This window comes from Tyto alba, unplaced genomic scaffold (genome assembly GCF_018691265.1).
Source record: "Tyto alba isolate M040663 unplaced genomic scaffold, T.alba_DEE_v4.0 Super-Scaffold_1, whole genome shotgun sequence".
Classification (NCBI taxonomy): Eukaryota; Metazoa; Chordata; class Aves; order Strigiformes; family Tytonidae; genus Tyto; species Tyto alba.
The window spans coordinates 28,239,442-28,310,944 of NW_024881261.1; the positions used below are offsets into that span (position 1 = coordinate 28,239,442).

A 71,503-nucleotide genomic window follows, 5' to 3' on the forward strand; every position below is an offset into this window, starting at 1 on the left:
GAAATGAAGGGTGTAAAGAGGCTGCCTGGCAGAGTGCCTGAAACAATAACTCTGGGAAGTGTGAACTGCTCTCTCCATAGCCAGACTATGTTAACAAAAGCCTGGTCTATTTGACCTAGTTCGTAGTGATGGACAGTCACTGTTAGCAAGTAGTGCAAGTTGGTACAAGCCTCTGCTGACTCCTCCTTATCTCTTCTGCACTGGCTGTGGCTATAAGGTGTCTATGTATGTGTTGGAGGGGGTGGCTTCCCTCTCCTTTTGAGATCAATATTGCATGCTATCTGCAGGATCACCTTTATGTTGGAGTTATTTCTATGAGATGATGTTTTCTGCCATGAAAATTGTAAATCCAGAAAAAAAGTCAGCGTTTGCTCCAGCCTTCCTTGTGGCCAGACTGAATGAGTAAGCTCTCTTTGTACCCTACAAACATCCATGGTATCTTTGATCCTGTTGATTATGCACCCCACGGATAGTTGTACTGGAACTGCAGAGAGATAGAAAGGTCATATGCAATTCCATACTTTCTTATGACAGTTTAAATTGGGGCTCCTCAACTCTCTTTTACCCTCTGCTCCTGTGCATCCCCATCTCATGCTGGTTCTTGAACTAAGCTTGCCAAAAACTAACCTGGCCAAATAAAAAGTGATCAGGTTTTTGGAAGGAGTCGCTCTGTGAGTTGGCTCATTGGCTAGTCAAGTGTGCATTGGACTGTTGCGAAGCCATATGGAGGCTTAAAGACAGGTAGAATTGCAGCCTGCATGCTTAGAACAAGAAAAAATAGCTAAAGCTGGATTTGCTGTAGAGAAGACTGTCAATAAAACTATGCTACCAAGCTTTATATGTCTGCTTTATTGTGTCTGAGCCTTCATCCACCCGTCCCTACAGATGTATCTGAATATTAACAGTGAACTAAAACCAAAGGACTAGCAGCACACCTTGACTGCAACTTGAACTGCTGAACCACTTGTCACCTGGTTGCTTTCTTCCCTTCTCCCACATGAAAACTCTTGCTTGAATACAGATTTTATTGCTTACATGGACAGGAAAAACTCTGAACTATCCTGGAGCTCTGGGGGAGAAAAGAAGTCTTGTGAGATGTATCTGTGTTATGACAATCCAGGCTTATGGGAATGCTATGGTAGAGGAAAGGGGGTGAAAAATTTCTTCAAGCTGTTTTTTCCAGATGTTTTGGACTACATGCTGATGTAATCCCTCTGAAATTCTTACTGCCCTCATATGTGCTTCTGCCTGACATCATTATTTAGGTAAAGCCATTCCTGAGGGCATTTACTTTGCCTGATGGACAGTGCTGCTGAAGGAATCCAGGCCCTGGAGTACTAGACTCACAGGGGCTGACTGTCGCCCTTGTCTGCCAGGACATTCATGTTTGTTGTGAAACACTGGTGGTGTGTGTAATGTTAAAAACCTCTCCCAGCTCAACCCAAAGGTGGCTGTGTGAATGGTTGACACAATGGTCCCTGCAGAATGCAAATAGTATGTAACAGCTCTCAGACTCTGTCCCTGTACCCTTCAGCTTCAGAGCAAGCTGGAGTGAGTCCCAAATCTGAAAAATTAATGAGGACATGTTGAGATGAAAAACATGAAGTAATGATGCCATTGTTCTCAAACACCTTCAGTGATAGCCATTAGTGGCCTCATTTGACAAATTATTACATTGACTAATTGATTTGCTGCTGTTCTAACATCTAATCCTTTTCAGCATTGCAACTGTTGCTCCATGGACGTCCTTATGTCACTCTCGGCTCTCTGAAATACTACTTCTGGCCGCTCTTTTGGATTAATACGTTCGTCATGATTTCACCTTGGGCTGTAAGCACAGACCTTGCTTGTTCTGTACATGACTTGGATAAGCAGAGCTGCCTGGAGGCAAAAACACAAAGCGGCCCTAGTAGAGGAAAAGCTTGTGCCAAGTTCTTCAGCACATGCTTGGGAGGGAGACTGCTCCTTCTCCCCCAGGTGACGGCAGAGTGTGCTGGGGGAGGCTTCGTCCTTTACTGGGAACGGTGGGGTTTGATGCAATGTCTAGTAAAGCCACCAGCGCTTTATTTACTGCCGTCAAGTTGATGAGCAATGTCGCACGGGTGGGAGTAGGTGCAGGGTAACTAAACAGGGAAGACGAGGACTTGTGTGCAGCAAGAGCTGGGATGGTTTCCCTTCCGGAGAAGGGCGGTGTGGAGGCCTCCCCGCATCTCGGGGAGCCCCCGGCCTGTGGTATGGAGGGAAGGGGCACCTTCTCAGAGGGCTGGACCGAAGGCTAAAGATAACTTCATTCAATTACCCACACTCCATTTGAATTAAAGAAAGGTGGATGGGTTTGTGGCGGCGGCGGGGGCTTCGCTGGGAGACGCTTTGGCTCCTTCGATGGGGCGAGACCTCATTATGTGTATTTTGGTGATGGGATGACAATGGGTGTGTGGGAGACGGCTCTGAGTCACCCTCGGGGGGCCGGGCCGGGCGGGTGGGGGTCGCGAAGGGCCGGGGCGGAGGGCTCATAAGGCGAGGAGAGGCCTGTTCCGCCCCACCGCCCGCAGAGCCCAGCCCGCATGGAGCTCGCCAGCCTCCCCCCCAGCCCCGGCCCCACCGGTGAGCCTCCCCGGGGCGCAGCCGGGGCCGGGCGGGCGGGCGGTGGCGGCGCTGGTGGCGGCGGCGGGGCGGCCGCTGACCGCCGCTCCCCTCTCCCCGCAGGCGAGGCCCGGGCGCGTCCCGGCGCCGGGCGGGAGGGCGGCCGGCGGAAGCGAACCACCTTCAGCAAGAGCCAGCTGGAGCTGCTGGTCCGCGCCTTCGAGAAGGAGCCGTACCCCGGCATCGCCCTGCGGGAGCAGCTCTCCGGCCTCACCGACATCCCCGAGTCCAGGATCCAGGTGAGAGGGGCGGGAGGGCGGCGGGCGTGTGGGGGGGTGGCGGTGGCTGCCCCCGGCGGGGCCGAGGCGGGGGCGGGCGCTCAGTCTCTGCCGCCCTCGCAGGTGTGGTTTCAGAACAGGAGAGCCCGGCAGCTGAACCACAAGAAGAGCGAAGCCGCCGCCTGCCCCGCGCCGGCCTGTGGCAAGCAGAAGCCGACCCGCTGCGGCGGTGGCTGCCAGGAGAGGTCCCGGACGACGCAGGGTCTTGGGCCGGAGCGGAGCCTCCATCTGCAGCCCGGCCTGCCGGGAGGAAGCCAGAGTTTCACCGGTCAGCCGTTGCCCTGCTCGGGGCAGCCGTACTCAAGGCTCGATGCCCATTTCAGGAGCCTGGATAACACTTTTGGAGCCCCGGGCCAGACCCTAGTTCACTTCGGTTTGGACTGCGTGGGAAAAGGGGTCCCGCTCAGTGCGGGAAGCACGGGCAGTCCCCCCCAGCTCGCACTCCCTGTGCAGCAGGCACAGGAATATCCATACCTGAAGAAATCTTTCCCTGAAACCTACTACTCAGATGTAGATGTTTTCCAGTCATATGCAGAAGATCACCAGTACCTGGCAGCTAAAGAGAACATGCATAGGAGGCCTGTCTTAAACTATGTCAGTGCTAACCAGGGACTGGGTGACGAGAACTACTTGTGTATCAAGTCAAACACTTCTCCCTTTGGGAAGGGCTCCACTTTCAATTCAGGTGAAGGGGAGCCTAAGCTTGAGCTTGAGCAGATGAGGCACAGTCCACCTCTGGTCGCAGCTAGTCACTGCAGTGCTCCTTTGGTACTTCCAAAACCTGAAGCAGGGTACCAAGGGGCACTTGCTGCTCCAGCCCCGTCCTATGGGCAGCAGCTGCTGGAGGCAGTAAATGGCTGTGACCCTCATTGCCTGGGCATGAAAAATGAAATTTTGGGAACTGGTTTAGAGTCGCTGTTTGAACAAAATGGGGATCTAGGTGGGCCAAAAAGTTACCTTTTTGCTTTTGGTGGCCAGAGTTCGACCTGTCACTTGGGTTACACATGAAACGGGCAGAGGGTCTGCTTGCCTGATGAAAAAGGAATGTGTTTTTTTTGTTCGATTTGGCAGTGTTGTCCAAAGTGGCTAGAGGTTTTGCGGGTCTAAGGGTGGAGTGCTTGCTCAGAGTTTTGTGTGCTGACTGGAAGGGGAAAGAAGATAAGCAGAGTTAGCAAGGGCTACAGGAGAATAACCTGCTGAATGTGTGGTGCACCCCCCCCCCCCCCCCCCGCCCCATTCTATGGGAAGTGTCACCAAGCTGCTTGCAGTAGTCCTGCCTGTGTTTGGTTATTGGCAGCCTCGCATTAAATTGCACACACGGACTGATGATCTTCATAAATATGTCGGTGCTGAAGATTTACTCTTTCTATGCTCAGACTGTGCTAGATTAATTCTGCCAGGAGGCTTGGGACTATGGCATTGGTTTTGGGGCCTTACCACAATGAGTTTTGTTTCTATTCTGGTTAGAATTTGCTTACTTTAACTTAAGAAATCTGTAGGAAACAGACATATTTATAGCCTTCAGTGGAGAAAGCATTAACATGATGGGGGTACAAGCATGGGAAGAGCAGCCTTGGTGGTGGCAGGGGATGGCTCACTGGGTGTGTTTGAGTTTTAGGTGTGCTCCTGATAAAGAACACTGCTGGGTCTTTTCCTAGATACTTAATGTGTAGCGTTTTCATTTAAAAATGACCACATGTGTAGCCTTTTAAAAGGCAATATTTTTGTGATTTCCTTCTGTATATATATTTTTTCAAATTGTTTGTTTTGTTTTGTTTTGTTTTGTTTTTTTTTTTTCAAATTGTAGTTTTCTATTTGCCAAATGAAGGTTTTCTACCTGGGTGATAATGAACTTGTAGAACTGCACTCACAGGGAAAGAAGTGTGTTCCATCTTTGTATTTGCACATTGAGCCTATTTCTAGACTTCTCAAGATCCATGGCCATCGGAATGACCACTGTAATCATGGAAGTGTTGTTCATCTGTATCTGGAGAGCTGCCATAGTCGTGTATCAAAGCAATGTTGGGCCTAGGATACTGAAAACTATACATGCAAATCCTTTTTTGTATTTAAAATGTGGCTCTGGAATATTTTAAGTATGCCTAGATTTTAATACATATTAACTTAATTACTTTGTTTATAGAACAAAAGAAACAAAAATAAAATTTAAACACAATTATTTTATTAATAAAGTTGTTATCTCTTTGAAGAAGCTGTCTATTGAGATGTGTACATGAGAAGACCAGAAAATTAGTACTGACTTTTGACAGTAATTTTTAGCAGTGGCTGTGGAGAAGTCTTTTCACTTTTTTGCCTTGACCTGAATAGTTGGAACACACTCATGTATTAGAGGAACCTTAACTTCAGACAACAGCTGCAAGGCACTTTGAACACAAAAAGTTGTATCTGAGAGCTAAATACAAGGTGATGATTGTATTTATGATTGTATGTAAGACTCCCTTAGTAAACTTTTTTAAAACCCTGCATTAAGACTTAGTTATTTATATATACCTGCTCCCTTGTAAGACATACTTGATGAGAAGTGAGACATATTCCTAGGCACAGGCAGAACAAGAGTAATAATTTTACCCATGAAACAGACAAGAAAGGGCTGTTCAGAAGCATGTAGCATAACAGCCTTGCTTCAAAAAGAAAGATGAAGAGGGGAAAGGACATTTGAAAGAATAGCATGCCTCATTAAACCTCAAGGATGTGGGCTTTTGGTTCCTGCAGTCAGCAGCCACCTGGCAGGCAGCACTGGGTCTTCCCAGGGTATTTTCGGTGCACCAGCACCCTCTTACGTCGCAGGGGTCTGAGGTAAATAATTGGAAGGCCACTGTTCTAGGTTCTCTTACATGAGCCTGGTCTCTGCAGTACATCCAGCTCTCTCCCTGTCTTGCTCTGTAGACATCCTATTCTGTCAAAGCTCACAAAGCTGCGCTGAGGCAGCTGTGTTAGGTGTTTGGTGTTAAGCCGTTTCTCCTGGCTGCTCTAACCCCTTCACATGGCCTAGGGAACACACTTCCCTTACTAGCAAACCCATGTTTCCAACACTGAAGCGGAATACACTCTAAATACTTCTTGTGAACAGTTCCAAGAAAAAAGAAATCATTTTCTCATCACAGAGCTACCTACTGCTCAGGGTAGAGCTTTTCCAAGTTAGGGGTTTTCTTTTTTTTTGTAAAAGACCTACTAGCATATATCCCACAAATAAGAAAAATCTGTGCAAAGCAGTCAGACGCAACACTCTCCTGTGATGTTTCTGTGAACTTTCACTCCTTGCTACGAGGTAGGGAATGCCAGAACACAAATTACATGCTTATTCAACAGATAGGAGGTGCTTTCACAGTGACGGTGTTACTAGCTTCCCCTGGACTTGCATGCCAAATGCATCCTGCTATCACACGAGTAGGTGATGCTGAGGAAGAGGTGGGGCAGGAAACAAGTGTGTTGACTGTTGGAGTACTCATCTACTGCCTGTAAAATGCTCGTGTTTATAGAAGAAAGGAGGATCTTACATGCTGAAAACTGTTATTTTCTTCCAGGTAACTTGTCAAAGAGAGGCAGTGAGGACCCAAATTTATAGTCAGCTTGGACCCACCCTGCTGCTAGATGTCTTGAGTTCCTCACTTTGTGGGAGCCTGCAAGGCGCATTCCTACCTTCTCAGCCAGGTCCTCCAGCAGCAGGACCGGCGCGCCAGCCCCGTCCTTGCTGGGAGCGCCCGCCTGCGGGGCAGCACCGGGCCAGCCCCACGGAGACAGCAGCTCATCACCCAGACACCTCTTTAGCAGCCCTGCTCCTCCCTGTTTCCCGGCATGAGGTAAATTACCCGGGAGAAAAGGGCTCCTCACCTAATTAGGTAGACCCTGTACCTATAAAAAACTTCAGGAAGACTTGGCTTAAGGCGTAGGCACGGGCCCGAGATAAACAACTACCCACTTCTCACCTAGAGTATCTCGGCTCCCGCATGCCTAGGCATGTCCTTACCGGAGTGGCGGGCTCGGGATCTGAAAAGAGCCCCCATCTAAGTACATGGACGTCCGAGTTCACAGCGCTGGAAAGCCCTTCATAGGTTTTTACCCTCTGACTTGTTTGCCCTCCCCTAGTCCTTGGTAAAGATTTGTGGGTTTTTTTGTTTTTTTTTTTTTTTTTTTAAATAGCTCCTTCACACCGATTTCGGGGGCACAGCAACCCGTTCGCAGGGTCACAGCCGCGAGGGCCGCGGGAGCGCCAGCGACCCCACACAGCGTGGCCCCGCCCCGCCGCGTGTGCCGGCAATAGGCCTCCGCCGCGGCCGCCTCTCCCGGAACTCCGGGCGCAGCCGCTGTTTCCGGGGGGGTTCGGCGCAGCGGGCCGCGAGGTGAGGGCCCACGCGGCGCGGCGGGGACGGGTGGGTGGCGGCGGCGGTCGCTGGTGGGGAGCAGCCCCATGGGAGAGCCCTGCTCTCCTCCGCAGGCGGCGCGGCGCCGGCCCGGAGGGCTGCGGGCACGGCGCCCGGCCCGGGTCGAGCCCTGCGGCCGTGGGTCCCGGCGCGCTGGGCCTGGCGCGGCCGGGGGAGCCGCCGCGCTCCGGCACTTGCCGTGGGCGCGCAGGCGGAGCGTGAGCTAGCTGTGCCTCCCCGCGGTAACGTTCATCCCACGGCGCTGCTGTTTTCTCACAGGTGTGCTGTACGCGCTAACTGCATTTTCTTCTCGTGTCAGCTGTGCATAGTGTCGCGCAGAGGCAACCTACGTCATACTGATTTTAAACAGTCGTTGAACGAGTAAGATGGAGGAGAAGGAGAAGAAGAAGCACCGTGCAAAGCACAGTGGGCCAAAGGCAGAGAAGAAAAGGAAACGTTACCTCAATGACCTAGGAATAGGGGATGATGAGAATGCGCGGAAGAGAAACCCCAAAGCCTTTACAGTCCAGTCTGCTGTGCGGATGGCCAGAACTTTCCATAGGTAAGAAGTGGGAATTGGTTATAGAGCATATAAGGTCAGTTAGATAAATTGGTGTTGGCTGGGGTTTCTTTGTCGCTTTCTGTAGAAACATACACAGTGTAATTTTCACTGGTGTGCTCACATAGCTTCCATCATTCGCCAGGGGATGTTGTAGTTCATGTGTATGTCAGATGTGGGATGCTTTCTGCATCTGTGTTACGTGGTGCAGCTGCCTTTGTCTTAATGGAAAAAATGCATATAGCTCCTTACACTTGGTGGCAGTTCTGCATACATATCAGTATCTGGGCGCTTGGTGAATCTTGGTGTCTAAGCTTTTGCAAACACTGAAGACTTTAAAAGAATAAATGTTACCGTTTTTTAAGTTCTTGTATATATTTATTACAAATTTCTTCTCAGAACTCAGGATCTGAAGACTAAAAAACACCACATTCCTGTGGTTGACCGTACTCCTTTGGAACCGCCTCCTGTGGTGGTGGTTGTAGTCGGCCCTCCCAAGGTTGGGAAGAGCACCTTAATAAAATGTCTCATTAAGAACTTCACAAGGCAAAAACTGGTTGAAATCCGGGGTCCTGTTACAATTGTTTCAGGTGAGAACAAAGATACAAGGAATGGAAATGCTGATTTTGCAGTCCTTATTCTATTTGTCTTGCTTTTAGAGCTAGGACATGTTCATGTTCTTACAGTTTGTGGTCATTTTGAAGAAATCATTTGAATGGTGTTATCAGGTGTGTTTATTAACAGTAAAAGAATAGTGAGGTTTAGACTTTTGAGGGACTTGTCCCTTTAAACTCGTTTTCAGCTCTGCTGGGATGCCATTTCTGTTGTGTGGTGGTTTGGTGTGTTGTTTGTTTTTTTTGTTTTTCCTCTTCTCAGTTGCTTTCATCTCCCAAACTCTTCCCAAGTTTTCCACTGGGTTCTGTTTTCCATTTCAAACTGTTTTTCTCTGGCTTGATCCTAACCTCTCCAGGCGTTTCCCATTTTTTCAGGTTCCTTGTCCTGTAATCCTGTTTTTGCGTCTATTTCTTTCTTAAGCCAAGAATTAGTTTGCCTAGCCATTGCCAGTTATGTTTCTCCACCTCACCTCCTGGTCAGTCCCTTTTCCTCTTTGTTAAGTTTTCAGTCCTGGTTTCCACTTGTTTTAGTCTGTTCCCTTCACACTTTTCCCTGACTATGACTAGGGGGGATCACTGAGGTCCCAGGGAGAGCACAGCCCACAGCAGCTCAAAGAACCAATCTGTGAGTGAGATCTTGCTTGGACTCAGACAACTGTATGTTTGGTGTAGGTAGACTCTTCAGAGACTTCAGTAAATCTCCTTTTTGCAAGGAATAATTGATAGATTAGAAAGAAAAATGCAAAGGAAAATGAGTATGTTAAATGGGATTTCCTGATTGGTCTACTGGGACTCCAGGGGTTGAGTTTTGTAGTTGATAACCTGAAGACAAAGAACATGATACCTGTTGTCTATAGTTGTTAAAAGTTGTTACTCCTGTTGTCTAAAGTTCAGTTAGCTAACTCAAGTTAGTGAAGCTAAGTGAACAGTGGGCACTTCTTTCTCATTTGGATGCATGTTAAGAATTTTTTTGATATGTTAATCTTTTTTTTTTTTTTTAAAGGCTAGAACAGGGTGTTATAATATCAAAAGAAAAAAATGTGGTAAAATGAAACTTACAGTATTCTCTCTGGAGCACTGAAGATGAAAGAAGCAGGTTTTTTTTCTTTTTCCAAAATAAACAACCCACGTTTTTTTTTCTATTAGTATTCGTTTTGGAAAAGTCCAAACAACTCCTTTGAAAACACGTACTCAACCTGATAATTTTAAACCTAAAAGTTAAAAGTTAGCGGAATTATAGACACTTGACAACAGGCACTTCTACAATGGTGGATGTTGGATGATCGATATGCTAGACAATAATTTGAGTCCCGGATGCTCTTTAGGAACATCAGGAATGTGACATGAAAAGACAGCAGTGGACTAATCAGTTAACTCCCTCTGTTTCAGTTTTTGATTCTTAATTCTGTTTTCAGGTAAGAAACGCAGGCTAACTGTTATTGAATGTGGATGTGACATTAACACAATGATTGACCTTGCTAAAGTTGCTGATTTGGTAAGTTAACGATGTGACGTGATTTCTACTATAATTTATTTTAACAGTACTACTTTTGGCTGGACTGCACCAATGTCTTGATTTCTACACATTGCTACTGAAGGCAAAACTGCCCTTGGTTTCAGCCCCTAGGACTTTCCTTATCCTGGGGGTGGGGGGAAAAAAAGTGTGTGTGTGTGTGGGTGGTGGTGGGGAGGATGTGTAAAAAGGGAAATGCCACTCAACTTATTGCTAATGCAACTGGTAAGCTTTCAATGGAAGATTTTTATAATAAGCCAAGGTGATAAAGTGACTTTTCAGTAAGGGTTTTGGTCAAACCATGTAAAATCTGAAAATGGTTTTTAGTCAAGAAGTTTTTGACTCATGTATAAAGTAGAAATATATATTGGTTTACTAGTTGGTTTTATTTGATGCACTCTGTCTCCATCCTTGAATGTTTCTATGTAGTAATATGATTGATTTCAGTGGAGCGTGGTCACCATCGTAATTTACTTGTAACTTTTGGTTCAGTAGATTACGTCAACTGATCTTGGGGGCCCAATGCATGATCTATTTGTCTATTTAGAACTTTAGTTTGCATGTGAATTTGGAGTATGTTATTTATAGCTGATTAGGGTTTGGGATCCTTATCTAAATCTTAACTATCTAAATACATGCATGCACAAATATAGATATTGTTCTACTTGCATGTTTTCCACTGGAGGAAGTGAGGGGTATTAAAAATACCAAATTTTTCTGTTGGTAGATGTGATGGAGTTTGAGGTTCTGCATGCACATGGTGATGCTGAGAATCCATTTGGTTTTACTGTTAGGAGGGTGAGATTACATAATTGCTTGCATATCTCTGTCGTCAGTTGCCATGTATTTTAAATTCTTAATTTCTGAGGCCCTAATATGATTTTGCTTCCCTTTTCATGTGACTTGGATGGTGGTTTTTTTGTGTCAGTGTGTTTTAGTGATGCCTAACAGTAGTTGCAATGTGTGAAGTAAGCTTGTCTCATTTTACCAAAAGACACAGATATAGAAATTTTATTAATTTTCTCAGACATTCTTGCAAATATTGAAAGATGCTCAATTTTACATATTTTGAATTCACCAATTAAACACCTGTTCAGAACTTATTATGTTACTGTATGCTACTGCATTCATAGAGCAGCCCTATTCTTCTGTAGTATTTTTTTTTTTTGGAGACAAAGCTAATCAATCTATATAAAGGAGATTTGATAGACTGGAAGAAGAAATTGGATTTTCTAAGCCTGACTAACTTCTAAAGCAGCTAAGATCCATACTTTAATTGAAGAGCCTTGGTTGATTTTTTCAGGTTATATGAAAATAAAGAACAAAACTTTTTGCAAGGTTTTGGTTCCTCAGAAGCTGATGACTTTAAAGGTGTGGGCTTTGAAATTAGCTCATGTGGGCACTGTGGTATTGTTACAGTAAAATGCTGATGTTGTGTTTTCAGGTTCTAATGCTTATTGATGCCAGCTTTGGATTTGAGATGGAAACATTTGAATTCCTGAACATTTGTCAGGTACATGGCTTTCCCAAAATTATGGGAGTTCTTACACACCTGGATACATTCAAGAACAACAAACAATTAAAGAAGACTAAAAAGAAGTTAAAGCACAGATTCTGGACTGAGGTGTATCCGGTATGACATTCAACATTAATTTTTCCATCTATTTTGTATTATGAAAGCTAAATTAAAAGTGGCACAATACTTATGTGTTTACTCTGTTTTTACATCTTTTAAATAGTATAACAGGACAATGCTGATTAGAGTATGTAATCTTTTATTTGCTAGAATACTTGTGTAATTATTCTCTATCCCAGTATGATTAGCTGCTAAATGTGATACTAGCAAAAAGGCCTGTTAAGCAGGTGCTATGCAAGGAGAATCCGCTTGTAGGTCTGAGAGACAAATTAACCTTTGTATGAGGTTTTCTGCATGACAGTTGTTTTCTTCCAAGATTTAGGGGACAATTTTAATGTTGAAGTAAGCTAGCTCATTTGAACTTTTGTAACTAATTGTAACCTGCAACTTCTATTTGTGATTTACAAATTAGAATTGCTTTTTCTTTTTTTTTTTTTCTTTTTTTTTTTTTAAGTTTTGTAGGCATTAATAGGTATTAAATTGATGTTTAATGTTTTTATGTCTTTTTAATGTGTTTAGGGCGCTAAGCTCTTTTATCTGTCTGGAATGGTTCATGGAGAATATCAAAAGCAGGAAATTCACAATTTGGGGCGTTTTATCTCTGTTATGAAATTCCGACCTCTTACTTGGCAAACGTCTCACCCATATATTCTTGCAGACAGGTGTGTGCTTTTCTCTCTGTTCTTCAATCTCAGCTTAGATATTACCTTGTTTAAAGAAACTGTAACATTAGAGCCAGTCAGCTCAATATATGAATGGGTATTTAGTGTTATCCAGATGGCTTTGGGGAAATCATATTCCGCAGGTCTGTGCCAATAACTTTAGCCATTCAGTTTTCATTTGCATTGGATCACGTAGATAGGCCTCTAGTATATTGTAAATACTTTTGACACACAGAGGAAAAAAAAAAAAGATAATTCTGCTTGTGGATGATGTTACTGAATTTCTGTGAAAAAGAAACAACATTCCAGCAATTTAACAACAGGTGGTGAATTAGTCCTCTGTGTTCCCTGGAACATCCTTTCTGCTCAATCTCCACGTATAGCATTTGATTCACAGTCTCTTTGGACCGTGAAAGTAGTCTTGATGATGGCTGTGCCTAAGTGAGAAATTACCTCATCTTTCACATTTTATTGTCAGAATGCTTATGGTTACGACTAAACTGCAAGAATCCAGGGTGCCTAGAACAAGTCTCTTTCAAAGCTCTAATTCTTTATCTACCTCACTGACAATTTTTACTAAACATCATGCAAAGTCCTGCAAAATACACAAAGCAGAGAGGGAAAATCAGGAAAAAAAAATTCTGTAGTCTTTCAGTAGCGTTGTTTTAGGTTGGTGTAACTGTTACAGTTATTTCAGTGTTTGGAACAGCTTTAAGCTGATCTGCAGCCAGAGCATGTCCCATCCTCTCTCTTCCTTGGCTGTGTGTTTGTGTTGCCTCCCTTGTGTAGTGTAGAAAGGAGCTCAGGAAGGAGTTTCTCCCCTTATCTGCCTGAAAACAGCCAGTCTTTCCCTCTCCACTTTCCTGTGGTAGTTCGTGTTGTTCACCACCATGATTAGGGAAAAGAAGGCATTGTGTTGTTGCAGGGAATGCAGCCTTCAGCTCTTTTCCCTCTAATGGCAAAATCGATTTGAGGGGAGTTGTGTGTGCAAAGCATATAAACAGTAATTAAAATGTGCTAGAGAAAACAGAGTATGCTTAGTGAAATGTCAGTAAGTATTTGGGAAATATATTGTTGAATATAATTATACAAATTTAAAATAGAATTTTAAAATAGTTTTGAAAGATCCAGTTTTCCATGCATTTTTTCTGTGTTCATTCTATTTTAATTTTTAGAGACTGCAAATCATACAGTGGCTGCAGTAATGCTGCAATTTTCTTTTCTTAAATTACCTTTTTTCAAAAGTTACTACTAGGACTGCTAGATACTCTAACTTTTTTTTTGAACGTTGAGTAGAATGGAAGAGTTGACAAACCCAGAAGATGTTCGAATCAATCCCAAATGTGACAGGAAGATATCGCTTTATGGATACTTGAGAGGAGCACACTTGAAAAATAAAAGTCAAATTCACATGCCAGGTAACTGACCAGATTTTTTAAAACTGTTTTTGTACTGATCTATGAATAGCAACATAGCTGTTGTTATTTTAATTGTGGAATGATTTGTATCTTTAAACTGTACATTGTAAGATTTTTCAACTTTCTAAATAGATGCTAGGCTTTTAGAAGTTATTTTTCATAATACGCATTTTTGTAAAAACAAATCCTTGTAAATAGTTTTGCTTTTAATTGTGCAGTTCTCCTGCAGTGTTAGACACAATATTGACACTCTGAAATTTTTCAAAGGTGTTTTGCTTTAAACGATGCTTGAAGTGCAAAACATAACACCCCTAATAGTGAGAAATAGTTGGCTTATGTAAAATTTCTCATATTTATTGAATAAATTTAATATTTAAAATGAATGATTTAAAAGCTTAAATTCAGAAATATTTTGATAATAAATTTTACAGACGTACTCAGAAAAGCACGTTGCTAGTTTTCTCATTTAAAAACAAGCAGACAAACCCAAGGCTTTGCTCTGGTGGACTTACGTATGCTTCTCTGAGTTCAGTGGTAAGGCAAAAGAATTGGATGCTCAATACAGAGCTTACTGTTGGTGAATCACTGACTGCTACAGTTTTATTTTATTTATTTTTAATCTCTTCATAGTGAACTGTACAAATTTCAGAATCAAAACTTTGTGAAAACCTTACTGCTTCCCTTGTTTCTCCAGGTGTAGGAGACTTTACTGTGAGTGATGTGAGTTTCCTACCAGATCCCTGTGCTCTACCGGAACAGCAGAAGAAGCGTTCTTTAAATGAGAAAGAGAAACTGGTATATGCCCCTCTTTCAGGAGTTGGGGGCATTGTATATGATAAAGATGCTGTTTATATTGACCTTGGTGGAAGCCATGCTCATCAAAAAGACGTAAGGGAATGCTGTTGGTGTTTTGAATTCTTTTGCAAAATGTAGTTTTTATATTTAGAGTCAAAATACGTGTTTAAACATAAAATTCTTTTAAATAATCAATCCTTATATATCCATAGTTGGTAATTTCTTTTTCTTCTCTAGTGATTTCAGAGGAGGGAGATGTTTATTATTTCTGTGTAAAATACTGTGCAAAACATTTGAAGGATCAGTTAATAAGAAGTACCTAAATTTAGATTCATAAACTTTCCAAACATAGTCTTAAGATTTATAAAAGCTCCTGATACTGGCATATTATCACCCTTATTTTGCATTTAAGGGTGATTGTGGGAGAACACTTACAGGGTTTGACTGGTCAAAGGGAGAGGTGGCAAACATTTGCATACAAACAGCTTGAATTCAGCTGTTTTCCCCTGTATTGTGTTGAATGCTAGTTTTGGGTGCATGATAATGTGTTCTTGCTGATATTTACTGTAGTGGTTGAATACTGTGGAAGGAGGACCTCTTTAATTTTTATTGGGTTAATATTGTATGCCCTCTTCTCGAACTGTGGAGAGGGGAATGGAGACATTGCTATTCTGAGAATATGTTTGTTTAAAGTTCTTCTGGAATTTTTTTTTGCATATGCTTATTTCTGTTGTTTAGGCAGACTAATAATTCTTTTAGCTGTTCGTTAGACATTTGTTTATTCATTTTAATTGAAAAGTAAAATATCTTGGATTTTCAGGAGGAAGTGAGACCAAATCATGAACTAGTTCAGAGCCTCATCTCCACACATTCAGCCATTGATGTTAAGATGGCATCAAGCAAGGTCTCTCTCTTCATGGACTCTAGACCCTTAGGTTCAGAAGATGTAGGACAAGAGTAAGTTTTGAATGCTGAGCAGTGTTTGAGCATGAATGAAACTTACATTTCAGGCTCTAATTTAGGAAAAATTTTCAATAGAGCTCAGTTGGTAGAATGCCTTATTGCTTAATTCTTCTTATTCTGGGACTACTCATATGCCACATGGGTATTTTGAGCTAGGAATCGTAGAATGGTTTGGGTTGGATGGAACGTTAAGGATCATTTAGTCCCACACCCCCTGCCACAGGCAGGGACACCTTCCACTAGACTAGGTTTCTCAAAGCCCTGTCCAACCTGGCCTTGAACCCCTTCCAGGGAGGGGGCAGCCACAGCTTCCCTGGGCAACCTATGCCAGTGTCCCACCACCCTCACAGGGAAGAATTTCTTCCCTATATCTAGTCTAAATCTACTCTTTTTCAGTTTAGAACTTACTCCTCATCCTATCCCTATACTCCCTTATAAAGAGTGCCTCCCCCCTCTTTCCTGTATGCCCCCTTTAAGTACTGGAAGACTCCCCGGAGCCTTCTCTTCTCCAGGCTGAACACCCCAACCCTCTCAGCCTGTCCTCATAAGGAAGGTGCTCCAGCCCCCTGATCATCTTTGTGGTCGTCCTTGACCCACTCAGGCAGGTCTGTGTCCTTATGTTGGAGGTCCCGGAGCTGGACACAGCACTGTAGGTAGGGTCTCATGAGAGCAGAGGGGGAGAACCCCTCCATGGACCTGCTGGCCACACTTCTCTTGATGCAGCCCAGGACACGGTTGGCTTTCCAGGTTGTGAGTGCACATTGCTGGCTCATTGTCAGTTTTCCATCCACTGATGCCCCCAAGTCTATCTCCGCAGGGCTGCTTTTAATCCACTCATTACCCAGCCTGTATTTGTGCTTGGGATTGCCCCAACCCACGGGCAGGACCTTGCACTTGGCCTTGTTGAACTTCATGAGGTTTGCACGGGCCTCTCTCTCAAGCCTGTCCAGGTCCCTCTGGATGGCATCCCTGCCCTCCAGCTTGTCACCCACCACACAGCTTGGTGTCCTCGGTGAACTTGCTGAGGGAGCACTCCATCCCACTGTCCGTGTCACTGACAAAGATGTTAAGCAACGCCGGTCCCAACACTGACCCCTGAGGAATGATCCTTGTCAGTGATCTCCACTTAGACATTGAGCCATTGACTGCAACCCTCTGTGTGTGACCATCCAGCCAATTCCTTATCCACTGAGTGGTCTATCCATCAAATCCATGTGTCTCCAATTTAGAGACAAGGATGTCATGCGGGACTGTCAAATGCTTTGCACAAGTCTGGGTAGATGGCATCAGTTGCTCTTCCCTTATCCAGCAGTGCTGTAACCCCATTGTAGAAGGCCACCAAATTTGTCAGGCATGGTTTGCCCTTAGTGAAGCCATGTTGGCTGTCACCAATCACCTCCTTATTTTCATTGTTGCCCTAACATAGTTTCCAGAAGGATCTGCTTCTTGATCTTGCCGGGCACAGCGGTGAGACTGAGTGGCCATCAGTTAGTTTTAAAAAGGGAAATAAAGAACTTTTACAAGCCCTATACTCTTGCCTTCCAGGAATTCCTTGCTGATATAGGCATAACTAACATATTTCTGTTTTTCTTCAGAGTTTTGGAGAATGGCAGTCATAATTTTTAGTAAAATTCATTGTATAATCTATTTCATTCCATGGAAAACTTCTTAGTTGTTTGGAATTATTTATGGCTATAGCATACGGTGTATTCTTGAATTAATAGACATTCTGTACTTAAAGAACTCCACTGACTTTTTAATGTTCTCCATAAACTTTAAACGTTCCTCTTTAAAAAAAAAAAAAATATACATTTCAAATATTAACATGAAGCTTCCATGTTTCATTAAAATTTCCTTGTACTTTATAACTTAACCCAAATGTGGGAAAACAGGTTTATGATGCCAAAAGAAGAGAGACAGATTGATTTGAAGACTGGAAGAGTACGTCGGAAGGCGTTATTTGAAGAAGAGGAGAAAGAAAATGATGATGCAGTAAGTGATGAGGAAGATGACCAAGAAGAAGCAGCGGTGTCTGAGGATGGAAGTGATGGTGATGATGAAGATGATGATGCTGAGGAAGAAAGTGACAGAGAGCTATTAGGGGAAGAGATGGCTGTTGGGAGAGCCAAACGTCTGAAAACAGAGGTGGCTAAAGAAGAAGCTCTGAATGAACTGCCAGCATTTGCAGACAGTGATGATGATCTTGAGATGAGTTCTGAAGAAGAAGGAGAAACTTCTGAAGAGAATGAGATAGAGGAGGGGGATGAGCAAAGCACTTATGAGAATGAAAGCTCAGATAGTGAATTTGAGGCTGCAGGCAAAAGAGTAGCTGAATCTAAGCAGCATGAAATAAATTGTGCAGATACAGAAATGAGGTCGCAAATCTCAGATCACAGTCTGAAAAGAAAAACGGTTCTCACTACAGATTCCGGAAACTGCACAGCAGAAGAGGCATCAGAATCTGAGGTTGAAAACTCTTCCCTCAATGATGGTGATGATGAAGGAGGATCACGTGATGAATTAGAAGTTGAAGAGTCAAATAGGAAGGGATTTCAGCGCACTCAAGCAAAGAAAGCTGATGGTATTAGGCAGACTAAACTTAAAGCTGTAGAAGCTGAGGATGATGATGTAGAGAATCTGTTGAGAGAAGAGGAGGAGTATGAAGAAAAACTAGATTTTTCTGCTGACACAACAGGTAGACTGTAAATGTTAAAAATTTTTACTGTCCATGTTTAATTGGGTTCATTGTTGAAAGATGATATAATTAGTAAATATCATATAATGTTGCCGCTCCTATATATATATAGTTACTAAGTGGCAAACTTCAAGTTAGGAAACCTGGGATTATCAGCTATGAAGCCTTTGATTTGCAATGTATAGGCAGCTTTTGGGTTTCCTTTATTTAGAATGGAGATGCTTCATTTTATAAGCTTAATTGATTCTGCATAGATTAATCTTTATGGCTGTGTGTGTAAAACAAATTATGATGCTCTGCTACATTTAGAAATAATAAAACATTCTTGGGGGAATGCTACTAAAATGTATTAACTGCTCAGTGAGCACTGGAACAGGTTACCCAGAGAAGTTGTAGAATCTCTATCCTTGGAGATAGCCAAAAGCCATCTGACCATAGTGCTGGGCAACATGTTCTAGGTGACCCTGCCTGAGCAGTAGAGCTGGACAGGATGACCTCCAGAAGTGTCTTCCAACCTCAACCATTCTGCAAGTTGGTAAAGAAGACATGTATCATCATGAAAATAATAATATGTGTTACAATTGCTAATAATCTCTTAAAATTTTGTGCTGAAAGTTGAACTCATCAGAAAAAAAAGTCAGTGATATAATTTTAGCCACGGTTTATGTTTCTGTTATGGAGAATGAAAAAAAGTAACTGGGTTGTGTCTATACTTCTTAAGCCTGTTGTTGTCATGTCCTTATTTAAATTGTGTAGCTTAATTCTTTTTTGGAGGTAGAATACAAACTTTATCCCTTTTCAGGTGCACTTAAGTGGAAAGAGGACCTTACACAGAAGGCAGCTCAGGCCTTTCTAAGACAACAACGTTCAACCCCCAATCTTCGTAAACTCATATATGGAACAGGTACAAATCTGATTGGAAACTTGTACTGTCTTTATGTATGGTAGCTTTTTAGCTGTTGCCAAGTTTGCAAGTGTGAATCTTTGAGCTCTGACTTTTGGTGGGAAGCTTGAGGAGAGTTAATCGACTTCTTAAATTGCTGATACTAATTTTCACTAATAATTGTAACAAAGACAGTTTCTACTTGGCTAACAATCATATTGAGCTCATTTTCCAGACTACTCAATTGTTACTCATATTTTCTGGTACAACTATTTTCCCCCAAACACTTAAAGTTCAGTCATTTATATAATTATCTGATAGATGTTATGCAAACCCATTGTGGTAATTGATGTGTTTCATAAAAGGATGTCATTTGTTGTTTGTTTTCAGGAACTTCTGTCTCACACTGACTGAGAGTGGAGTATTCTCTTAGATGTGACTTAGTATTACCATGTCTGCAGTAAGGGTGTATGTCAAGAAAAAAAGAAAAGCTAGCTAGCTTAAAAGGAAGACAAAATTGCTGTTTATATAGTTTGACCTGTTTAATTCACAACTTTTCCAGTAGTTGCCTGAGTGTACAAACCTCACCATGCAGAACTGCTGTAGAACACACCAAGGGTTTGGCTTTTGTAAACCTTCCACAGTGCAAGAGCAGGAAGGTTTGCTGGCAGATTCTCAAATCCGCTGTTCTTGAATTAGACTAGTTTAATGTTTCTATCCACAGATTGTTTTGGTATTGTTTCTACTTATGGTATTGAATGAACATCCTGTGTTTACTTATTGGGCTATATTTTCTCAGATTATTCCAGTTATGCAAATAGAACCAGAGTTTGTGTTGTTCAAAGAAACTTGAACTATGTGGAATTTGTGAAATGAACTGCATGTTTCCATATGAAACAAATGTACAACTGTAGTTTACTATGATCACAGTGTATAGTATCTCCCTAGTTGTGCTCACCCTGTTTTGTCCTTGTGGGGGTATTAATTTAACTCTTACACTGGATCAGTGTACCTTATTCTTCAGCGTTTTATATTTAAAACTATTTTTAGTTTGCATCTTTTTTTCCTCAAACTACTGCAGGCATTGTGAAATAGAAGGCAAAAGAGAGGTTGTTAATGGATGTGATCCACGTACTGTGGGGAGAATAGTCACAGCTTGTACGTTTCATTTAGCTGTCGAGGATGAGGACCATGAGAGTGAGGATGCAGGTGATGAACTTGGAGGTTTATTTCGTGTCAGCCGTCCGGACAAAGCATCCAAACAGAAGGCTAATGCTCTTGACTGCTCCAAATTTCTCGTAGAAAAGCCCCAAGATTGGGATTTAGAAGAGGTAATACCATTGGATAACTGCTTCTGCGTATCCTATACTGGTTATGTCCTGTTTGTGTCTTAAAGTGCTAACGAGTTGTCACTGAAACAGACCTATGGGAGCTATGGCCAGTGTGTCATATCTTCTGCTCCTTGCTGTCATTAAAAGTATTTACTAACTAACAGATTCCAAGGCTTGTTCTTACAGGAATGGAAAGTTAGAATAAGTCAGTTTAATGCTTGGCTCTCTGGACTATTTGGTGGATCATGGTTTGCTGTTTACTTACTGAAAACTAAAAAGCAGGGGAATCACGAGGTGAAAATATGTAGGGTAGAGACCTTGTTAGTGTAAAGACCTTTGGGCAAGAGTTGAGATGCTTTCACTTTCCTGCTTTTGCTGAGGCATTATGTAGTTTTGGTAATGATGGCTTGATGTGGAGCTGTGCGTGAGAATACCAGATTATCTCTGATGGAGGGGTGAGGAACATATGGGAGAATGTTTCTGTTGATGACAAGCTGTAACTGTACAAGGCAATGACACTTATTATTTTGCAGGTTATGAACAGTATTCGAGACTGCTTTGTTACTGGAAAGTGGGAAGATGACAAAGATGCAGCAAAGCTGTTGGAGGAAGATGGTATGTGTCAGCCTTCTAAAAATGATTAACATATACAGGATTTTTAAGAAAAGTATGGCACTTTAGTTATGTATTTAGAATGTTCTGCATTAGTGAGACACTTGCAAATTTTTTTCAAACTATTACATAAAATATTATACAGATACTAGTATAATTAAACATTGCTGTAAATCTCTGTACAGACAGGAGACGAGTAGCACAATCTGAAAATTTACTCTGAAAAATAAGGTATGTAATTTAGATCAGGAAATGGAATCCTTAGTCAACACTTGGCCATGCCAACTTTGTGTTACGTATCCGCGTTTAGCTGTACAGCCTCTATGTATGGTTTATTTTTTTGGATAGTCTTGATAGAAATAAGCAGAAATTCTTTTTTTTTAATGGGAAGAAAAACTGGTCATATTTGGCTAAAAAGTGAGCTCTACCTTTAGATGTTTTGGAGGTGTTGTTTTTGTTGTTTTTTTAATTAGGAAGTATTTAGAAAATTTTAATACTGTAGCTGTATCTTATATGCAAAATGATTGTGGCTTGACAGGCTTTTATCAGCATTGGTTTTTATCTTAAAAATTGTCTGCTATATTTAAATTTTACCAATTTTATTTAAAATAAAGATAGGAGCTTGGCTGCCCTGATGGTTTCTTGTGTCATTAGAGTGCTAACTAATGTACCACACATGTGGTCCTTTGGAATGATCTAAACTTTACTTACATTTTTGAAATCATAAAGGAAAAAAGGAAAATCATAAAAGAAAGAAGGAAAGGAAAAAGGAAGAGCCACTGGAGTTCAGCTGGAACTGTAGAGAGGGTAGAACAGACTTATAAAGCTGTTGATGGGAATAAAAAAAATACTTGGGCTGAAACTAATCTACAAAACAGTACTGAGAGATACACAATATTGCAAATATAAGAAATTTTATGGAACTATACAGCAGAATGTTTAACTGCAATATAACATAATGGTTAATTGTCAGATATCTTGGGTATTTATTGTTGCAGAAGAACTGTATGGAGATTTTGAAGATCTTGAAACCGGTGTTGTGCACAAAGGAAAGCACTCTGCTGAAGGAGATGAGGTCTGACCTGTATTTTTATGTTCTTTAGCAACATCCATGTCTGAGTTTCTGATCGAGTGATAGGCATCCTGTGTAATAAATTTAGTTTTCATGAATCAATAGGAAAGAAACCAGTGGGAAAAAGGAAGAAAAGGTGTATGTATTACAGGCTTTGTAACCTATAAGTATCTAGAATGACATGTTTTTAGTCTCAAACTGAATTGTTTAAAGTTAATTATGTAGGAGAAGTCACCTCACTTAACAGTAGGTGTCAGGCTTAATCAGGAGCTGGAGGATCTGGAGGTATGAAAAGTATTTTAAAACCAAATGTTATCGTAACTGTTTGTACAATGTCATTTCGTCTGATGCAGAAGATTATAGAGTTCTGTTTAAAGACAACAAATCATGGAAACTGACACAGTTCCCTAGTCATTCTTCATACCTGCATGAAAGAGGCTGATGGAAGCAATTTTATGCTGTGGCTTGAATATGTTCCAAGAGCAGAGCTGTAGTTGTCTGTGACAATACAGATTGAAAAATCGATCTTTTTCCAGACGGAGCAACTTGACGGCTTCACATTTCATTATAAAATTGAGGGTAACAGCATAATTTTGGCAGTTTTCAAATGGCCTGTGAACAAACTTCCTCCTTTCCGGCCTCTAGAGTGCTGTCTTCCCGCACAGTATTACTCAGTGCTATCAACCATTACTTTTTTTTTTTTTTTTTTCCTTCTTTTATCATGTGTGTTTATTTTAGCTGTAGAGTAGCAGACAGGACAGTTCCAGGGTCTGTTCCCTGATATTAAAAGTTAAGTCAAGAAGTTTTCTCAGTGAAAAGGGATATGATTAGATGATGAAACGTTTTTGTCGTTGCTGAAATTGCATCTTCTTGTATAAATAACTTAATAATTTCTGTCTAAAATTTAAATATTTTAAAAGTGTCTCATAATTTGCATTATGACAAAACGCTTAGTAATCTGTATTAAGTCCCTGCATCTCTGTTAATCAGAATGGGTTGTTCTCAACGAACTGTTTGGCATGTTTGATAACTTATTGTTGATTAGTCTGGAAGTGAAGAGGAGGAGGAAGATGGAAAAATGTCCAAACCAGAACCTGAGGAGGAGGAAAAGAAAAAGGAGCGCATGGACAAGAAACGGAAACTGAAAGAAATGTTTGATGCAGAGTATGATGAAGGGGATGCCACGTACTTTGATGATCTTAAAGAAGAAATGCATAAACAAGCACAGGTACAAGCTGTTAACTTAGCAATTTATCTGGCTATATGTCTTCAAAAGCACCCCACAGAGTTTGCCCAAAGGTTTTTTCCTGGAGACGGACATGACATTCAGGAGCTACTTCAGAAAGTACACACAAAGAAATACATGCTTGCAATTTTTTTATGGTTGAACTTTTTGATTAGCTGGAAAGAAAAACAAGCCAAACAACTGAAAGCTTAATTTAAATTGACTTTCAGTAGTTAACCTTATTCTACACCACTGAATAAGTCAGGATGTGTCATCTAAACTTCATCTACGTAAAAGTTTTTAACAGTTGCCTATTTATCTTTTAGTAGTGGAACTGTCATGACAGGTCTCAAAAATCCCCACAAAACATGGAGAAGGTTTCCCTCCAGGAAGGATGGAAAAGCATCCTTTTATTTGTAGGAAGGTGAAAATCTTTTTCATACTAATTTGTGTCAGATATTTTCCCAATATTATTTTAAGTGTGATTTTTGCAATGTTATTAATGGATAAGTTCTGTGTGGCATTTTTTTCATCAAACTGTAGAGTTTTATTATGAGGAAAAAAATAATTGATGACCATTGCTCTGTACATGTGATAGGAGCCTTTAGGATAACTGTATCCAGAATTGGAGCTGTTGATTTTGTTCCGGGCCTTGGGTTTTTTTGGTAGAATCTTGTCAGTTGCTTTCTTTGTAGCTTCTTTCTTTGGTTGACTTGTAAGAACGTTGCCTTACCTTGCTAGTAACTTCACTGTCTTCTAACAAAGTCTTGCCGTAAATAGTCATTAAATTAATTGTTATCTTCTTGTATTAGCCTCTGTTGTAAGTGATTATATGGGCTTTGGTATACTGATATACTTACTAAGAGCACTTAAAGCATAAAGAAGGACATTCCAGGAAAAGAATACAAGAGAATTTACAAATGTTTCACCTGAGGTCCATTTCAGAAATATGTATCAGCAGCACTCCTACGGCAGGATAGAAGGGCAAGGATCTCAAACTGGGCATGTGTAAAGGCTTCAGGACAAAGAAACTTGGACCAGATAATTTGTGCCATATCTCAGTACCTTGAGAAATTAAGTTAATAATTAGTTTGCTTAAACATGGCAGCTTAGGTAGCTGAACATCATGAACTAGAACAGGAGGGTGAGGCAGCTGTTATTCACAATGATACCGTGTTAAATATTTACTCAATATCTGCATTCACATGGTACAGGAGAGCTTTAGAAGACCCTTTGATGATATATGGTGTGAAGATGCACAGAAATATTTTTAAGCTGCTGAGTAAGATAGGAGCCCAGCCTCCTCATAAAGTGCTACCTTAAAGATCAGGATGTTAACTTTAAAATGTACTTGGGCTCCTAAATCAAAACCATACTTTTGACAGTTGTATCTTTAAAATCCAAAGTCGCCATTATGAAAGGTATATCAGAAGTCACTCAGTCATTTGCTTCTCTTGGGTACTGTCTTTCAAGTAGCCTAACAGGCCCACTTGGGATTTCAAATTGGAAGGAATTCATGGTGATGGAGATCTTGCTCTGAATAAAAAGTCACAAAACCTATCAGATCTTTCTGAAAAGATTTATATAAATGTTAGCATGTTTTAAATAGAACTGGCACCTCATGAACAAGTTGTTAACATTTGAATTTTCTAAAACACATGGTGACTTTCTCTTTGTTACATAGCTTAATCGAGCAGAATTTGAAGATCAGGATGATGAGACCAGAGTGCAATATGAAGGCTTCCGGCCTGGGATGTATGTTCGAATAGAGATTGAGAATGTCCCATGTGAATTTGTCCTGAATTTTGACCCTCATTATCCTATTATCCTGGGGGGTTTAGGCAACAGTGAAGGAAATGTTGGATATGTACAGGTATGTAGCTAAAGCTGTGAGTGTACTTTATATCGGTACAGGTGTGCTTCAGAGTGTCTGGAGTTGTTATTTATTTTTTGTTTATTAAAGGTACAGTAAACAGAAAGAAACCTTCATCTTTGTCTCTTGAATAGGGGATTTGCTTTTGACACAATTAACTCTACAGTAGCAGACACTGGATTTTTACCAGCTTAATTGGATAAGTGGAAGATGAAGTTATTGTTTAATGTTCATCTTCAGAGATATCTCAGGACTAATGTCTGATATTGTAATTGCTAAATTGCAAACATAAACTGAACTCTGAGGTTCATGGTCTACGGACAAGTAGCTATGGAAAAGTTACTAGCACATATACATATATACATATTTATTTTTAAAAAAGTATATTTGCTTGTATGCATACAAACATGACTTCAAAGAGTAAAATACTGATTAGCTTTATCTTTCCAGTCAACTTAGTGTTAATGAGAACATTCAGAGATATAAAGATTACTGAATAAAAAATGTCAGTGTAGGTGGAAGTTGCGTTCGATCATTGCTGAAAGTTAAGGCTTGAATTTCAGAATTAATACTGTTATCCTGTAATAGCATTGTTGATCTTCCTTCTAATTAGTTGCGCCTGAAGAAGCACCGATGGTATAAGAAGATACTTAAGACACGTGATCCTTTAATCCTCTCATTAGGGTGGAGGCGATTTCAGACTATTCCCATGTTCTACATTGAAGATCACAATGGGCGTCATAGGCTTCTGAAGTACACACCACAACACATGCACTGTGGAGCAACTTTTTGGGGTGAGGATATTCTGGAGTTACTATCCTGTATCACTTACTCATTACAAAACTCTCAAGCTTTACAGGATGTAGTATCACTTACTCATTACAAAACTCTCAAGCTTTACAGGATGTAGTATCACTTACTCATTACAAAACTCTCAAGCTTTACAGGATGTATTGGGGAAATACAGCCAGTAGTTTTTGGAATGATAAGTCTTTAAAAAGTTGTGGAATATAAAGTGACACCAGATAGTATGGGAAAATAGGCAATTGTCTATTATTTATGAATTACATGGATGATTTGTGAACTATCTGACTTTTAAGCGAATTCTGAGCATTTTGCTACGTTGTATCCTATCCAAGAGGAATCTGATTTATTGGCTGTGTGCAGAGACACACTTGCACGCGTTATGGGCCTAGCCTCACAAATGCTTCCATACTTGGGTAACTTCTTGTTAACTATTCCTTCAGCTTTTGTGAGCGATATATGTGTGTAATGGGTTGAATGCTTTAAACTTTCATTTAGTTTTAGTAATTGAGAACATTTGACATGTATTTCTAAGCTTTCTGGCTTTAAATTGAGGCTAGATGTTGTGTGTAGTAAAGCTTTCCATAAATTTAAAAATTTTATTTTCTTGTAGGGCCCATCACTCCTCAGGGAACAGGATTTTTGGCAGTTCAGTCTGTCAGTGGCACATCGGTAGGTTTCTTGTTCTAGAATGTTGATTACTCCTTTCCATGGGTCTTTGGATAAAATATATAGATTTGGGGAAGACTTACATATGGTGAAGCAGTGATGTTGAAGTAGGTGGACCCGAGCTATTGAAAGGTGTATTGTGATGAGATAGAAACTGGGTGAAGGCTCTTGTTCTAACAGTTTTCATCTGCTACACAGAAAGTGACATATTGCTTTATTATTTTCTGTGAAAGGATTTATACCTCCTTGATTTTCAGGTACTAAGTATTTAGATAACTTTTAAAACCTTTTTACAGGATGAGATACTGATGCTCCTGTTGAAAAAGTTTGCCATCAGTGTGATTTCTCCACATCTTTTTAGAATGTTTATGGGTCTCTGAATTAATTTAAATAATGTATAAGCAGTATTTATCCAATGTGATCTTTGTTGCAGATAGTTACCCAAAGGTAGATTTATGCTTACATACTATGTATAACAAAAACTTTACATGGCATTGTGATGAGCATGACAGTAATCAGTGGTGATTATCTCCTTCCTAAAATACATCTTGTCTAAGTCATATTGCATAGTCATCTTGTTATATGTATTAAAAGGCTATATTTGTCATGTGTTCCTAGCATAATACAGTGACTTACAGCAGTGCACAAAGCATTTCTCCTTTGAGACTTTCTGTTTCATAGAGGGAACACAGTGCGGTAGATAACAAGGACTCTTAGATTGCTTCCAAGGTAATTAGAATGGCAGTTCTGAAAATCTCATTAGTGAATGGTAGGAATGTTATCTCAGCAGCACCTCAACTAGTCCATATGAAGTCAGTTTGCATTTGTCATGCTGCTGTACTCCTGTAAAGGTTATAAATTCTGAACTCAAACTCTAAAAAGCAGTGGAACTGTATCAGTGAAATGGTTTCTTCGCTGTTTGGTAAATATACATTCAGCAGTATCTTTCATCTCTCTATGTTTCAGCCAGATTTCCGGATTGCTGCGACAGGAGTTGTGCTTGATTTAGATAAATCCATAACTATTGTAAAGAAGTTAAAGCTAACTGGTTTTCCATTCAAAATTTTTAAGAATACTTCTTTTATTAAGGTAGGTATGTATACTGTAGAACCACATGTACTGATGTTAAGAAGGAATGCAACCTGGAATTCCATCTGTCTTTCCTGAGGCAGAAGTTCACCATAATTGTTGCATACTGTTATAGATTTTAGTAGCTGCTTGGGGTTTTTTTGAGCTCTCTTCAGTGCAGTCTCTAAAGGTACTGATCATTAGCCAATGAATATGAATTACTGTTAACCAGACAAAAATTCTGGAACATTCTCCTGCCTGACATAGTGTGATTTTTCCACCCCCCCACCCGCTGACTTCCTCAAACCCATTGATTAGCTTCCCACAGTGATAGACACCTCTGGAGGATGTGAACCTGTCTGTGGTGTCATTCAGGAAGTTTGATCCCACTGAATTTCTGATCTGGGTTCAAAGATGACTTCTGTCAGTGCTTAGGATTTCACAATTACAGGTACAAAAGTGTTTGGGTCAGGAAACGTTGCAGAAATGAATTTTTGTTAACCTTCAGTTGTCCTTAGTTGAGGTTTCAGGCTCAGGAATAGGTTAGGTTACTCCGCATTTGAGACAGTAAGCAACTAAGCACTGATTCCAACAGTGAAGCACTTAAGTATTTGCACTAAGCATACATAGAATTTTTCCTGACTTGTGATTTATGAAGGAAGCCCAAACCTTGGCGATCTATATTGTATTAGAATCTCATGGCTAGCAACTTAAGGCAGCTTACTTGTTTTTAAGGTATGCTGTGTTCCAGCAAATTACTTCAAAAGAGAACTGGGCAGGTTCTCTTAAGTCTGTTCTGGTTTATAACTTTAAATATGTATATTTAATGCTAAGAAGCCTTGTCTGTGGTATATGTGTCAAGTAGATTAGTGGCTTACTTTAAAGTCAGCTCAGTAGGTTTTGGGTATGATCAGCGCTCTTAATATAAAGGTAATGTTATGTTCTTCCCATTTGTTTGTAAGATATGCTTGTGGGAATTACTTAACATTTTTGTGGCTTAGCATCTTGAGTGATGGTGGCTAATTCACACTTTCAGGGAATGTTTAACTCTCAGTTGGAAGTGGCTAAATTTGAAGGTGCAGCAATTCGTACTGTGAGTGGTATCCGAGGACAGATCAAAAAGGCCCTCCGAACTCCAGTGGGTGCTTTCAGAGCAACATTTGAAGACAAGTTGCTGATGAGTGGTAGGTTGCACTTTCCATGTAAGTTATGACACAACTTTCATCCTGCTTCACAGATTGAAAAGCCGTGTCTCAGAATCTCTTGAATCTGATAATTGAGATGTGAATTCAAAGAGCATGAAATATCTGGTGAGATGCAGAATGAAATTAAAAAAAGGACATTATATGTTGGATTTCTTTCAGTTATACTCAGAAATCATACAATATGCAGATGAAAGGTTTATCTCAGAGACCTATTTCTCTGAGTGTTTTAAAGTGTTTTACACAGCATGGTACACTTCTTGAATGTGAAGATGAATTGTATTTAGTGGTACAAGCGCTAGAAGGACATTTTTAGCTGAGAAATCCAAAGAGTATAGCATTATAACTCTAGTTGACTTTTTTCCCTAACGTTTTGGGGAAATTATGCAGTAGATAGGGTTAAGCGATCTCCTATGTTTGCTGAGTGTCACTGTGATATTGAGAACATGAGTTTATGCTTATTTGGGTTTGTATGACCTCTTTCAAAACCCATTGACATTATGGATAGTGCAAAATAAAAGCAAGTTAGTTCTTTTATAAGTACGGGCAGAGGAAAAGTAAATTGTTTTTGTCAGTAACAACAGAGGCACAGATACATATGTGAACCCTGTTGCTAGTTCTTTAATTGAATATGAATGATGAGTAGGGTGGTATTCAGCTGACTGCTCTTCAGGAATATGTAATATTTATGACTTCATGGGGTTTTGCAGAATCAAAGTGTACAAATAATTAACATTGCTTTTGCCTGATGTTGAAGAGATTTGGTATATGTACCAAACACAATAATAGCATGGGGTCTAGATGTTAGTTATCTATTCTATTCAGGCAGTCTTTGCTTAGAGTGTGGATCTGATGAACTGTGTTGTTACAAAGCCAAGTAACATTTCCTTTTCTTTCAGATATCGTCTTTGTGAGGACTTGGTATCCTGTTTCTATCCCAACATTTTATAACCCTGTAACATCCTTGCTGAAGCCAGCAGGTGAGAAAAATAGTTGGAGTGGAATGAAGACAACAGGCCAGCTGAGGCACGAGCGAGGCATCAAAGTGAAACAAAACAAAGATTCTCTCTATAAGGTATATTTGATGGTTTTATTTTTTTTTCTTTTAAACAGCCATCATAGTCAAATTTGCACTCTACCTCAGACCTGTGCAAACTGAGAGCAGTGTAAATACATGTTCATAGATATGATGAGTGACCTTATATTTTTATTCACAAGGCACAGTCTTTCCTAGCATGAGATGGGAATAAAGCAGTGGAAAGCGGATTTTTGTGGGTCAATGAAAGTTTATAAAGTAATCTGCAGGGTAGAAGTTTTCTCCAAAAGCTTACTGAGACTGTCATAGTAAAATTGGGGTGAACATACTAATCACAGTTCGTGCAGGGATGTCAGAAAACATTTTGAGGGGGTTGGAAGTGTGGATTTGCTTTGGTTTGGTTTTGGTGGTGTTTTGGTTTTTTTACTCTGATAGATGGAAAATAAAACGTTTTTACAGTCATGGATCTTATGTATGTTCTATATCCATTCTTTTAGCCTATTGTGAGGGAGAAAAGGCATTTCAATAAGCTCCACATTCCTAAAGCACTGCAGAAGGCACTGCCTTTTAAGAACAAGCCCAAGAATCTTGAGAAGAAAGGCAAGACTCCAAGAGACCAGTGGAGACCAGCTGTTATCAGGGAGCCTCATGAAAAGAAGGTAATTGTCACTTATTCTGAAACAAGGACTCCCAAAGGGTAAATGCATAGACCATTTCTAACTACTGTTTTAGCACTTGAATCTACTGCTAGTGCTAAAGACATACATGGTCCTAGTGAAAAAATATCACCTGCAATCTGTTTTGTTCCTGTCTGGCACTCAATATGTATATGGAACTGTTGCTGAGTGCCCTGTGTCTATTTCTTAAACTAGTAGGTCACCTGAAGCCTAAATATGACTTTTGTCCTTGTCACAGCACTTGCAAGGTATTTCAGTTGGATGTGGTGTTCTCATATTATCTGTAACTTAAATTGGCAGCTGTGGTCTTTTATTTGACTTGTCATTGCTATGCATTATTAACATAGACAGGACGTGAAGCAAATACTCTGCTTCAAAAATTGAAAATTGCAGACTGCTTGCAAAGCCAAGAAGATTCAAACCGCAGTTTAAGTGTTCTATAGTAACAATCAAGCATAGCCTTTTAAATAGCACGTAACCAAAATCAGAGTTCACAAAAATTAAACCTTTGATTAACTTCCTAACAAGATAAATAATTAAAGCATTTTAGAAATTGGGTAACAGGTGCAGAAATAATTAGCAACTTGCCTTGAATCTCTGATTCATTATATGGCTCTGCTGAGGTTAAACTGCTTCTTGCTCACCAAGACTGAACTGTTTGTATATTGATTCTCTATTTTCTGTTTTAGATATCAGCTCTACTCAGTGCTTTGAGTACAGTGAATAATTACAAGATAAAGAAAGCTAAAGTGAAGCATCGGGAACAGCTTAAAGAATATCTCAAAGTTAAGCAGAAGGAGGATGAACAGAAATTCAAGAGGCAAAAGGAGGCTAAGAAGAAAATATATCGCATACTGGGACAAAGGGAGAAAAAGAGGCAGAAGTCAAGCTTGAAAGGATCTAGCAAGGGAGAGAAATAGGGTAGCTGTGGAATTTTCTGTTGGAAAAAACAAACAACAAAACAAAAAGGCCTTGGACTACACTAGATGTGCTTTCAAGAGAAGAAAAAATGCAAATATGACCTTATTCATGCTCTTGAATATATTTGACAATGTATATAAATAAGATGTAGAAGTATGGATTGTGGATTTTCTACATGATATACCGGAGGACTTTGTATTTCAGTATATTTCTACCCATACTGCAAATTCTATCTAGCCAATAAAGTATTTTAATGTCAATTACAGAATATTGTTTGTTAATGCTTTGTCTGAGTACTAGTGGAGTTCTGTCGGAGAAGGAAATCTGGATGTCTCCAAATGTGTTCCTGTATTGGCAGTACTTGGAGCCATTGCCTAAATTTTGCCCTTGGCAAATCTTCAGTTAAAATGTGTGGAGATAACTCACTGGACAGGAGTTTTGCATTCTCTAGCTTTGATGTGCTAGCAGATGCCACCAGAGTAGCTTGCTGCTGTGCTTAAATCATCTGGTCCTGCATGAAAGCATCTCAGTTTTTTCTACTTCTCACTAGATACTGAGCAGATCTTCAAATCAGTGTTCCATCCATATTTTCTGTTCCTTGACTAGTTTGGGCACACTGAAACTGTCAGTAGATCCCTCAATGACTGCAGCTTTCTGGGCAAGCAGTATCAGACTTTCCCAACTGTGTGTAATCACTTGGTGATTCTCTGTGAGGTAAGCACAGATGGGATAACTTGCTTCCTTTGGGAACACCATAAGTCTAGCCAACTTGGTTTAATGGTAGGGTGTTAGACTTTCTTAAGATGAATGGAAAGGAGAGGTAGTAGATGGTTTCAATCCTGTTAAATTAACTGAGAGTCAAAGTCTCCGCATGACAAGAAGCTTTGAACAATCATCCTGTTGGAAGAGCAGAGGAATTTATTTTTTTATATGCCATATGTGGCATCAAATAGTTACTGTGATATACGTGTTTTTAATACTTTATCCTCAAACAGGCAGCGGGTTAGATAACATCAGTAATTTCTTGGTCTTCTTCCTGAATGAGTTCACTCTTTATCATAAAGCCAAAATTCATTATTATTATTATTGCATTGTAGTAATATTTGCTATCTCAGATGGGAGATCCTGTGTGGGATCAGGCAGCCTCACACAAAAGCTTTCTGCTGAATGGGTTTGTAGACTACTTTGTGAATGTTTAGCACTGCAGAATTTTCTTAATTAATCTCATAATGTTTTGTATACTAATACTGAAATTCCAATGCATCCATCTTTGCATATATGATATTAGGCTGAAGTCTGACTCAAATTATTTTGTCAGTAATTTTTTTTTTGGCCCGTGAGATTCAGCTGAGTTCACATGAATATGAAAACATGATTTATGACTAAATAATTGATGATTCTCTGCTGAATAGACAACTGCTGCCTTCAGAGATTTACAACAAAGCTGTTGGCTTTTTTTGCACCAGAGTGGTGCAGCGTGGTCCACCATGACTGTTCTGCAGAGTTGTTTTCTGTAATGCTGTGCTAGGCTAGGTTTAATCTAAACTATCATGGAAGTGTTTCCTGTTCATTTAATTTTTATGCTGTTGTGAGCAAACGTCCATTTTACATGCTGTTGTTTGTATCTTCCATGTACTCGTGTGTGACAAGTAGTTGTTGTTTTGAGCACCTGAGAAGCTACCACTGCAACATGTGACTTAAAGTTTCACATCCGCTATTTACATGTAATGAAAAATAATTTTGATTTAGTTTGTTCACAGTAGCTCTACCAAAGACAAAAATGGGGAAATGGTGGACTTCAGTCTTGTTTTTAGTGTGGAGAGAATGATTCAGCCAACTGAGCATGAAAATGTTTCATCTGAGAAGACTATACAAGATACTTGTTCTGGTTTATACTTTTTTTATTTTTTTCTTTTTTTACTTGTTAGGTAGCCCTTTTCAAAGGGAGAGAAAAGTCTGTAAATTTAACAAATATTTTTAAATAAAAAGAAGTTTAATATTCAGTTGGTGGTAGGTAGGAGCTGGTGTAGGGTGAGAGTCCTGCTACAAATCAGAGGTTTCGCAAATCTCTGACTTTATTTTGAAACTTATGAGAGAACCTGTTCAGTGATTGTCCCAGCAGAGCCTGGCACTGCTTGGGCCCCAGGAGGCCTCACGCTGCCCAGGCCTTGCGATAGGGGCCCGGGGCCGTGGCCAAGCTCCCCACATTTGCTCGTTGTTTCTGGGCTGCAACTTACAGTGCTGCAGAGAAGGTCAGTGTAAATCCTCTGCTCCAGCGCGAGGGGAGCACTGCACAATGTAGAAGCTGAAATTGTTGCTGTATTTGAAGACAACTGTGCTACACAGCCTTTGCATAGCTGAGAGAGACATTAATATTGCATGTGAAGAGAGCTACCAGAGTCCTGGTAGCAAAGGTATTTGGTTTTTGGACAGAAAGTCAAAATAACATCTTGGGTTTAGTAGTAACAGCAACTTCTAATAGTGTTTTTGGTCCCTTTATCGAGTGTTTTAGTTTTGGCGCTGGCATAAGAAAGGGCAGTGGTTTGTGCTGAGGCGTTGTACGGGGCGGAGCGCTTAACATTGCCTGGATGCTGCACCAGCAACTCCTCAACCAGGGCAGAGGGAGGGTTTTGCTCTGCGGAGATGCTGCACGCCGGCCTGGCACAGGTGAAAGCTGCTGGCCTTGCAAAAAGCAAGGGCCTTGCACTGCGTTCAGTAACCCCCCGAAGCAATTTAAACTCCCAAATGCATCCCCCTGTCCTGAGAAACCTGTTACCCACCACGGGGCTGGGCCCGGGCCTGCACGCTGTGTCCCTTACTGCTGCCACCAAGTAAAACTGCTAGCTAGGAAAACAAAACCAATATTTACTCCTCCTTGTCAGCTGTAAAAAAAGCCTGAGTTATCGGAGGGAATCGCTGGCAACAGTAGTTGTCGTGGCAGGTGGCAGAACAAGGGGCTGAACTGTTCTTATCTTGGATAAACCTAGTCAGTGCTGCAGGAGGTACAAATAATTAGCAGTCTTGTTTGCGATTAAGCCTTAGGTAAACATGAAAATCTGTAACAACAGGAAAGTCTTTTGTACAATGATTTTCATGTTAAAGGGGGAAAAAAAAAAAAAGTAATCTGCTGGTAGAAGGCACCATACGGGTCTTCCAGGCGGAGTAATACAAAATGAACCATATCCCAAAATATTTCACCTAGGAGGGGATGCTAATTGCTTGTGAGCAAGGGGATTTCAACAGCAATAGTTCAACTTACAAGGCTGCAGAAACATGTAATGTGAGAGAAACTGAAATTGCAAAGAAATGGGCCACATGCAGTTTTGACTTAGAATTAAAAACATGAGATATGAGAGGGTGATGGGGTACAATCAAGAGGGCAGTTGAGTTACTGGTGGGGAGTCTGTTGCCTACAGTGCTATCTGTGCAAATGGTTAGTAAAGGCTAATGTTAGGTGAAGAGCATCTAGGAGCTGGCTGTTTAAATAAAGCATAAAGCTAGATGAATATTTTGCGTTTTGGGTTAACTATCTGGATTAATTTTACAAGGACTAGACCTCATTCCTCTTAACTCTTGGTGTTGCTTCAGTGTGACTTCAGCCTAGAATTAGTGATACAGATACTGGAGCAGATGAGATCTCATGCCCTGTCCTAGAGACTGGGTTATAGAGTGGGTATCTGGCAAATATCCACTATGGCAGTTTGCCAATTGTCTGTCTGGGCATCCCCATCCTCTGGCTCTAGTTGCTCAATGTGTGTTCAAGACTTTGCCCCACACAGTGTCAGGTCACCTTGTTCTTCCCTTGTGTTGGAAAACTCCTCTCTGATTTAAGAGATGGTATAAAACACACGAGGAGGTGGCTGGCTGTATAGCTATGGGAGGATGTAGGAATCATACCAGGGCTAAGTAGCTTGGAGAGAATTATTTTATATCATTTGCTATTTTAAAATGGAATTACATCTTTGTAATGGTTTTCAAATAAAACCTCCATTCACATTGTATTTCAAACTAGGTTAATGTGATATTGCGGCATAGTTATTGGATTCAATTGGTATAATTAAAATAACTATGTTAGACTGTCAAGATACTTTTGTGCTGTGAGCAATGTTCAATGTTGCTTGCATACACAAAGCTAAGGCCAGTGTAGACTTCATCATCCAAACTAGGTTGTATCTGTGCCAGGTGATGCAGCTAAATACAGAGGTTCCATTTTTTCACAACTGCTATGGACTCACAGCTCTAAGTGAATTCATTGACATCCGCATATGTCCATTGCTGCTTCACATCAGGACTGTAATTTGTTCCTGACCACCAACAAACTGTTTGCAAAGAGTCTCAGGATGTTGTAGCATTGACACAAACTAATGCAATTAGACATATTAGACACTGGTTTCTCTGCAACCAATTTTAAACGGCATCTTTGCTGTATCTTTAAAGGTCACTGTTGATGGAGCCTTGCATTCGCAAACACCAAGCTTAATCTGTTGTCTATTTTAATGTATTGTCCTGAAGTTACTGAGTTTTGAGAACATAGAATCTATTAAGAAGCTTAATAGAGCAGCTCATTCCAATTATAAGAAATGTACTGGTGGTGAAAATGGAAATGCATGGAAGATCAATGTATTAAGCAGTTGCCTGAATGGAGGAAACAGAAGAGATAGATGGAAATTAATCCTCTTTAGTACAAAAAAAATATTTGCTTCTATATAGTACTAAAAATGTTAGGTTGCTTATATTGTAGGGAATGATAAAGCATTTCTATGCTGATAGCCTAAAATCAGATAAAGAGCTATCCACAACTTTTTCCTTTAATCCATTTCTTTCTCCCCAAGATATTGCTGAGTATAGTTGGATATGTTTTGTCTTTACATTTTAGGTTTTTTTTCCCCAACCCCCAAAGTTGTTTTCCTATTTCAGAGGTTCTTAAATCCCTACACTGGAAGACTGTTGTACTGAAAACTTACTTGGCAGCAAGATAACTTAGCAGTGAACCTCAGAAGGGTCATCTGTGAAGATGCAATCTGGAGTGACTGGCTCTTTGGCTTTGAATTTCTGTTGCTAAATGCCAGGTTTCCTAGGTGCAAAATCAGGGTTTCAGCCTGTGGCCTAAGGACATGGGCATTTGGATAGTAATTCCAAGTGAATGCTGCCAGTTTTTTTCATCAGTGATGTCTAAAGGAAGAATCAGGGGAGGTACTTTGAGCCAGTTTTCGCTTTTACTACCTCATTAAACTGTGGCTGCAGCCCCTCATGCTCAGTGCAATCATCACTCAAACAGAGATGTTTGAAGAATGCTATTGTAATTATTTTTTACTTACTGTTAAGGGCAGGTTTCATAGGAACTATGAAACAAACCTATGATCCATAGAAATTAAATATTAAAAGCTAGTTGAATTATTTACAGTATCATCCATTTACTAATTTCACCTTTTGTGGTATAAACAGGTTGCCATTTAAGCCTCATTTTAAATTATCCATGGATAATATCTGTGAAGGAGTTCCCAAGATTTTTTCATGTAGGAGAAGACTGTAGCTTGAATGTAAACAAAACAAGGTAAGGACTGGCTAACTCAAAAGTTAAACACAAAATGTATATTTGCAGTAGGTTTTCACTTTGAATTGTCTGAACAAACATTTTTCTTGTTTCCCCATGAGAAGAGCAGTCGGTAAGACCTTGAGACAGAAGTCCCACCACCATGTAATGGGAAAGAGCCAGAAAAGTGATCATGAACCCGTTACTCTGCCTTGCTGGAGCTCCTTCCATATGAATGGGGGAAGGGGTAGAATCACTGTGCCAGAGACAAAGCGTGCCAGTAAGTGGATATATCATAGTTGGGACTGAACTGAAATGTACTTGTATTTTTCCTCTGGGATTTGCACCAAACCGGGCATTTCAGTGCATGAGGAAGAACATGGCATTTATTCCACAGCAAGGTGATGTGATAGGTTAAAATAACATTATCTTATTTGAAATTCACTGCAGTCTCATCAGGCTTGCTAAGATTGTCTCAGGTCTGGCCATAACATCATAAGTTCCTTGCTTTGTTTTTGTCTATTTTATATTTTTCATTTTTAAATAGTATATATATGATGCCAGACAAAACCACAATTGTGTTATAGTAATTTTCCTTTATGCACAAGTTCTCAGCAAGTGTTTGTAGTGTCATATGCTCTTTCAAAAACTATCAAGAAAGGCTGAAAATCTTACAAGGCTGTGGACTGCTAAAGACTCAGAGGTCTTTGGATCATGGAGTAGTTTCTAGGGCACATTGTTCATTACAGACAGTAATCAACACAGGGAAAGAGGTGGTTTATTGCAGATATTGATAGATGATTCTGTGATCTGACAAGGGCCATATCTTGAAAAGAAAGATTGAGATCTTTATTCCTGAAAATATTAAAACCCTGACTTTGATAGGATTGCTTGTATGATTTAAATACACTTTTTTTTTGGAAGAGAATTCATTTCCAGCCTACTGGAATGTATGTATTTTTAAATTACTTTATCCACATTTTCCTGCTTGTCCGCTAGTTTCCAACATTCATCATTTAAGTAATTTAAAAAAATCTAATTGTCAATAAGTTGTTTATCTCAGTGTTATATAAAGCAATTTAATTCACATGGATTTACAAAAAGGCTTTTTACAAAGTTCATTACAAAAGGCTCTTCAGGAAACAAACAGATCGTGAGTTCAGTCCTCCTCCCCCCATGATGCTCCATCTGTCTAGACTATATCTATTCTAGACACATAATAACCTTTGCTCACATACAGGAAGGAACAGACTTTCAAAAACTACTCCCAGAGTTGAGCTGCATATGTTTTTGGGTAGTTTTATATTCTATAAGGTGTCCTTTCTGGCAATAATGTGGTGAAAACATATGTAGATGTGTCAGGAAAAGTCCCATAACAATTTTGCTTTGCAGAATCCATTTACAAATGTTGGATGTTGTGCTACTATTGACCTCGCTTGCATTGTAGCTTTTGGTTAATGGGGGCTGGTCCCTGAGGACAGGGTACCACATGTGTTTTGAGAGCAGTAACATCTGCTAGGTCTCTACTGTCTCTTGAGAGGTGGTCTCTGGAAACTCCACCAAAATCAGAGCTTGATTTAGAAAGCATCTTTCCAGAATGCAAAACTGACTTGTACAGCTTTAGCATTAGTGTTTAGGGAGGAACAGCAAACTGCTCAGACTTCCAGCATTAAGTTTTGTCTTGCCCTGACTGGGAGAGAATAAAGGTGTTTCCACCTGTTGGCTATTTGGCTGCCCACGTAGATGAGAGCGCCCCCCCACCTGCCCTCAGAAGTGATGGCTGGCAACAGTGTCTTCCTTGCAGGCTGGCAGGAGCAAGGGTTGGTGAGGCCATAACTGACCTGGCACCTCCCAAAGCCTGAGCTCTGCTCCGACTTCTCTACCTTGTCTGCTACTACGCCAGTTGTGAACCAGTTCTAACTCGAGGGCTGTAAAGCAGATGCTGCAGTAGCCCTGAGAGTGCCAGAGGATTCACCATATGCAACCAGCATTTAGGCTGCTGGTCTCATGGGGCTGGGACTCGGAGATGAAAGAATATGGGATGTTCTCATTGTGCTGGATACAGAGTTGAGTTTGGTTTGTTTGTTTGTTTGTTTTTGTAATCTTTCTGCTGGAAAAATTAAGTTTTGCTCTTGCTGTTTATACTGGCAGAATGACTTATTTTCAATTCTATCTGTTACCAAAATATGGAAAGTAACTCTGTGAAGAGTTCAGCAGTAAAATAATTGTTTCTCCACCCATACAAGCAGAAGTCTGCAGGTGCCTGTCTCAGGCTATCATTCTCAATCCTTGTTAATAGTTCTGCCCGTGATAACTAGGCTATAAAATATTTTGCTGAGACACTAATGGGTACTATAGTGTTTTTATTACAAGAAACTGCGGTGTTGTACAAGGGAGAGCCTTGACTTAGGACATGTGCCCGTATTTAGGGGAAAAAAAGTGAGAAGGGCTAAAGGCCAGACCCCAGAGAATCATTGCTACTTTGGGAGAGAAAGCCAAAGGGACCCACTTTTTTCCCGAGAGTTAGGTTTTAACTCTGCCTTTAATTCGCATCTTTGCTGGTGGTTCAGTTTTCCTTTCTGTAAACCTGAGGTTGGTGTATATCCACACGCACAAATCTCCATTGTTATGACTCTCCTTTGCCTCACTCACGCTCTCACAACACAGAGCTGCAGGGCAGGAGGTGCCGTTCAGCACTGTCGCTGCAGGCAGATGGTAACGAGGATGAGGCACCGATACGCACTGTGGTACTTGCCTGCCTCCACATCTGTTGTGAAGCTTCATACATTTTTGCGAAGTGCTTTAGGAGCTGTGGACAAGAGTCGGTCACAGTTGGAAGGAGAGCATGAATTAAGGCCATCATTGATCCACAAGTGGCGTTGCCAAAATGTAACGGCAGATGTAGAAAGTGTAAATCCTTGGGCAGTGCAGGCAAGCCTCATCCTAAAATATCTTAAGTTCAGATATTTGGAAGGTCCCACGGTGCTTTATAAACCCTGTACGGCACTTTCCGAAATCTGGAAGCTCTGACTCCTCTTGCTTTGAAGCCAAGAACACTTAGAGCTAATTCTTTCTTCTTTGCCCTTGCCATTGACCTCATTTACAGAGATGAAAGAAGTAAAAACAATTAGCTCACTAGGAAATTCTATTATGTGGAAGGGAGGTGGATATTTGATCAATACTCGTAGGTTATGGTCTCAGCTGGAAGGGCAGATTTTTGTCTCCCAGATGGAGTGATGCCTGTTAGTCCCAGAGGCTTTGCAAGTGGGAAAGATACTGATCCAACCTTTCACTTCTGGAAAAATAAAAGATGCTATTTTAATCTTCTCAAGTAGTGAACTGAAATATATATTGGACATAATTCATTCTGTTGTTATCAGGGTAAAAGGCTCATTAGGGTAATGTGCCCTTCATTTAACTATTCCTAACTGTGTAAAGGAGAGCCCACCCCAGCCTCTTGTTCCCCCAACCCAGAAGTGATTTCTCTTTGACTGTTTCGCAGCACCAAGCAACTTACTCTGCTCAAACCTGTAACACATTCTCTGAGAGCCTTCCTTCCTCCGTTGCCTCACCGACATGGACGGGGGCCCCTGAACACGCATCCATGCCGTGGGCTGGAGCATGCGCTGGCCACGCGTGCACAGCGGGTCCCGCTGAGGGCAGCCCGTGCCACTGGGGTTCCAGTTGTGACTCCCAAGCTGCCCCTTTGGTAAATTGGAGCAGGTGAAGCAGATCTGGCTGCTTTTGAATGTTAATGTTCTCATTGAAGCAAATGAGCATCAATTAGGAGAAGCAAAGATGAGTAGACTTTTGCCTTTGAAGGCACTGTTGCATGATTTGAATTAGTTTTTCTTCCTACCCGCTACAGAAAAGTATTAGTTTATCTCATTTAAGGTTTGTTATTATGGAAAGGCTGGGATGCCAATGTTTTAGGGTTCAAGGTTTAATTTATAGTGAGAAAAGTGTTGATAAGCTTTAGAAAGGTATGGCTAATTTGCTGTAAACTTAAAAGCAGAAACTAGCACTGTTAATGGTAGGGAATTCTTGCACCTCTGCTAATGCTCTCTTAGTTGTCTTTTGGAATGGATAATTTGCCATACTGAGTAGAGCAATTAGTCTGCTGAGCCTCCTATTTTCCTTCCAGCCATAGCTCATGTGGAGAGTTGATATATTTTGCATTTTTATTCTATCTCCACTCTAAGAGTCTTGACAGTTTTTACCCATGTTAGTGTAAGAAGTCTCTAGGCTACTCTGATAGCAGAGAGATTATAAATTATCTCCTTTTGCTAAGGTGAGAAACAGAGCAATGGCATGACAATGTGCTTTAGTATTTCACGTGCTGGATTTAGAACATCGTAGATGTAAGATTCAAAGCAGTAATTCCATATATCTTTGTCCTATCAGTTAAAATGTGTGAGGGGTTTTTTTGTTTGTTTGTTTTGTTTTTAAGTCATGATTTAACTTCATTTTGGCAGGTTTTATTCCTGCTCAAGTATCTTTGTTTTCCAGTATACAACCAGTGCTTCCACCAATCTTTTTACAAGTCAGTTCTATGTCTCTTGTACTTGTTTTGCCCAAGGAACTCAGCTGGGGCATCAGCATCACACCTCACACAGACAGGCTGTGTGAGTCCCTTGACCCTCCTTCCCCATTGTTATGCTAGCTAGACTCAAGAAAATTTGCTAGGGGTCTCCCATCTAACAGGTGAGACACAGGCTTTTCTGATTAAAGTGAGTAATAACTGATCTGCTACACCTTGTTTTGCAGGTGTTTCAGTATCAAACCTGTTCAGTGTTGGGTGGCTCAAGTTGGCTGAGCAGGGTTATGAGAGCTGCTGGAGAATGGCAGTGAAACTAGGTAAGTAAGAAGAATCCTTTGTACTACTGATTCTATAGTATTGCTGGGAGTCTCCTTAGGAGCTACTGGGTTATGTAAGTAAAAAAGGCTTTTTAAGCCAAGTATGTTGCTGTTGTTACCAATTTTGCATCAGTCCTGGTACTGGCTATGTGCAGTGTTAGGGGATGCATGGTCTGGGCTGATTTTGTAGATGGTGCTGCTTGCTGAGCCTTGTGTTCTAGTGTGGGGCCTAGCTAACTGCATGTCCCTGGGGGTGACAAGGGCTGGAGCACCAGGTACTGTGTTCCTGTGAGTATTCCTGGAGGGACCCTGGCCAAGGCTTGTAGTTTCTGTCCATTTTCCTTCAGTCATCACCCCTGGAGCTTTTTGCTATCAGTTTTTAAGAAGATGAATAGCTATTCAGAGATGCCTGTGTGTAACAATAGTGGTGACTTGTTCCTGCTAAAAGTGTGGTTTCTCTGGGGAAGCTGGGCTAGATGCTTGCATGATTCCTCTCTGCTCATCAACATAGATCAGGTATCCAGCTTCTTCTACTATATAGTTGATCATTTCATTATTGTTTAGACTTACAAAATTAACTGTAGCTAAATACAGCGACAAATCTTCCCCTGGGTGGTTTTGAGGGTAGCAAATCTGTCTTCTCACATTTAAGAAGTTCTGTTTCTTGGTCAGATGATGCAGCACAAGATGTCCTCAACTTGGCAAACAGCAGGGCTTGTTAAGCTGTGTGCTGGGTATGCTTTAGTTAACGATCTGGTCCCAGTTGTGATCAGGTAACAGGGATGAACTGTTGTGCAAACTGGCTCAACAGGGGAGAATAGGAGATGGTCCATAAAGGTTATTTACCTGTGGAGCTGTGGGGGCATAGTGACCACTTTCACTTCTTTTCTTGTTGAGAATTGGTGCTTGATGCTGTGCGCAGCGGAGTCGTGGCAGCACTGAAGCAGGAAAGAGAAGCTGATTTAGGCAGAAGCTTGCATGCTGTTTTGGGGTGGGGGTGCTTGCTGTGGGGTATCTCCAGGAGGAGCTCTCAGTGAGGAGAATGGGCATGAGCATGAGTGCAGTGTCAGGAGCACTGACCAGTCAACAGACTAAAATGGTGTCCAGTTCTTGCAGCCCTGAGATGCAAATAAAGGTCTGATCTAGCCGAGCAGCCTTTCTGCAAGGTTGTTTCTTGGAAATGTGGGTGACCTTGGAAACAGAAGGGCTCTCCTTCCAAGAAGGCTGCTCAGAAAGCCTTGCAGTATTGCAGAAGAGGCATTTTGCAATGCACCAGGTGGTGGGGATCAGCACAGGCTGGGATCAGTGCAATCTGGAATACCAGGTGGCATGCTGAAGCCTGGTGCCAGCACAGACTTGCTATCGGTCTCATCATATAATTCATTGGTGATCTTGCTAATTTGAAATCAGATCTGTGTTTTGTATTGGCTTAAATATATTCTGCCAAATGAGTGGTAGTGTGAAAATCTAGCATTAATTGTTTGTCAAGGAACAGTTGAAGCTACAGTCAAAGTGAGTATAACTCACTTTAAAGAATTGGTTTTCACCTTTATTTCCCACTGCCCTCCCGCCCTGCTCTCCCCATCAGCCTTCTCTTTGTAGAGTTACATTTTAGGTAAGCACGAGGACTTTGGCATCGAGAGCTGTGCAAAGGTACTGCTCAGGCTGCTGGAGCTACTGAAATACTCCGAGTAGCAAATGACAGGTTTTCCATCACTGCTGCATTTCCTGTGCTCTGGATCTTTTCATGGATGTATATAGTGGCATTTCACAGCAGGGCCAAATTCAGTGACCTTCTGATGGGTCATCAGCATGTGGTTTAATCTCACTTTTCACACAGTTGTGAAGCAAATGCTGCTGGCACAGTTTGCAGGTAAGACTGCATTGCAGATGAATCTGATGTGATGGGACTGTGGCAGTAGGGAGGGATGAGTGTGTGGCAATCTCTAAAGCCAGGTAATTTCTCAAGTTTGGCTTGTGATATGGCAAAACAAGGTGAGATATATTAGTTTAAATAGGTGGAGCATTGTGCTTGCTACAGTATTTTTTATCTATTTCAGGGGAAAATAAATAGCTTTAAAAATGTGGGTGTATCTGTGGCAGAAGTAGCACTGAATAGAAACAGTGTGAAGAAAACAGTAGTGTTTGCAAGCTGTCGGAGAAGCTTGCATCCTTACTGATCCTCTGGGTTAGCAGAATGTGACAACCTATAGCAACAAAAGTGAACAAGCATGGAAGAATATACAAGGTCTGATTAAAAATTTATGAAGTTGAACTCTAAAACCTCAGAAGGATATTTGTGTTTTTTTTTTTTTTTTGTTTTTTTTTTTTTTTTTCTTAGCAGTGTTTCTAAACAATCTGGAGTGAATTAGGCCCCTACAATTGGAAATTTAATTTGGGGTCATCTTTAAATGAACTCTAAAAGCATTAGACTCTGTTTGGCCAGGATCTTTGCTTTGGGCCTAAGCCCAGCATGTCATCTCCAAATCAATTCCAAGGTCCCTTTCCAGCTCAGGCTACTATTGATTATTTCTTTTTCCTTCCAACAAAAAGTCATCTGTATGGTGATCACATTATATATCTTCGTCAGTAAATCAGTAAAGCCAGTTTCTGACTGAAGGAAGCTGCCTCAAGAGGAAGCACTGTGGCTTCTGTTTGGCAGCAGTGCAGCAACTGACGTGTGTGCCTGGGTTAACCAGTGTCCTCCTGGCAAGACCACATCTTGGGCTCACAAGGTTGCAGCTGCTCAGAAGTCATGCAAAAAGGAGCATGTATTATGTATCTTAGGCACATGTCCTTCCCAATCTTGAGTCTTGGAGACAGGCTGTTTTACTTTTTGATTGACTTTGGAAGTAGAGTACAACCCTGGAGAAAGGGCACTGCGGTTTGGTGGGGTTTGCTTCTGATGAGCTGGTGCATATCAGAGGTGCCCGGGTATGTGTTGTGTCACTTCTGTAGTGACAGGCTGCGACACACACGACAGGAGGTCTCATTCTTGACCCAGCTGTGGTTGTTCTGTTGTATTTTGACAGAAGTCGTTTGATTCATTTGCATGTGTTTTTGTCAGAAGGAGTAAATGTGAGATGACAAAGAGCATTTTAATACCATGCTGAAGGTAGTAGTGCACACAAAGCATTCCCTTTTGAGAACTGCCATTCATAATCAAGAAGATGATACAAAGCAATGCACACAGTGAGCTGTTTTGTTTGGTGTTTTTTTTAATCACATTTTAAGCCTGTGTCGTGGTTTAGGCCTGGTTGGCAGCCAACCACAATGCAGCAGCTCTCTCTCCCTTCCCCTCCAGCAATGAGAAAGGACAGAGAGCCAGGCTTGGGGTTCAAGATAGGACTGGGATGGGGAAAAATTCCCCTTTATGATCACGAGCAAAAGGCATACTCGTTAGGGGAAGAAAAAAAAGAACATACATTTATTACAGACACTAACAACACATAACAGAGTAGGACAGTGAGAAACATTGCCACATCTTGAGAACACCTTCCCCCCACCCCTCCCTTCTTCCCGGGCTCAGCTCTGCTCCCGATATCTCTACCTCCTCCCCCAGTGGCGCAGGGGCAGGGAATGGGGGGTGCAGTGAGCTCTGCCACTTCCTTCATCTTTGGTGAGGGGAGTGTCCGGAACTTGTTCCTCCTGCTCCATCGTGGTCCCCCTCTCACAGGAGACAGTCCTCCACAAACTTTCTCTGACATGAATTCCTCCCACGGGCCGCCCCGATAGCCCCCTCCCCTGCCACCAAAAAACTCCACCACTCACTCAACCCAGGACAGCCTGTCTTACTAAAGTCATGGTTTTGTGCATGCATTTTATCTTAAATTTTTACTGAATAAACTTCATTTCTTTCCACACTTTAAACTGCTAATTGGGCCCTACACACATTGTTTTAACTAAATTAAGGTAATTAAACTGGTGCTACCCTGCATGCAGGTGATCTCAGTGCTTCTGTTAAAGGGTTGAAGTTTAGCAAGCACATTATGTCATGGCATAATGGTGTGTATGTTATACTCTCAATAATCCTTCACAGATATGCCTTTCTCTCCAATAAGCTTTTCTCTTTTACAAATGGCAAGATAGTTCTAGTGCAGACTTTCTTCCATCAGTGTCTTGATGTAATGTTTAAAGATGGAGAATGCGGAATGGTGCATGATAAGATTTGAAGACTAAAGGCATTTGTGTAGCGTGAGTTTTTATAGGCTCATTAAAAGGTGTAATGCAACAGCTTTTTTTTTTTTTTTAAATGAAAAATACTCCTTTTTAGTGTACGTGGTCATGGGAGTCCAATGAAAAATTACCGTAAATAAGGGACTGATGTGAATATGGTTTGAGTCAATGCATATGTAATAAAGTAAGTTTCTTAAAATAAAGGCCGGGTGGCAATACAAGCTAGAGCAATGATGCCCTGTGTGTTACTGACTTAGTGCAGTTACCAATAATTACCACATCCTTAAATGACCATATTGTATTCAGTAGTGTCAGTAAGGTCAATTCACAGTCATAGGATAAAAGAGGACACTCCAGTAGCTCTTAATGTGCATCAAAACGAGAAGATTGATATTGGCAAGGTGACCTCAGCTCTGAAGGGGCAGTTTGTTTTGAATGCCTGTAGTTTTTCTTGCTTATGATTGACAACCTCAACAGTATGACTATTCTCTTTCTTTCTGTGTTCTGTTTATTGTGTGTGTTTTTTGTTTTTTTTTTTTTTTTTTTTTTTTTTTCCCTAAAGGAGTACCACAGCTTATGCTATCTATTTCAACTAGTGCAGCAATAGTACAAGCAAAGACTATTAAGGTTTTCTGTAGAAAGTTGCTGCACCCCAGTGCCCAATGTCCCCCAAGTGCCCTTTGATCGTTCTCAGAATGACCCCAGCTCTGTGTTAATGTCTGGCATGCAGTTCCGCAATTAAAATGTGTGGCCTGACATCAGTTCCGAATTTGTCTTTCCTTCAATTTTTCATGTCCACCCAATTCATTCTTTTGTCCTCTTAACCTTCTCTGCGTCAGATAACTGTGTGTTTTATTCTTCAGTTGACATCAGTGGAAAGTCTGCATGCAGTTTACTTTTCCATTTCTAATATTTTCCTTTTTTTACATTGTTTTGTACTGAAAAGGATTTCAATTGATATTCTATAAAATTTGGAACCGTCCACACTCTTCTAGTCCATAACTTATTTCTAATTCTTTTCCCAAGTAAAGTGATTGGAATGATATGTGCTGTAAAATTTGTGGAGGAAGAACTGCATATTCTTCTTCTTTGCCTGAAGAACACCTAGGTACATGCAAATGTGTAAGCTTAGTTAACTAAATGTAGGCCTTGAAAACTGTTCTCTGATTATATCGGGTGATTAGGAGTTCAGGCTTAGTGAGCCCTGTCATTGTCAGCAGCAAGAGAAAGCATTTTAAATAAAAACAGTGAATATCTCCAGGATTTGACTCTTTGACAGTATTAGCTATGAAGGGAGGTTATGATGTTATGGCTTGAATAATGCAACTGTTCTGAGATGTGTGGAGGAGAAAGGAAAGTTATGAAGTGTAGAAAACTTGTGAGAAAACACTGGTTTCAGTAGAGGGCTCTTTAACCTAAGCTTCCTTGGAGGTTAAAAATAATTATACTGTATTTCTTCCTGCAGAGCTGTAGAAAATGCGATGCACTGAATAAAATAAATTGTACAAATGGAATGGCACCATCCCCCTGCCTTTCTTTCTAAGCCTGTTGGTTTGGTGTAACGTAGTGTGAGAAATAGTCATCCTTGACTCTTACAATGTATTTCTGTTTTTTTTTTTCCCCCTTCTAATGGTTTATTTCACAAATATAATACAGCTCTGAAGCAGTTTCTGGTGCAGAAGTCACTGCATTTCCCTTAGGTGAATAAATGGAAAAAGGACACTTGTTAGGTGGAAAATCTAGAAATATGGCTACAGGAGCAGTAACTCTGCTCAGAGATGGGAAATAGGAGGAGGTGTCTTGGCAGACCTGGAGCAGGGAGAGCAGGTGGACAGACCTCAGATCTTCAGGTCCTTCTCTTCTCCGTCTCTGGTTGAGGTCCCCTTTCCCACACCAAACCTTTGGTGATCCCTGAGCAGCAGTACAGGATTGCTGGTGCCTCTTGCCTGAGTGTTGGGGCAGGAATGATGCACGATGTGGTGTGTAAGGTAGTAAGGGAAAGCTGTGGCTTATGTTTATTCCTCCATCAGTATCCATGTTGCACCTCTAGCTCGATGTCCAAGACCATGGAAATTTAGAATAGATACTGTAACTACTAAATAGCAGGCAGATGTAAATCTTTTGTCTTGGTATATAATAATAATATTGGTGAATATTGGTGGTTTTGTTCCCCCCCCAATATTCAGGAAGTACATTGCCTTACTAAAGCTTTTATGTCGGGAAGAAGGGGAGATGCTTTTTTTCAACTAATTCTTACTGTCTTTTATGATTTCCTGTAAATCAAATCACTGGCATATTTGTGTTGAAAAAAGGAAACAAAACTTAACCAAGAAAGAAACCCTGATATTTTGACTAACTTACTTTTAAAAGTTCATAAGCCATGCATTTGTAATAAACTTAGGTTGATTTTTTTTTTTCTTGTATATTAAGATTTATTCTCCCTAGAGTGTAATAAATAGCAGGTGGAAACAGGCCAGAGTATACTCATCTGTTGCCTCTTGGGAAATGGCATTTGCAGAGCGATGGCTGGCCTGGAGACTCAGACCATCAGCCTGAAGCCCTCCTTCAGAAAAAGTTTAAGGTTTAATTGTAAAGGCTACATTGTCAGTCTTTAGACCAGTAAACCCATTTGGCATTTTGTTGAGGTTCAGCCATGTTTGGTGAGAGAAGGTGTAGTACTTACAAAGCTGCACATCCTGACTGGCAAGAAGTACGCGTATGTACGTACGCATACATGTTTTGCTGTGACCAGGGTGTGCAGCCAAAGAGCTCCATAGCGGGTTAAGAAACAGGAGCGGAGCCATGGATGAAATCGGGTCAGGGACTCCAGAGTGAGCTGCCCGCTCAGCAGAGTGGAAGCGAGGTGTTTTTGTCAAATAGTTTGAGAAATGGCTCTGACTTTGGTTGAGTGTGTTAACGTTGCTGAGCCCAGTCATGCTATGTGCTATCCCTGTTTGAAGGAACATATTTTTGTATTCACCTGGGCAGTATGGGTTTGCCAAAATATTTCTTTCAAGTGATGTCTGTTCAAAAGCATTGTTTTAACCTCAACGCCCTTCGTTGTTCCTGCTGTATCTTTTTAGTTTGGACGTTGAAGCAGTTTGTTTCCGTGTGTTCCAGGTTTTGGTATACTCCCATTCTGCTTTCTGGCCTTTGAGCAAAGCTCTGGGTAAGCACCTGCTGGGCTTGCCTGGGAGAGACTGTTTCTGCGTAACAGGCTGAAAGCCTTGACCAGTTTTACACATTCCCCTAAAAGAGCTTGAGAGCTGGACTGCAGCTGGTTTATTACTGATTGTTACTTTGCTAGATTTTTGTGAGAACTGTTTTAAATCCTTTCCATCTTCCTAAATTTTCTCTGTTACAAATGTTAGCACAAATAGATATGATACTGCTAAAATCCGTGGCTTGCTACAGGGCACAGTATTAGGCATTATCAATGATACTCAGTCATGCTGGTGGTAACACAGGATTTCTGTTAAAGGTGCTTAACCTTAGCAGTGTTTCATCAATGAAAAGAAACGAAGATTCAGGTCTCCTCCCATGTTAAGAAGACTTCTTTTGGAAGCACAGGAGAAGGGCCACAAGAGGCAAAGGGTCTCTATTTTTCAGAGAAGCAGTTAACTAATTGCTACAGTTTTACCATAATCCCAGTCTGCTTTCTTAAACTGTGATTTGAGGGCAGAGGAGTGCTATGACAAGGCAAGTGTGCTTCTTCAGTTACTTTCTCCCTTATATGTTAAGAAATGGGAAAATCTTGATGATACATTTCAGTTTTTTGACTTTTGTCTTAAATTAGTAACTGAAGTCCCAAATGTCTGTTCCTCTTCTACCCTGTGAGTGGGAGCAGTAAGCTGGCTGGTCACTGGATGCACACACAGTAAGTAAGCAGCAATGTTTTGCTTGTTACTGCACTGAACTTCTAACCTCCTGTCAGGAAGACAAGGACCCAGTTTGAATTTGAGAGGTCACTAAGAAACACTGGTTTAAGCTCCTACCCAGAAAAATTTAAGCTAAATGCCCTTGTGTTGAGCAAGCTACTCTTTGACAAATAACGTAACAAAGCCATGCCATGTTAGAGGGAGGAAAGGAGAGGATGTCAGGGAGGAAATCAGGTTTGTACACACTTAAACACACTGCTACTTTCCCCAGATGCTGCTGTCATGTGAAATTCCCCTCTCTGGTGCTTGGGGAGGCATCAGTCAGTTGCTGCCCATCCTGCAGCAGGGACTGCTGGCAGCCTGGGATGCCTGGAGGCTCCTTGGCCACTGATGCATGTGGGGCACCAAGAGAGGTTACCTTCTGCTCTGCAATCTACAGCATGTGCGGAGCTCTTGCCTGCCACAGAAAGACTGTCGTAGGTCCTTTGTAGCTCCTGTTCCCTGATCTTATGAATCATCGCTCCTCAAGACAACAAGAGAAGTTAGGCTGATTTCTTTCTATGAGATAGAAGTGTCTTGTGACCTGCTGGGCACTGAGAAGTAGATCTAGAAATGTTCTTTGCAGAGGTTATGTATCCTAGTAATTTGGCTAATACTGGGTTTTGTTGAGTGGGCGCATGAGCCAAATACTTTTATTCTGTTATGTGTGACTTTACACATTGAGCTTGCTGCTGATTTTTGTTTTGCTTACTTGTGGCATGTGAAACCAGAGCATCTACCTGCTGAAGCATGTCTCTGGTCAGATGGATTAAAGTACAGAAGGTGCTAACTGAAGTAATCTTTTTATTCTGTGCTTTGGAAAGGAAACTTGCTGAATGTAAGGTAGATGTGAAGAACTGGTGAACGCAGGAAGGGCAGATGAGCCTGGCTTATGCCACAGGCAAGCCTTTGGGCATGGAACTTTCCCAGCTGTGCCATCTGCCCAAAGGATGGACTGCAGGATGGGGACACGAACGAGGATGATGAGGAAATGAGGAAGGAGAACAGGGAAAGGTAAGGCTCTGTGTGTGAGCGCAAGAAGCTCCTCTCGCTCTCCTTATTATCCCCTCCACGGCAAAACAGGTTCTGCCAAAAGAGTGTTTGAACCAAAAATCTCAGTAGCTCCAAGCGAGCTGTGTGTGGGAGTCAGACGGGGTCTTGGATCACCCCCCTGGGGTTGGGACTAGGACTCCCCTCCTCACTGCAGAAAAATGACACGAAAGACAACAAAAGGCTTTTTCCAGCCTGACACATTCCCACATACCTACTGAGGCCAAGCAAAATGGAGTGCTCCCGCTGCTGAAGCAGAGGTGTCTGCAGAGGGGAGCACAGCCTGGCAGCGCCTGCCAGCACACAGCAGCTCCAGGACGTGGCCTGGGCTCAGGTGCCCCAACACTGTCACCCCAACATCTGGCAGCACTGGGACAGGATGTAATTTACTTGGCAGTACTTGTGCCAGGAAGCCTCTGCTCAGCTGGGTGACCTGAGCTGCAGGGTTCACCCCAGGGGAGCAAGGCCCATGGCACAGGATCTGGGGCTGCATCACTTGTGCTGCCCTACTCTTTCCATAGGGCAGTGAGGGGCCCCTTCCCAGTTTCAGTCTCAGTCCCAACCCCAGCAGGGTGATCCAAGACCCCATCTGACCCCCACGCACAGCTTGCTTGGAGCTACTGTGATTTTTGGAAATTGAAACTAAATATGAGATTTCTACAAATTCATAATTTGAGTACATTATGGACTTAATTGTTCCTGAATGGGGGGTGTGTGTGTGTGTATAAAGCTTTTTATTTAGCTGAGCAATCTGATTTTACTGGGCTGGAGCTGAAAAGCCTTTTACAAAGGTATTCTCCTCATGCTGCTGGATTTAAGCTAAAGTTTTATCAGTGTGGAAGCTGATGATGTGCTTCTATAGAAAAGGGCTTCAGACCATGAGGTTTTTGCTTTCAATCTTAGGGTGCACAGAGCTAACCTGTACCAAGTGTGTGTGCTGTCACAGTGCTGAGACACCCAGCTTTGACTTGTGCTTGCTGAGTCATAGCTCATCATTGTCCGAGGCCATTCCTGTCCACTGAGGACATGCTGTGTGCCTTTGTTAGTCCACAACAGGACATTTCACCTTTTTCTGCATGCCGAAGTTATAACTGAAAAATGCCATGTGGGTTTTCATTTTCTTTTGCCTTTTTATTTTCAGTATGGCAAACTAGACACTATACGTGAGAACTGTGGTAAACACCTGCTAATTCATCTAGATGTCAGGAACGACAGGGGATGTTGGCATCAGATATAGTACTTTTTCTGATGAAGAATTTATGCTGTAACAGACTTTTTGATTACTGAGTTCTTTAGCTCCATAAATATACGCAGAAGGGGAAAAGAGAGAGCAAACATTATATGTCATATATCTAGCATGTTTACTTGGAGACCAGTAGAAAAGAGAAACTTCTAGTCAATTGAATTCTCCATGACAGAGGTTATTACAAATATCCTGCATTTTTTACTCTGTACAACCTGGTTTCATGATGCAGCACAGTAGGAACCTGGTCATTGGTTTCTCCTGCCTTTCCCCTACCCCTTATTTGTAGCAAATGAGGTTAAAGTATCCTAATACTTACCAGCAGATTTCTGAAAAATATTAGATACAATAATTTTTATTTGTAAATACAGGTAGATACTAAAAATTACAGTCATTGTCCAAAGTTCATAGCTGGGATATTTTCCTTCCATTTTCAAAGACACCTGAGATTTCCTTTTTGAGCTTATGTTTCAAAACTGATAAAACTCAGAGGTCATTTTCTTGCTGCAGTATTAATTTCATTTATGGAGAAAGCCAAGATATCAAATATTGACCTGATCTAGGGAACATATTGACATTAGAACTAGAAACTTCGTTGGTTAAGGTGTGGGATGAGAGTGGAAATCTCTAACCCAGGGTGCACTGAGAGCATGGAGGCAACTTGAGGCTCATGTGAAGAGACAGGTTGTCTGGGTTAATACCAGCTAGGGGGAAAGACTCTACAAAACCAGAAGGGAAGAGGATGCAGAATGTCTTTCTAAATTTTACTAGGCTTTGGGGATCTAGTCTCTGTTTTATAGCATACAGCAAAGTGATTGATAGTCTTGTAATAAGAGAGTATTATAGAGGATTAATAATTCTCTCCCCCTTCCAAACTAAGCCATCCATGTTGTTTTCAGGAGGCAAGATATGACCCATTGTGTGTACAATTTGCTACACTCCACTAGCTTCCTTAACTATGCTTGGCTTTCTGAACAGCAAAGTCCTAGAAAATTCTGTGACTTTATTTATTAGGCTTGTGGTGTTAAAACGCTTGATGATTTCTAGATTCTTTTGTTTGTTTCAGAAGAAATATCACTATTCCAGTTACTTCTGCAGTATTGACCATTGGATATTTTGTGTTGCTTTGATTGGATCTTAAAAAGGATGTAAGAAGCACCTCAGGCCTTGTGAAAAGAGTGAAGAGAAGGAGATGGTAGTTGCTGCTTGTCATTACTCTTTGTGAAGCGAACTGCCTCAGGCATCAGGTATGAGGCCACTGAAACAGTGCCAGGTGAAGAAGGCTTCATAGCCCCATTAAAGGGGAAATGCCTGGAAATAAGATGATCTGGATGCTACTCCTTGCTTAATCAGTATGGCCAGGGCAGTCCTGCTTCTGGGATTTCTTTCTCACTTGCTGTCTGCCTGTTCACTTTTTGCTCCTCACTCTGCGTGCAGGTGGCACCCAGCAAACCAGGTCCTGGGTTTTGTCTTCTCTTTCTACTTTATCTTTTCAAAAGGGCTGAGACATCTTCTGTCTCATTTGCTACTAAACTGAAAGCAACATAAAATGGCTAACAATACTAGTGAGTACTGCATTACAAGAATTTTTGGCTATCAATTACTTGTAGTGCAGTAATTGTTAAGTAAAACTGATCTGCCTGAGGTCACAAATCCAGGAATAGAGCACATCTCTCCTGATTCCCAGTCCAGTGACACAGCTGTTAATTCACGCAATTTCTACTTGAGTTCATTAAAAATCTTCTCCCACAGCTCTGCCTCCCTCAGCAGCCAAAATTTCTCCTTTTAATAGAAGAAATGAACTTCCTTTGGGTCTGTAATTCCCCCCACAGTGAAAGAACTTACCCAGCTGAGAGTATGCGCTACCTTTTGAAGTACAGTTAGCCCCTTCTGACCTGAGAAATGAGAGGGGAACTGAGCTCTTAGATATAAGCTTGGAAAGCACATCTAATACAGTCAGGGCATGTGTGCTAGACACTTTTCTTCTCACGTCTGAATGCTGCAGATAGTGTGTTTTGAAAGTTCTCTGAGATGAAAACTTGTTATGATAAATCAAGATGCCCATTCCCCCTCCTAAGCCAACTAAACTGAACTCTTAAATAGAACTACGGAATGGGAGAATGAGTCAGGTGTGGTGTGTGTGGTTTTGGTGGTATTTTTATTTTGTTTGTTTGTATAGATGACAGCAGAGCCCATTATTACTAATCTGCTATAGAAGTAAGTGACACAGCTTCATTCTGTGATTTCTTCATTGAGCCTATAAAGTGTGATTGAACAGATTTTTTTAGGTAGATATCCATTCTTGATCTATTTAACTTAGTCCTATATGAGGACTAATGCACTCTTTCACATGCCAAGTTGTTCCAACTCTTAAATACTAGTTTTAATGCTAATGGATAAGAAATAGAGATGTGTGTACCTTCAGAAGACAGCAAATATCCTTCACTACAGCCAGGATGTTCAGAACATGAGCTAGCATGCTCTTTGGTAATAAACTGGATTATACTTATACCTTGCTTCAGCTAATGAACCAGTGAATAACTATTTAAATTGGAGTTCCACAATAGTAATTTACTTCCATGCTTACAATACTTCAGAAAATCGTTCTGGGGGGAACTGTACCATTGAGGAGTTGGTCATTGTTATTCACAAAAGATGAGTCCTGTATGTTTCTGGATGAAGCCCTATGTATGTTTTAAAAATAGTGGATAAGACCTCTTTTTAGTGCAGCATGTTAACTCTACAACTATAAAAAAGACTCTGTGTTAGTGTTTTCAATTACATATAACAACTTTTCTAACAGAAATTTGTGTTAGATATATTCACATATTCAGCTTGACTGGATCCTCTTAAACCATTTTGGAAACATGGCTTAAGGTTTATATTCTGTAGCCCTCTCCAAAGCTTTAATTTCAGCAGTGAAAAATGGCCAGTTAAATGTAATTAAATCTGTGAATGCTGTTTTCTTTTTTTTACTCCTTGGGATCAAATAGGTTTTGGTGGGTTGTTTTATTTATTTTTTTATTACTTTATTTTTGGTTTTGTTTTCTGTTTTTTAAAAAGGTTTTTTTAGTTTTCTCTTTTTCTATGAGTTCTTGGTATAATGCTTTGAAAAGCTGCTACAGAAACTTAGTGTTATGAGCTAAAACTAAATAAATAACTGGGGTTTTCTGCTGTCAGATTTAAGTCAATATTGCAGTATGGCATACACACAAACATCAATCACAAGTGCTTGTAGTTGAAAGTGGCCAAGAAGTGGGAGAAAGGAAAGGGTAAAGAAGAGTAAATCCCTTATTCCTGCAGATGTTTGAGCTATTGGAGACAATAGTACTTTAACACACTGTTCTTCCCCTCTGTTCCAGGAGCAATGCCAGCGCTTGCAGGAACAGGAAACTTGGCAGTCGCAGGCGTCTCTATTGGCGTACTGTGTCTCTTAAACTTTGTCTCGCTTACCTCAGAGAGTGGCAAAATGGGAGAGTTTCTCAGAACCAAGGCACTCTGGGTGCCCTAGAAATTGTATTCAGTTAGGGCAATGTGTATTTGTGTGTTTTGCTGCTGCTCCTCCCTAAGGCATTTCCCATTGTGTGATGTAAAATGTCAGTGGTTAGTGATGTAAAGGACTAACTAAAGGTAGCTATCAAAAGCTTAAAGCCTGTCTTTTCTGGGTACCTTTAACTTGGAGACTGTGAAATGGATAGAAAATGGCATACCATTTCCAGTGATACTAATTTTTTTTTTTTCTTACCCTCTCCCCTGCCCCCAAGGCCTTGCTAGTGACAGGTGTGAATTTTTGACTTTTTTTTTCATTTTTAGTTTTTAAATTCTTGCTTCAAATCTCATACCCTATTTTCAAGGGGGTAACGGAGTTCACAGTATGTGATGGGCTCTGTACAGAACCTGTAGAAATCCAGCCCAAATCAGGATCAAGAAAAATTAATATTTCCCTTTGATAATTACTTAAACTGCCTAGATGAAGGACACAAACACATGTTTAACTTCAAGCGTAGGATTTAAATTAAGCATATGTTTTGTGCATATACTGTGTTGGAATCATACACGAATGGTGCCAGAATAATTTCTGTTGAGCACATGTATGTATAAATGTATATACACTACAAAACTGTCGGTTTATTGATGATTGAAATATAACTTGAAGATCAGATGCTGTCTTCCTGGAACAATGTTAGTCAAAGGAGTTGATAAGGGAAAGGATATACATGTAGGAAATGGATAATATTGTTGCACTGACTATAACTTCTGATGATGGAGAGATTTCCTTTTCTTGTGCATCCTATCTGTACTTTTATCAACTTAATTTGATCATTACTGTCTTAAAATTAACAGTTATTACCTAGTGACTGGGAAGGAAAACAATCATTTTTCTCTATATAGGTGTATATGTACTATAAGTGTGAGTATATGCATATATATATCAGATGTATTTTTTGTATAGATGCTTTTATTTGTATTAAATCAATAGTGCTTCACTATTTTTCCTTTAAAAAGGGAAAAATCTGTTGTAAGACAGATTTCGTTTGTCTTATGAAACAGAATGGCATTTTGATTTTACAAAAAGATATTTCTTTGAAAGGTCAGCTTTATGTAGGCTCTTAAGATATATATTGCTGCCACATTTTGCTTGTGTGTCATTTTTATGTACCCATATAGATACCTATCTATGTCTAGGTAGATATAGATATATGAAATCAAACAATTTCTGTATAATTACTTGCAGAGAGAGAGAGAGTAAGATTTATATAGCAGTGTTTCACAGATCCTTTCAGTGAAAAGGAGCAAGTGAGATGATCTTGCCTCCAACTGTGGCTCTAATCTTTTCATGAAGGGAACTGTCAGTCACTTTTTGATTCCTCCTGTCTATTTGTGTCAAAGAGTTTGTATCCCATTTAATTTCTGGCAATGAAAGAAAGGTGTTAGTTTTTCTATAAATACATATGAATTAAAAAAGAAACAGGCTGACTTACGAGGATTCTTTTCTGCTTTTCTCATTATTCTTATTCTTCCCTGAAATATTTAGAGACACCTATCAATCTGCATTTGCATTCTGAGGTGTTAAATATTGGACATCAGCAAATACAGAGCATTCTAAGCCTCAAAATTGCTCAAAAATAAAATAACTATATGGACAATGTAATTATTCTAATTTTATAGACAAGAAAGCTGTAGCTGAAGGACTATGACTTTTACTTAAGGTTGTAAGAGAATCCTGGCTAAGTCTGGAACTAAATGCAAGTCTTGTGTGTCCTGATCTAATGTCTTAACTATGAAACCATGCTTACTTTAACTCGCTGTTCACCTTCAGGAGCAATATATTATCGTTCAAGTAAGATTACTTCTTTTTGTGTGCATATATCGTTTTTTTAACACTGTATGGCAATAGGATGGGAAAAGTGCATCAGAAAATGGGGGGGGAAGGAAGAAGACAAGAGAGGCATCTCTGTCTGTTGCAATGATACAGCATATAGGATAATGTGTATTACTTGGAAAAAGAATCCATTAAGAACAACAAGCTTGAAAGCCAAAACAAATGGCAGGATATGTGAAGGATTAGTTGGATGGCGCATCTGTTATTAATACTGAACAGTGCTTTTTGAAAACGAATGTGAAGCATTAGCATGGTGGTGAGAATTAATTTTAATGCTTTTCCATGAAAGACAGTATAAATGAGATTCATGCTTTTCTTTATTTAGAAGTAATGTTTTCATTTCTTGCTTTATCTGAAGTCTGAATGCAAATGCAATTCTAAGTGGAGAAGTGATGCCTGGAACGCTGGCTCTTTCTGATCCCCTAGAGGGAAGCATGTCTGGTGCAGCATAGCAGATTACTTCTTTTAGGAGGAGTTAACTACATGCTTGATCAAGGAAAAGCAGGGTGGCTAATGATCATCTATTGAGTGGTAAGCAATGGAAAATTAGCAAGAAACTATGGCACATTTTGAGGGCTTTATTGATCTAATTTCCCTGCAGAACTGATTTCTCCATGAAAGCAATCTACCTGCTCTCAGGACCCAAGGCGTATACAATGAAGTTTAATTGAGTTTGGCAATTGTGATAAATGCAGATTGTTCTCAGGAGTCTTTCTCAGGTGGCACCAAAGAACAAGTGCACCATAATCTGCTTGCTCTTTCTCTTGGTGGTTTTTTTTTTTGTTTGTTTGGTTTTTTTTTTTGTTTGTTTGTTGTTTTTTTTTTGTTTGTTTTGTTTTTATGTTTTTTTGTTTGTTTTTTTTTTTTTTTTTTATTTAGTTTTTTTGTGTGTGTGTGGTTTGGTGGTTGGTTTTTTTTTTGGTTTTTTTTTTTTTTTTGTTATTACTGCTTTTCTGTAGCAGACTGGGACTTGAGGGATTTATAGAGTACTTTTCTTCAAAATCTGCAATAACAATCCATTTCTTTTTTGTTAGGACTTACTTGATAGTTGACAGTGGTAGTTGTGAATGTCACTGTTTATAATTGTAGTGAACATTAAAGGTTGAGTACATTTTATACTGAGGTCTGTGCAGTTTTCCTTTGAACATAGACCATGCACAGAAAGGTTCAAGCTCAGCTCTACATGGCAGAGAAGTTAGTTGATACAGCCTCTATACAGATGATGCTTTATGCAACTTCATAGCGGCAGCTTTCATGGAAGGATCATAGGCTTCAATGATTAAGCATATTTTATAAGTATACTTGAGTATATGTATTATTTATAAATACAAACTGTACTATATATTGAATACACTGCAATACCTCTAGCTTTATATCTGTTTTGGACACGCTGTGAGGGTGAATGGATACATCTCAGCGGGAACACCAGAGACTGGCTTCCATTTCTTACTGTGACAAGAAGCTTGCATGCCTGGCTCCCTCTTCTCCTCAATTCTGTTTAGGCTGTAAACTGGCACTAAGGAGGAAAGGTACATTTTCTGTGTGCTAATACAGAGAAAGGAGCGACTGGGTTTTGTCTGGCTTACAACATAAGACTTCTCTGCTAAAAAGATGACTAATATAAAAGCCTCTTCCTGCTTGACTTTATGCCTTGCATTATTGAAATGCATTTGTAGGTCACAGATTTTGCTTAAGTCTCTAGCTGTCCTTATGTGAAGTGAGCAGCAATTCTAACTAGTTAACTTGTAAGTGGAAAGGTCACTTCTCTGTTTCTGATTAAATGGCAGGTAAGTGGGAAAGATGGATTGGTAATGTGCAACAGGAAAGACCAAATGGTGTGTTTTAGCAGCTCCTAGGCAGGCAATTGTATATTCAGAGCTACTGACTGGATTGCCTGGGTTTAGGCATATTGCTTCTGATCCTTGCTAAGTGGCAAATTCTTAGTTGCATTGAAGTCCCTGACTATATCAGCCTAAATGAATTTGAAATTTTACTTACGAAAACTAATTCAAATACATTTAAGTCATATTAGTATGAATAACTACATAGGAAATATAATGTTCTTCTCTTCAGGATCTAAAAATTCCTACCTGAATACAGAAAATGCTAACCTAATGGACTAAATTGAAAAGTTTGTGAACAACTTCTGAGGTTCTGTATTTCCAATACTTCATTCCAACTAGTATCTGGCAATTGTTCTGGTAATTGAAATTCCAGTGGACAATTTCTTTTGTAAAAATCTATCATCGTTCTTATTGATATTTTTGTTTCCAGCAAAAGCAAGGATGGAAGAACTGTCGGCTTTGTACATTTGAATTGGTTAGTTTGTATGGCTAGATGTTATATGGAAACTTGCTTACTTGTGCTGTCAAATTTTCTATTGATACCTAACCAATTTCAGACTATGTAGCACTAGTTGGCCACAGTACAGGAACAAGCAACATTTTCAAATAAAGTAAAGCTGAAGTGGGAATAGCTGAAGATTCTTCTCTTCCATTAATTACTGGGCTTTAATATCAGCCATGTTAGAAAGTACTCCCACCCCCCTTATCCCAAGTATGTTAGCTTCAATTATAAAATAATAGTGGAATATCTGTAATGATTTTTGATCTTAAAGCTATAGAATCCTCATCCATGAGAAAATCTACAGAAACTTCCAACAAAAAAGTGAAATAACTTTGGGGTAATCTTAGACAGGCAGCATCTGCCTAACTGCTGCTGCTGGGCTTTCCATGGCATGTGCCACCAGGGGCCACCATCCTCCTCTGCAGGCAGAACTGAGGGGGAGGGTGGCTCTGTGGTTGGAGAAGGACTTGCTTCCTCAGGTTTCCTGAGAGCTCTTGGGAGGAGGACAGTCCCTAGGGAACGGGGCTTTCGTCTCTAGGGTATGGAGGGTAAAGAGCTGAGTGTCAGGAATGTGTTTCTTAGAGTCTTTCGTAGTCACTGACTGTCTTGTGACATGGTGCAGTGCTCAGGTCACCCTGGTGCCTGAGGTCCTGAGTTAGGCTTTTGATGAATCTTGCCCACAAGTTCAAGAATTGTTTTTTAAGAATTGGTTCTAAGAAAACAAAGCCCTTTTCTCACATTTGGTATACATGTGTGCTATACCTCCCCCCAAATCTGCTGGGTGAGTTTTAGGAATCATCCTAGGTGTTCTGATTTGGCGTAGAGCTTTATCTTCATATGAAGCCATCCACGCCCAGAGACACCATTGCTCACCCATAGCAGCACTATTGACTCTGGGGATTGCTCTCCCTTCCAGCAGAGCTGTGTTCCCACAATCAGGATCATCCCACACAACCCTGCAGCAGTCTCTCTGATCTACTCAGCCACAAATTCAGTGTCAAGTCCAGGGATCCAGTGCAATTGCACCCCTTATTTCACATGGTCTTGTAGTCTCTAACTACACAGTCCTAACACAGCTAGATTAATGGGATGGTGAGGAAAGTCTGTCCATTAATTGTCCAGGTTGTTTCTTATGTGAGTAATTTAGGGATATTACTTGATAGACTTTATATGGAGATATGTGTGAGACCTCTATTAGTTAAAACTTATCAACTCAAGTCTAGATATGTGTATTGCACCTATGAACAGATTTTCTTAAGCAAAAGTACTAATGTGTTTTGGTGTTCTGTAGAGGAGAGGAACATGTAGTAGAAGAAAATTAGAGACTGTTTTCTAGCACAATTGTGTTACACTTCGACCTTTTTTGAAGGGGAGACTTTATAACTCATCTTTAAAAATGAAAGTAATCACTGATGTTTTCCTAATGTCCCATTTTTGTCCCTTCCAGTCTTCGATTGCTTTTTTTTTTGGCCCTGCTTAGAGGGCTTGTTTACTGTAAATCCTTGTGTTTCCACTGACTTCACTAGGGTACTCTGTATGGGAACTTTGCAGAATTGCACCCTTTGTATCTGTTGAATTATAAATGAAGCAAATTGAAACTAGCATTCTTGCTTTTAAGCATTTCTCACACACTAATTTTCCTTTTGGCTATTTCTTGTGGTTAATTCCTCCACCAATTAAGAAATAAATGCAGGCAGCTACTATCCAATCACTTATAGAAGGGGGGTGTAAAAGCTGATTATTTCAGTGTACATACAACAATTCAATAGTATACTCTTCTTGTTTTATATTGCAATGACTAGAACAAAGTTATTGTAAAGATATGTAAAGGAAAGGCTAATTTCTGAATGTTTGAATAAACTGCACCTCAGCTTTTGATATGTGGTCTTTCCAGCTCACACAGATCAGGCAAAACATTTTTAGCATTGTGTCAATTGTGATTGAGTGTTGAAGGATTAAGAATTTGTTAGTTGTTAGGTGAATAAGTATTTTGAATCATCAGGACAATGTACATTTTGAATTAATCTAAGCCAATTTACTATTCCCTAACTTATCATTTTCAAGCAAAAACCAAAAAGCTTCTTTTTAAGTAACACATGGAGAAAGCAGTTAAGTGTGCTTATGCAAGATTTTTGTGAGGCAAAACCACTACTTTCCCAGCTGGGATCTGCTTTCAAAATATAAATTTATCAGAGACACACAAAAAAGCACTTCTCGTTTGACAGCAGTAGCAAGCAGGGGGTCTCAGACCATTTGCTGGTGAACAAGATTACATATCATAAAGCTGTCATGAGTTGGCACTAATTTGACAGTTTGTTGGCTCAGGAGACTCCAGCACTGTGAACGCAGGGGATAGAAATGTCTCCGTGATGCCATGAGGTTCATGTGGAGGGCACTGATGAATGGCAGACAAATTGGGCTCTTAAGTAAAGTTGTCTTGTTGTGGGGGTGGAGGGAGCATGTTAAACCTGACAAATTTTGGTTGTAAAATGTGTAATAGAAGACAATAGGAGGCTGAAGATTCCTTGAAAGTTGAAATATCTGGATTTTTGTTTTTCTTTATCTCTTTGGTGGGCCAATTTTTAATATTTTAACCTTGAATTAGTCTGCATACTCTCTACCACTTTACAGAACTGCTTCCCTTGGAATCTTTCGTACTAGTCAGTTTAATAGCTATAAGCTAATAATCTTTGGGAAATATGCAGGCTACTTTCTGTGTCTCAGAACAAATGGAGAGAGTGAGTCTGTATGGGAAAGAAAGTACATGAATAGAGATTAAGGCATCTATTATGGGGAAAAAGTGAATGGTTAGAAAATGAGGGATAAATAGCTGGGGGGGGAAGGGAAGAAATGTTCATGGGCAAAACTTTTAAAAAAGAAAACTGTTTTGGTTAGACCCATGATTTTAGGAAATATCAGTAGAATATTTAAAAAGCCATTTTACATGCTTTAAAAAGCATGTTTTTCTGCCCATTAGTGAAATTATCACTAAAACATTGGCTAATATATTTTTAGCAATATAACTCAAAGTGCCTCATTCACATTACTATTGGACTTATTCTCAGTCTTGCTTACTAGTCCATACAGAATACAAGGAACATTCACCATGAATTTCTCAATTTTTTTCAGGTGCTTACAGAACAGGAGTTCATGTCTGAGAACAAAAAAACAAAAATAGCTCAAAATTATTCTATAGCTTCTGTTTATCTTAACTGAAGTTAGTCAGATGATATTTACACAGAGAATATTTTGAGTTCCACACACTTGAAATTGGATGTAATATTAACTTAGCATGACTAGAGACATACTTATCAAGCAATGGAGATATATGTCAGAGTTTGGTCATTTTTTTGATTTTTTTTTTTTTTTTTTTTAATTTTTCATTTTTTAAATTTCTATTTATAAATTATTTTTTTTGTTAGTTGTTCAGCCAGACAAGCAAGAAACAAAGGCTTCTGTTTTTAAAGAGCTGATATTTGTATGTTTTTTTTCTTGTTGTCCTCATGCTGTGTTCTTTTTTACATAATTTGCCTACAACCATTGGGCAAATAATCAGTCTGCTCTAAATTAAATATTGACCAGATGTGCTGGTTTAACAGCATAAACTTGCTCTTAGGGCAAGACAAACTCACTTGTATACTAAAACTCACTCTTGAATAGATTAAGGCACCTGTATAAAGTGTAATAACATGTATGGACTTACTTTAGGCACAAGACTTCCATGTACACCCTAAGCAAAGTTTGGCATGCAATGTAATTCTTAGTGAAGATATATGCTTAGGTATCTGAGTTGTTCTAGTGACCATATCTTGATGGGATATTTATTTTTTTCATCTCTCAGAGAATTAGATAGAATTATATTGCTGAGATATTTCAAGGTCAAAGATTGAACTCATTTTCAAACACAGTCAGTGTGAGCAACTGAATTTCTATAGTAAATCCATATGTTATTTCAAGAGTGGTTATGTAACTGAAGCAAATGGAAAAATTGCTGAGTGATTGGAGAGGTTTAATGCAGATTCAGGGAAAGTTCACATCCACTGAAGCTGCTGAATATTCTCTCCTAACAGCCTGAAATTTCATATGAAATCCAGACTGTCAGGCTTGTAATCCAGAAAAGACAAAGGAACTTTAATAAAATGTATTTAATCAGGTTTAGCAACAAACTAAACTGCCTGGTTTTTTTTCTGTCCATATCTATACATAATAAAACAGAGACTGGCTAGGCTAGTCTAAGGAAACCAAGCCTTGGGTGTAGTTGTTGGGACCTCTCTATTGTTAGTCTCTGGTAGAAAGATTGCTTTTTAAACTGTTGAGGGGTTACATATCTCTATATAGGTTAAAGTCTCAGCCTGACATTTGGTTGAGAAGGAAACCTTCAGCCCAGGCACATGCGCAGGGGCTGCCTACATTCATCAGGAAAGTTATATGCAGTCATTATTGATTCTCTATTGCTTTCAGTGTTTGATGTGCTGCAGTGAGGAACACAAAAAGGGCAATTGTTTGCCTGTTCAGTGCCTAAGAAAATCTGTGTCTAAGGTGCATTGAGTTGCTACCAAGATTAAGAAATAATGGAAGTTAAAAATCGATGTTTTACTTAATTTAAATTCTCCCAGCTTCCTCTGAATTGCTAAAGTGAATGAAGGGACTGCTCTTTCACCAGAAGTGGTTGCTGACTTTTAACTTTTCTCATCTGTGTTTGCTGGGTGCTTGGTTTAGATAACCATGAGGTGACGTTAGCTGTCACAATACGCCTATTTAGTAATGCCATAGGCATTACTTTATTATTTTATGTGTGTAATTAATTATTAGAAAAAAAGCTAAAATCCAACCTGTATTTTGAGGCATTTGCACTCCTAGAGTAAAGGAACAACACAAAATGAGAACTAACTCTGTTTCTATTTTCACTAGAGACAGACGTACCTAATCTAAAACCAATCTTGGTTCAAGGGTCTCAGGATTAAACAAAACCACAAGCCTATAATAATAAAACAGTTCAGGACTATGGGTTCCAGAGAAGGGATAAAAGTCATATAATGTTTTCCAAGAGAGTCCTGAAAAAAATAGCAGATTGATGTTTAGTTGTGCTATAGGATGTCTTGGGCCAAAATTATTTTAATAACAAAAATCACTGATTATAGGAAGTGAAACAATAGGTGTAAAATACTAAAGGCAGGCTTCTGCTTATTTCGTGACATGCTTATATCTCATTTTTGTCAATGTTGCAATATAGTTGAGCTCCAAATGGAAAAACACAGTAGTTTCTAGGTGACAGCTTAAATAAACATGGCCACATGCTGACAATTGGTCACTTGGTAGTAATAGGAAATGAATGACACCCTGTGGAAAATGCCCTATTATTTACTTAGTTAAATGTTGTGAGCCGTAAAAAATAAAAGGCAGAACAACCTATTGTAGACAATGCATGGGAAGTGACCTTCCTTTGGAAACAATTAGAGGATAAAAATCCTCTTTACTCCTGAAAGGTGCAGAGCTGGGATCTGTCCTCCCTGGACAGTCCAGCTGTATACACTTAACTGGGACAAAATGTACAAGAACCTTTCAAAGAAGGAGCAGAACAGTAGTGCTGTGAGGAAGTGCCTGAAAGTCAGTATACAAGCCTGAATATCCAGTTTTGAAAGTTGTTCCTGTCTTGGGTGTGGGCATACAGGTCGCAGACCCAGTGCCTTTGTCAGAGGAGACACACAAGTTACCAAGAAGAAACTAGAGATGGGGAGTCAACAACACATTGCTTTGGCCCTTCTCTTCCTACCAGGAAAATTTATAGTCTTAACCTTTCCATGCAAAATTAGAGACCTTGGTTTCTCAGCAAGAGACACAAATTTCAACCAATGGAGATGGGTGCTTACTGAGCTACTCTATGAAGAAAGTTAGTAAGCTTCATAAGCTGTACAGGTGTACACTAAAACTGATTTCCATCCCAGAAGCTGCCCACCCGATTTGTATTTTGTAGCTTAGAATCCTCTGGACAATACCACAGTGATTTTTTTGTTGGATTTTTTTTTTTTTTTTTTTCAAACAAAGCACTAAGTTATTTCATGGTTTTATTTTTTGAAACAGGAGTGTCCGCAATAAGCAGGTTGCAAGTGTTGTCTTCCTCCTCTCTGTCTGGTGAGGACTCAACCCCCAACCCCACTGGAGCTGTGTCTTGTTTGACTGGAGTCTCTTTTGTGTGTATCCATCTCTCCTGTTGAAGTTGGTGTGTTTCCTCAGGATTCAAAATGAACTGTCAGAATTCAAATAGAGTAAATAGAAAACAAATGGGGGAATGTCATGTGCTGTAGGAGGAAATCTGTCCTTGTGGTGATGACTCTTATAAAAGCACCTCTAAATATGAAGTATTCAGAACAAGAAATTTTTTCTTTCCTGAGTGAGTACTCTTATCATTAGGATATCCTATGACAGAATGAATGAGGCATGTCACTGGGGTTGAAGTTGATAGTTAAACCTTACTTTTATTACTGAGTTAAACTTGTTCAGTGTACTATGAGAAAGCCTGCTAGACCACCCCCTCAGCTAAAACATGTGCAAGTACTTTGCTTTATGTGTGTTAACAAGATACAGATGTGAAGTTTTGAATTCCTCAGCCTTCCTCACCTGTCTGACACGGATGTGCAGAAGCCAAGCTCTAGGCAGATGTGGAAATTGAAATGTTGAAAACTAACATATCAGAGGAATTGAGGCAATAAGTGAACATGGATTTTGAAGATGATCATTTTGGCTTAGGTTCCTACATTCCAGTAACTCCAACTTTCAATACAAAAATCCCTCTTAGATTAGTTTGTTTTGTACATCATTTTTCTGTGTGCAAAAAGGATGTGAATGATTAAGTAGTATGCAGATTTCATGGTGGTCACAGCCATGCAAGAAGGAAGCTGTGATAAAATTCCTCAGTCAAAATGTTCATACATAAATGATGGAAGGGAACAGATTTAAAACGTTATCTATAATGGTGAATCTTTGTAAGGCCCTTGATACTATAGGGAAGTGTTGACTTTGTTATGCCCATCTATCGTAAACCGAAAATGAAGTCATAGAACAACAGTAGTTAACAAACCATCATTAAAATAGATTTTGGGCCAACTGGTGACTTGCACCACAACTTTAAATTATATTTTTAACCTGGTTCCTTTGAATTAGTTACTGAGTAAAATCTTCACTGTCTCTGAGATCCAGTCAGTGCTTAGAAGGAGCAGGGAATTATGCCATTATTACAAAAAAATGCGTGAGTGGGGTATTGGGAGGAAGAAATTTTGTTTGATCTACTGATTACATTCTCAACCACTTCTCAGTAAGTAAACATGCAGCTCACCCTGCCCCCCTCCCCTCTCTATTCCTAGTTAGTCAGCTCTGCTTATATCTGAGCTTGGTGTTATTAGGAGTCTTATTATGCACGTTATCTCCTCTTAGGCTGCACAGGATCAAACTTTGAAAGTTCAAGGCGTTCCATCTGCCTTCTATTAATTACTGCTTTTATTCCTTATGACTCTGCTTCCTTCCAAAGGAGGTTATTTTTATATTGCTTCTAAAGGACAATTTCCTATAGTAAGATATGTAAATATAAGGCATGTATTGATCTTTTCATGACCTTTTCCAGTAATAACATGTAAGATGTACTGCTACCTTCAGAGAACAGAGTGCATCTTCTCAATATCATGGAAGATTAAATATTGCAGTGTGAAATGTGTAGTTTACTTAAAGACATGTAAATACGCTTTATAGCACTTAAGAAATTCAAAGATCTGTGAGGTGGGAAATAAAGGAAACGTCATAAATTGGGAGAAAACCAACAAACCAAAACATCAAAAAACCCCCCCAAACCTCAAAAAAAAAAGCCAAAACAAAACCAAACCCCGAAAATATTAATATTTCAAGATTGTTTGGAAGACTTGCATAAAATTAAAAGCCCCAGGAAATAAACCCGTGTGTCTGTTCTATGAGACATTGTGCTACATCCTGTCATTTATAACACAGTTTTAAGTAAGTGTGTTTGCCAATAAAATCTAACAGTAATGATATTAGTAATTAATGATGCTAATAAGTTTAGTAGGGTTACAAATAATGTACTTCTATACAGTGTTCTGCCAAAAAATACATGCATATTTTTACTGAGTATCCACATCTGTCTCAAAAAAACCAGGCACAGGCAAAGGAAGTGTTTTGCTTGCAGGCTAATGTCACTCACAAAGTCTGCAGGGTTGCAGTTTGGGGTACTCTGTAAAGGCAGCACTATTTTTTCTCTGCTACCTCTGTCCACACCTAATGGTTTCATTTCCTTTACTGATGACTTCCTTGTGCTGATGTTAAGCAGTGTACGGTATATGATGAGACAACTATGGGTTTGCTACAGAATTGGAAGCCATCTGTGGAAAGCTGAGGGGCACGTCTGCACGGCGGCTTTGCTGGTGTGCTCTGTCATTTACTGGTGATGCTCCAGAACTAAGTTGAAACTGCTGGGTTGTCACAGGAGCACTGTGTTCATCCCAGAAAACCTGGTATGGATAGTCGAGCACATTCCCCAGTAGTTATTGCCTGAATTTCCTTGCTTTAGCAGCTATGCAGCTAGTCTTTCATCTTGGATTCGTTAACTCCAGTCATGCTAATGTTATAGACAAAGCTAGGCAGAAGTGAAGAGTAGACTTCAGTGTAATTCTGTTCTTCCTTGCTCTTTTTCTTTGCACCTGACTTCCATCTGTATCCAGCCACCAGGCTAATGGATGAATTCAAAACTCAGAGCAATGAGCCATCAGGAAGAATATGCTTCCTTAGGGGCAGGTCTGGTCTTTATTTTTGAGTTTTATGTGAAAACTTAAATCTTCACATGTGCAGAAAAGAAAGCACCTTTGAAAGAGGAAACCCCTAGACACGATTTGTTTTCTACTGCACTACTTCTGATCACACCCTGCAATGTGTTAAGTCCTCAGAAAGCCAAGTATCATCTTACTCTGATTTGTGTCTGGTTTCTCTTCAGGCTATTGAACAGAAAAATGCTGAAAATTTTCAGATGATGGAATACATATTTCTCAGCCTCAGCACTTTGAGCTTCCTCTGGAAATAAACTAGGGAGAGATGTCTTGGTGAACAGACCCACTGCACAATAGTCACTGCTAAAGATATAGATCTAATTAGGATGTAGTCTTAATTAGAATGCATTGGAAAAGTTGACCATATGGTGATAAAGATGGACAAATTGTGAAACCTTCTTGCCTAGTGTAAAAAAGTGCACTTGTATTTTTTTTTTTAACAATCTTTAGGGATTTCTGGTTGCCAAAGACCTTTTGATGAGAAATCTAAGAAAGTACCACAGTTTAAAGCTGAGGACACACAGTACTTGGGAACACGGTGGCCTATGCCTGACCTGGAATAGATGTGCTCTGTAACAAAGCAAAGCTGAGGAAACTGTAGAAAACTTTGTTTTTGTTTTGTTTCTAAGAGATGCTGTAACTGGCTGCACTTAATGACACAGGACGTGGAACCAGTCCAGGGAGTATTGTGATAAAGCTACTCCCACCCTCCTTGTGCACATGTATTTAAAATAAGAATGTTTTAAAGGGACCACCATTTTGGAATACTTATTTTCAGTTATTTTGCACCTACTGCTCTCCTTGATTTTTCAATAGGAATTGTCTCCTTTGGAAACTCACAGCTCGTGTATGAGAATATTCATGTTCACAAATGTTGGTTTGCTTTGCTTTCCTTAAAAGAGAATTACCAGTGCAGTATGAAACCTTGATTAATGTCAAGATTAATGCCCAGGGCTTCCTAGAAATGATTATTTCTTTTACCTGGTTTAGAGTGAGCACTGTTTTTCTTGGGACACAGCTAGAACTAGTCCAATAAAAAACAATAACTAGAAATATACAGAGAGGAATTACAGTATTTTCCATCTGCCATTAGATAAGTAGAAGCAGCTTCAGACAGACCTACTTTGTCCCAGCAGCTGCCTGATGGCTGTTAGCTTTGAAAATACCCGCATTAGAGAAAATGTGTATAACTGTCCTGAGACAGAGGTCATTTACTGCACTCATTAAACTACTGTAGAAAATGCACTGTGCAGGCTATTAGAGGGGAAACCCCCACCCAGAAGGGTTATGTCAGTTCTGCTTGGTTGTCTTGACCTCAAAGGATGGAAAAGAGCAACGCAAATGATACCCAGTGTTTGGGTTTTATATTATTTTTAGTATCTTTGAGTTATAGACCTAAATTTTCTGGTTTTGAAGAGGATGCTGCATCAGAGCAAGCTTTAGATCATTGCTTGTTAGAGTCATAGTCTGTGTGTGAAATAATGATATTTTAATCAGAATAATTTTACAGACAAGTATAACAAAGGTCTGAAGGTCAGGTGACATGACCCAGCAACATGCCCAGGTTCCACACAGAATGGTTGTGATATAAGCAAAATCGATTGCTGAAGAGTTGTAAGCAAGTACTCAGGCACTTGCAGCTGTCTGGTATGATTTGCTTGTCTTGCCCCCACATGGCCCTTCCTCCCCTGTCTTTCAACATTTTAACTTTTATTAGGTATTTGATGCAACTACCCAAACCATTCACTTCCAATGAATCACTATGTGTTTGAGGATATTTTATACAAATATCCAGTATCTGTACACAGTGAAGAAATATACCAATAAACTTCATAAAATAGTCTTTATCTGTCCTTCTGTATTACTAATAACACTTTATATAAAAAAAAAAAGTAATTAGCTAATTTGCTCTGCTTTTAGACTTAGTGGACTAGTGATTAAAATTGTAATTTTTCTTCTCTTTGATAGTCTATTTGACTTTGATTCTCCTGGACTAGCACAAGGCTTATCTGTCTTGCTTTTCATTCCCTTGATGGCACATTTAATGGAAAAGGCAATTTATCTTAAGCATTTTGTAGAAGCACAAGACTACCTGGACTTGTGCAAAGCATTTGACGCTGTCCTGCATGACATCCTTGTCTCTAAATTGGAGAGATGGATTCAATGGTTGAACCACTTGGTGGGTAAGTCATTGGCTGGATGGATGCACTCAAAGAGTTGAGGTCAATGGCTTAATGTTCAAGTGGAGAGAAGTGATGAGTGGTGTTCTTCAGGGGTCAGTGTTGGGACCGGCGTTGCTTAACATCTTTGTCAGTGACGTGGACAGTGGGATGGAGTGCTCCCTCAGCAAGTTCACCGAGGACACCAAGCTGTGTGGTGCGGTGACACGCTGGAGGGCAGGGATGCCATCCAGAGGGACCTGGACAGGCTGGAGAGGTGGGCCTGAGCAAACCTCATGGAGTTCAACAAGGCCAAGTGCAAGGTCCTGCCCATGGGTCGGGGAAATCCCAAGCACAAATACAGGCTGGGTAATGAGTGGATTGAGAGCAGCCCTGCGGAGATAGACTTGGGGGTATCAGTGGATGGAAAACTGACAATGAGCCAGCAATGTGCACTCGCAGCCCAGAAAGCCAACTGTGTCC

The 71,503-nt window shown here is 40.2% G+C and overlaps 2 protein-coding genes across 4 annotated transcripts; both read left to right on the plus strand.

The window, feature by feature from the left end:
• The first annotated feature begins 2,165 nt into the window (after positions 1-2,165).
• Positions 2,166-5,066, plus strand: LOC122154846. Its single transcript, XM_042807387.1, has 3 exons — positions 2,166-2,232; positions 2,707-2,882; positions 2,985-5,066. The coding sequence occupies exons 1-3, from the start codon at positions 2,166-2,168 to the stop codon at positions 3,927-3,929; spliced, it is 1,188 nt and encodes a 395-aa protein (XP_042663321.1). The 3' UTR covers positions 3,930-5,066.
• Positions 5,067-7,194: 2,128 nt separating this feature from the next.
• BMS1 (BMS1 ribosome biogenesis factor) lies at positions 7,195-31,796 on the plus strand. 3 transcript variants are annotated; one of them, XM_032982173.2, is made up of 23 exons: positions 7,195-7,282; positions 7,623-7,865; positions 8,262-8,452; positions 9,892-9,971; positions 11,434-11,622; positions 12,145-12,287; positions 13,584-13,705; positions 14,400-14,593; positions 15,321-15,457; positions 17,356-18,158; positions 18,961-19,062; positions 20,215-20,372; positions 20,906-20,987; positions 21,983-22,059; positions 23,102-23,284; positions 24,966-25,154; positions 25,768-25,948; positions 26,572-26,630; positions 27,594-27,716; positions 28,732-28,879; positions 29,797-29,972; positions 30,431-30,592; positions 31,300-31,796. In XM_032982173.2, exons 2-23 carry the CDS (start codon positions 7,690-7,692, stop codon positions 31,528-31,530), a joined length of 3,906 nt encoding a protein of 1,301 aa, XP_032838064.2. In that variant the 5' UTR covers positions 7,195-7,282; positions 7,623-7,689; the 3' UTR covers positions 31,531-31,796. The 3 variants fall into 3 exon arrangements, with proteins under 3 accessions (XP_032838064.2, XP_042644542.1, XP_032838063.2); XM_042788608.1 differs by having other exon boundaries at positions 7,262-7,282; positions 7,583-7,865; XM_032982172.2 differs by lacking the exon at positions 7,195-7,282 and having other exon boundaries at positions 7,433-7,865.
• The last annotated feature ends 39,707 nt before the right edge of the window (positions 31,797-71,503 follow it).

Bases quoted from the DNA above. Each gene is read 5' to 3' on its own strand.
- LOC122154846 (XM_042807387.1), top strand. From the start codon at position 2,166: ATGGTTTCCCTTCCGGAGAAGGGCGGTGTGGAGGCCTCCCCGCATCTC. The intron at 2,233-2,706 runs GTATGGAGGGAA...CTCTCCCCGCAG, and splicing joins CGGGGAGCCCCCGGCCTGTG to GCGAGGCCCGGGCGCGTCCC. The intron at 2,883-2,984 runs GTGAGAGGGGCG...CCGCCCTCGCAG, and splicing joins TCCCCGAGTCCAGGATCCAG to GTGTGGTTTCAGAACAGGAG.
- BMS1 (XM_032982173.2), top strand. From the start codon at position 7,690: ATGGAGGAGAAGGAGAAGAAGAAGCACCGTGCAAAGCACAGTGGGCCA. The intron at 11,623-12,144 runs GTATGACATTCA...TAATGTGTTTAG, and splicing joins TCTGGACTGAGGTGTATCCG to GGCGCTAAGCTCTTTTATCT. The intron at 19,063-20,214 runs GTACAAATCTGA...CGTTTCATTTAG, and splicing joins TAAACTCATATATGGAACAG to CTGTCGAGGATGAGGACCAT.